Source organism: Dendrobates tinctorius, unplaced genomic scaffold (genome assembly GCF_039654945.1).
Source record: "Dendrobates tinctorius isolate UK_male_01 unplaced genomic scaffold, ASM3965494v1 ptg000008l, whole genome shotgun sequence".
Taxonomy (NCBI): Eukaryota; Metazoa; Chordata; class Amphibia; order Anura; family Dendrobatidae; genus Dendrobates; species Dendrobates tinctorius.
Genome location: NW_027361676.1, coordinates 66,483,713 through 66,555,801, shown reverse-complemented (window position 1 = coordinate 66,555,801; position 72,089 = coordinate 66,483,713). Strand labels below are relative to the sequence as shown.

Below are 72,089 nucleotides of genomic sequence, written 5' to 3'. Positions count from 1 at the left end.
CATAGCCCAAGTATACCATATCACAATACGACCGTCACCTCGTCTATGTTTGTTGAATTTGTGGGAGGAGGGGGTTGACCCGGACTCTGCAGTGGCCCTGGGAATAGCACGCATCCTGTATCAGGCAAGAAAGATACTTGCATATCATTGGTTGGATCCTATGCCACCAACATTGTCAGAGCTTAAAAATAAACTAAATAATGTCATCAGATTGGAAAGGGGGGCTTATTTAAAAAGAAATGCATTAAGAAAGTTTTACAAAATTTGGCAGCCATGGATGGAGTCACCGGGTCTCCCCTCGGGCGCACTGGTACGGGATGCGATGTTGGACCAGTTGCTGTTGTGCTTGCGATGAGGGGATGCTTGGGGGGTGAAAATAAAGTCTAGTGCCCTTTGTGGCGAAGTAGATTTTGAGTGGCGCGGTGGGAGGGAGCTGGGGTGGATTGGACCTGATATCCGTGGGGGGCGGGGGGGGGCGAAATATGATGCGGAGTGGCGCGGCTGGCGGGGATGGTTTTCCCGCTGAAATGAGGCACTGATGTATAATTTTGATTTTTGTTTATTTGTGGAGCCATGTTGTTTATAGGCTCAATTTTATGCAAATATCTGTGTTTTGAGATTTCTTCTTTTTATTTATTCTTACACAGGAAGAGTTTTACCCTTTAAATAATATTTGCTCTCAATGTAAATTTTACTAGCTATATAAGATGTCATATTCTTTCTGTATTGATTCCTGAATGTTTAATAAAAAAGATCTGATTCAAAAGAAAAGACAGAACCCGGTAATAGATTGGCGGTCCAGGAAAGTAGTCAGCTGGGATCAGTTTTGTGAGGTCTTCTGCCCGGGGGCTACTGTCTCTTAGTCTTTCTACAACTGTCTCCTTCTTCTCTGGTGGGGGCAGCAGAGGTGCTGCCAGGGAGTAGGGGCAAGACTCAACCCTCACCACAAGCTAACACAGAGTGACTGACCCAGTGTGACACGACCCACCGGATGGTCGGTCACCAAATGGCACAACACAACGCTGATGGAATAGGGGAGAGGAAGGCCCTGACAATAGGGAATCAGGGATGGTCACCTCCTGAGCTCCAACGTGAGCCTGTCCCTGTTCCAACCTAACACCCTATGCAGGTCCTTCCCCCTGCCGACGTCAGGATACTTTGTCCCTATTTGTCCCCTAGATCTGCCCTGGCTAGTGCACTGGCCGGCAAGGAGCACTAGCCTCACCTCTGCAGATAACACACACAGAGGGAAGTGAGACAACAAAGGGACAATGTAACAAAAGTACAACTTAGCTTTCTCTGCTGCAAAGCACCACACAGCAGAATGAGGCACCAGAAAAACGAACTCAGCAAAGCACCACTGCACCCAGCAAGTGACTTCATCTAGCTTAGTCACTGTAGAAAGCTCTAACACCGACAGTCAGCTGATGTATCAGTTGACCTCTTGAAGGATGGAGAGAGTGGTCATCACCCACATCATCCTGTCGGCTCCTGCAGTGATTTCACTGTACACGGCACATGAATTTCCGGCTTTTCTTCTATGTAAAAAAAATATATACATATATATATATATACACTGCGTGCAGAATTATTAGGCAAGTTGTATTTGAGAGGATTCTTTTTATTATTGAACAACAACTATGTTCTCAATCAACCCAAAAGACTCATAAATATCAAAGCTTAATATTTTTGGAAGTTGGAGTGGGTTTTTTTTTAGATTTGGCTATCTTAGGAGGATATCTGTTTTTTTCAGTTAACTATTACTGTGCAGAATTATTAGGCAACTTAATAAAAACCAAATATATACCCATCTCACTTGCTTATTTTCACCAGGTAAACCAATATAACACAAAATTTAGAAATAAACATTTCTGACATTCAAAATCCCAAAAAAAAATCAGTGACCAATATAGCCACCTTTCTTTACGATGACTCAAAAGCCTTCCATCCATAGATTGTCAGTTGCTTGATCTGTTTACGATCAACATTGCATGCAGCAGCCACCACAGCCTCCCAGACACTGTTCCGAGAGGTGTACTGTTTTCCCTCCCTATAGATCTCACATTTTATGAGGGACCACAGGTTCTCTCTGGGGTTCAGATCAGGTGAACAAGGGGGCCATGTCATTATTATTTTTTCTTCATTTAGACCTTTACTGGCCAGCCACGCTGTGGAGTATTTGGATGCATGTGATGGAGCATTGTCCTGCATGAAAATCATGTTTTTCTTGAACGATACTGACTTCTTCCTGTACCACTGCTTGAAGTTGTCTTCCAGAAACCGTCAGTAGGTCTAGGAGTTGAGCTTCACTCCATCCTCCACCCGAAAAGGTCCCACAAGTTCATCTTTGATGATACCAGCCCATACCAGTACCCCACCTCCACCTTGCTGGCGTCTGAGTCGGAGTGGAGCTCTCTGCCCTTTACTGATCAAGCCTCGAGCCCATCCATCTGGCCCATCAAGAGTCACTCTCATTTCATCACCTTAGAAAAATCAGTCTTAAGATGTTTCTTGGCCCAGTCTTGACGTTTTCTCTTATGTTTCTTGTTCAAAGGTGGTCATTTTTCAGCCTTCCTTACCTTGGCCACGTCCCTGAGTGTGGCACACCTTGTGCTTTTTGATACTCCAGTAACGTTGCAGCTCTGAAATATGGCAAAAATGGTGGCAAATGGCATCTTCACGCTTGATTTTCCTCAATTCATGGGCAGTTATTTTGCGCCTTTTTTTTATCAACACGCTTCTTGCGACCCTGTTGGCTATTTGCCATGAAACGCTTGATTGTTCGGTGATCACGCTTCAAAAGTTTGGCAATTTCAAGACTGCTGCATCCCTCTGCAAGACATCTCACAATTTTTGACTTTTCAGAGTCCGTCAAATCTTTCTTCTGACCCATTTTGCCAAAGGAAAGGAAGTTGCCTAATAATTAAGCACACCTTATATAGGGTGTTGATGTCATTAGACCACACCCCTCATTATAAAGATGCAAATCACCTGATTTACATAATTGGCAGTTGGCTTTCAAGCCTATACAGCTTGCAGTAGGACATGTGTAAAAAGGATGTGATCAAAATACTCATTTGCCTAATAATTCTGCACACAGTGTATATATATATATATATATATATATATAGTACAGACCAAAAGTTTGGACACACCTTCTCATTCAAAGAGTTTTCTTTATTTTCATGACTATCTAAATTGTAGATTCACTGACGGCATCAAAACTATGAATTAACACATGTGGAATTATATAATTAACAAAAAAGTGTGAAACAACTGAAAATATGTCTTATATTCTAGGTTCTTCAAAGTAGCCACCTTTTGCTTTGATTACTGCTTTGCACACTCTTGATGAGCTTCAAGAGGTAGTCACCGGAAATGGTCTTCCAACAGTCTTGAAGGAGTTCCCAGCGATGCTTAGCACTTGTTGGCCCTATTACCTTAACTCTGCGGTCCAGCTCACCCCAAACCATCTCGATTGGATTCAGGTCTGGTGACTGTGGAGGCCAGGTCATCTGGCGTACCATCCCATCACTCTCCTTCTTGGCCAAATAGCCCTTACACAGCCTGGAGGTGTGTTTGGGGTCATTGTCCTGTTGAAAAATAAATGATGGTCCAACTAAATGCAAACCGGATGGACTAGCATGCCGCTGCAAGATGCTGTGGCAGCCATGCTGGTTCAGTATGCCTTCAATTTTGAATAAATCCCCAACAGTGTCACCAGCAAAGCAAAGCACCCCCACACCTCCTCCTCCATGCTTCACGGTGGGAATCAGGCATGTACAGTCCATCCGTTCACCTTTTCTGCATCGCACAAAGACACGGTGGTTGGAAACAAAGATCTCAAATTTGGACTCATCAGACCAAAGCACAGATTTCCACTGGTCTAATGTCCATTCCTTGTGTTCTCTAGCCCAAACAAGTCTCTTCTGCTTGTTGCCTGTCCTTAGCAGTGGTTTCCTAGCAGCTATTTTACCATGAAGGCCTGCTGCACAAAGTCTCCTCTTAACAGTTGTTGTAGAGATGTGTCTGCTGCTAGAACTCTGCGTGGCATTGACCTGGTCTCTAATCTGAGCTGCTGTTAACCTGCGATTTCTGAGGCTGGTGACTCGGATTAACTTATCCTCCGTAGCAGAGGTGAATCTTGGCCTTCCCTTCCTGGTACGGTCCTCATGTGAGCCAGTTTATTTGTAGCGCTTGATGGTTTTTGCCAATGCACTTGGGGACACTTTCAAAGTTTCCCCAATTTTTCGGATTAACCTTCATTTCGTAAAGTAATGATGGCCACTCGTTTTTATTTACTTAGCTGCTTGTTTCTTGCCATAATACAAATTCTAACAGTCTATTCAGTAGGACTATCAGCTGTGTATCCACAAGACTTCTGCACAACACAACTGATGGTCCCAACCCCATTTATAAGGCAAGAAATCCCACTTATTAAACCTGACAGGGCACACCTGTGAAGTGAAAACCATTTCCAGTGACTACCTCTTGAAGCTCATCATGAGAATGCCAAGAGTGTGCAAAGCAGTAATCAAAGCAAAAGGTGGCTACTTTGAAGATCCTAGCATATAAGACATACAGTATTTTCAGTTGTTTCAAACTTTTTTGTTAATTATATAATTCCACATGTGTTAATTCATAGTTTTGATGCCTTCAGAGTGAATCTACAATTTTGATAGTCATGAAAACAAAGAAAACTCTTTGAATGAGGTGTGTCCAAACTTTTGGTCTGTACTATATATATATATATTGTGGCAGGGCTAAGGGTCGTGTAATCGATGGGAGATATGTGTCTCATAAATGGCTTGTCTCTATAATGTAAGGCAGAAGTAAAGCATAACAGATATTGTTATTGTTTGAAGGACCTGTGGTGAGGTCACAGTCAGGTGACCAGTCAGCTGCTGGGAACGTGGGTGTGGCTACAGCCTTATAATGTGACCTGCTCCTGAACCAAGGAGTTGTGTGTGGGGAGGACTAAGCCTCCCATGTGTGCTGAGACTCCTGCTCTGAGTCTACAACTACGGACATTGTGTTATTTTGCCTGAGCTAAAAGGCTATTTGTTTGCTGTTACGTTGCCTTGTGCGTTTATGCCGTGAATAAACTGCAAGCACTGTGGAAGAACCTGTCTCACATTTGTCTCCCGCTGCACCTAAGCGAGTCAGATCCCCACAATTGGTGGTACACGTGCGGGCAGCGGTCCCAGCAGAGACTTGAGACAGTTGCTGCATGTCCTGGGTGAAGTTTGCAGCGGGGCAACAAGCATTGCCTGGAATCATGGAGGACCTCATGAAACACCTGGTCCAGTCCCAGGCACTGCAGCAGGAAACCAACAAGCTGTTGTTACAGCAGATCCAGCAAAGCCAGCAGGAGCAGCGGCAGCAGTTCCAGCAAAGCCAGCAGGAACAACGGCAGCAGATGCAGCTTCTGGCAACCGCCATCCAGGAGGGCAGGACGAGCGCCCCAACCCCAGGTCGGGCTGATGCCACCGACGTCGAGAAGGCGGTAAGACGCGCATTACAAAAAATGACCCCTGAGGATGATGTGGAGGCCTTCCTGACGGTGTTTGAGAGGGTGGCTGAGAGGGAAAAACTTCAGCCAGAGCGGTGGGCGGAGGTACTGGCCCCTTACCTAACGGGGGAGCCCCAGAAGGCGTACTTTGACCTGACGGTACAAGATGCCAGAGAGTATCCCAAATTAAAAGCGGAAATTCTCGCCCGCTTGGGGGTAACAATGACTACCAGGGCACAGAGAGTGCATCGTTGGGCCTATCACCGGGACAAACCCCCGCGCTCCCAAATGTTTGACCTGTTGCACCTGGTCCAGAAATGGCTGCAGCCAGAGTCGGCTTCCCCTGCACAGATGGTAGAGCGAGTTGTGATGGATCGGTTTGTGCATTCTCTGCCGAGACCTCTACAGACTTGGGTTGCCCAGGGTGATCCCCAAAATGCTGATGAACTGGTTGGGCTGGTCGAGAGATACCAGGGGATGGAAGGTTCCTTGGGGAAGCAGCCCATTCCATATTGGGGGTCCCAGCAGGGGGCGGAGTCACAAAAAGGGGTGGTGCGTCCAAGGTCAAAAGGGGCGGGGGAGGCGGTGCCCAAGGTCCCCTCGGGTGTTATTTGCTGGAAGTGTCATGGGCCAGGACATATAGCGGCCCGTTGTCCCCAGACCACCGAGCAGATGGACTGCAGCATGGGACGCCGTAGTTCATACTACGCATATCCAGCTTGCAGTGTGAACTCGCTACCTAACAAGGGGCCACAAGCGTGTCCCGTGAAGGTGAACGGTCGAGCAGTAATGGCGCTTCTGGACTCCGGGAGCTTGGTGACCCTTGTGAGGGCCAGTTTTCCTCTAAACATACTCCCGGGTAAAAAGATTGGTGTTCGGTGCATACATGGCGATGCAAAGGACTACCCTATGGCTAGGGTGAAGATTGAAACGGCGCATGGCACCGAGTCGCATGAAGTTGGCGTTGTTCGAGACTTGTTGCATCCCATAATTATTGGCCGGGATTTCTGTCTGTTTTGGGATCTGTGGGGGATGGGTTCTGAGTGTGCTAGCAAGAGCAGGGAACCAATCCACCCCACTGAGGTATCGCCACCACCAGAGGCAGACGAGTTCCCTTTATGTGTCCTTGTTGGGGATGAAGAGGAAGGGTCCCCTGTACCTGACATCCCGGAGTTAGGGGTGGCCGGGGAGAATTTTGGGACTGCCCAACATAGGGACCCCACACTAAGGGAAGCCTTTAACAATGTCACCGTCATTAATGGGGTTGCACAAGAGCCGGGAGCAGACACAAGGTTTCCCCATTTTATGTTGAGTGGGGAATTGTTGTACCGGGTCACGAAAATAAGGGAGGAGGTGGCAGAGCAGTTAATAGTACCAGGCCCCTATAGACGAAAAGTGTTGGACATGGCCCATTCACACATCTTGGGGGGACACCTGGGGGTGGAAAAAACCCAGGAACGGATTGTACAGAGGTTCTATTGGCCTGGGTGTCACCGGGAAATAGTAAACTATTGCAGGTCCTGCCCGACATGTCAGTTAACTGCCCCCACATCTCATTTTCAGAACCCTCTTGTGCCACTGCCCATTATTGAGGTGCCATTTGAGAGAATTGCCATGGACTTGGTCGGTCCCTTAGTTAAATCAGCTCGGGGCCATCAGTATATATTAGTCATCCTGGACTATGCCACACGCTATCCTGAGGCCATTCCCCTGAGAAACTCCTCTGCGAAGAGTATAGCCCGTGAGCTGGTCCATGTGTTTTCCCGGACGGGTTTGCCGAAGGAGATCCTGACCGACCAGGGGACACCTTTTATGAGCAAGGTGATGAGAGAATTGTGCAGAGTCTTGCAAATTTCCCAGCTGAGGACTTCAGTGTACCATCCACAGTCAGATGGCCTTGTTGAGAGGTTTAACAAGACCCTGAAGAGCATGCTGAGAAAAGTCATAGAGGAAGATGGTAGAGACTGGGATTGTCTCTTACCGTATTTACTGTTTTCTATCCGTGAAGTTCCCCAGGCCTCCACGGGGTTCTCCCCCTTCGAGCTTCTGTACGGCCGGCATCCGCGAGGTCTCCTAGATATAGCCAAGGAAACCTGGGAAGCCGAAGTCACGCCCCACAGAAGCGTCATTGAGCATGTGGCACTGATGCAGCAGAGGGTTGCAAAGGTGATGCCCATTGTTAAAGAACATCTCCGCCAGGCACAAGAGGCTCAGGCCAGGGTCTACAACCGGTCAGCCAGAGTGAGGCAGTTCAATCCGGGAGACCGAGTTCTCGTGCTAATCCCGACGGTGGAAAGTAAGTTCTTGGCCAAGTGGCAAGGGCCATATGAGGTGGTGGAGAAACTGGGAGACGTAAACTACAAGATCCACCAACCCGGAAGACGGAAGCCATACCAGGTTTACCATGTTAACCTTATCAAGCCGTGGCAAGATAGAGAGCCAGCGGTAACTCCGTGCTTGCTGGGCAACCTAGAAGGGGAGGTTGGAGCCGTTACCATAGCGGAGACTCTATCGAAGGCCCAGAAGCAGCAGTGCCGGGAGTTACTCCAGAAAAACCGGGACCTGTTCTCAGAGTTGCCGGGGTGCACGAAGGTGGTGGAGCACGAAATTCTGACCGAGCCACATGTGCGGGTGAACGTGAAACCATATCGTATTCCTGAGGCCCGGCGAGAGGTAATCTCCAAGGAGGTGCAGCGTATGTTGAAGCTCGGGGTCATTGAGGAATCCAAGAGCGGCTGGTCGAGCCCGATTGTCCTGGTCCCAAAACCTGATGGTGAATGGAGGTTCTGCAACGATTACCGGAAGCTGAATGAGGTCTCCAAGTTCGACGCTTATCCCATGCCACGCGTTGATGAGCTCATCGAGAGACTTGGACCTGCCAGGTACATAACCACTTTGGATCTGACCAAGGGATATTGGCAGATCCCCATGGCACAGGAAGCCAAGGAGAAGACGGCATTCTCCACACCAGACGGGTGCTTCCAGTATGTCCGGATGCCGTTTGGCCTACAGGGAGCTCCAGCAACCTTCCAGAGGGCGATGGATAGAATCCTTGCACCTCATAAGCTATACGCTGCTGCATACCTGGATGATATCGTCATCTTTACCCCGGACTGGGAGACTCACCTGGAAAAGGTCCAAGCAGTGTTTGACGCTCTAAGAGAGGCAGGGTTTACAATAAACCCGAAGAAGTGTGCCTTGGGGAGAGAAGAAGCCAAGTACCTCGGATATGTAGTGGGGCGTGGCGAGATCAAACCCCAAATCAATAAAGTGGAGGCAATTCAAACATGGCCGAGACCTCTGTCAAAGAAGCAAGTTAAAGCCTTCCTGGGGATTGTGGGATATTACAGGAGGTTTATCCCAAACTTCGCCACAATGGCTGCACCTCTAACTGATCTGCTTAAAGGGACAAAGTCAGTGATGGTCAGCTGGTCCGAAGAAGCAGAGTCAGCCTTCCAAGAAATGAAGGGAGCGCTTTGTAAGCAACCCGTTTTGGTGGCCCCAGACTTTAAACGTGAATTTGTCCTCCAGACAGATGCCTCAGATGTCGGGGTAGGAGCTGTCCTTTCCCAAGAGATACGTGGGGAGGAGCATCCTGTTCTCTACTTGAGTAGGAAGTTGACTTCTTGTGAGAGAAATTACTCAGTTGTAGAGAAGGAGTGTTTGGCCATAAAATGGGCAGTGGACACATTACGGTACTACCTGGTGGGACGGAAGTTTAGGTTAATATCCGACCATGCCCCACTCAGGTGGATGAGGGAAACCAAGGGCAAGAATGCTAGGGTCACCCGCTGGTTCTTAGCCCTACAAGACTTCAGCTTCCATGTAGAGCATAGGGCCGGGAAGCTACATGGGAATGCCGATGCCCTCTCCAGAATCCCTTGCCTGGTAGGTGAAAGTGCCAAGCCCCACGGCTTTAGGCAGAGGGGGGAGGTATGTGGCAGGGCTAAGGGTCGTGTAATCGATGGGAGATATGTGTCTCATAAATGGCTTGTCTCTATAATGTAAGGCAGAAGTAAAGCATAACAGATATTGTTATTGTTTTTGTTTGAAGGACCTGTGGTGAGGTCACAGTCAGGTGACCAGTCAGCTGCTGGGAACGTGGGTGTGGCTACAGCCTTATAATGTGGCCTGCTCCTGAACCAAGGAGTTGTGTGTGGGGAGGACTAAGCCTCCCATGTGTGCTGAGACTCCTGCTCTGAGTCTACAACTACGGACATTGTGTTATTTTGCCTGAGCTAAAAGGCTATTTGTTTGCTGTTACGTTGCCTTGTGCGTTTATGCCGTGAATAAACTGCAAGCACTGTGGAAGAACCTGTCTCACATTTGTCTCCCGCTGCACCTAAGCGAGTCAGATCCCCACAATATATATATATATATAAATATATATATATATATATATATATATATACACACACACACACTGCTCAAAAAAGTAAAAGGAACACTAAAATACCACATCCTAGATATCTCTGAATTAAACATTCCAGTTGCAAATTCTTATTCATTGCATAGTGGAATGTGTTCAGAACAATGAAACATAACAATTATCAATGTAAATCAAAATGAATATCCCACAGAGGTCTGGATTTGGAATGATACTCAAAATCAAAGTGGAAAATCAAATTACAGTCTGATCCAACTTCAGTGGAAATGCCTCAAGGAAAAGATGCTCAGTATTGTGTGTGGCCTCCACGTGCCTGTATGACCTCCCTACTGTACAACGCCTGGGCATGCTCCTGATGAGGCGGCGGATGGTCTCCTGTAGGATCTCCTCCCAGACCTGCACAAAAGCATCCAACTCCTGGACAGTCTGTGGTGCAACGTGACGTTGGTGGATGGAGCGAGACATGATGTCCCAGATCTGCTCAATCGGATTCAGGTATGGGGAACGGGAGGGCCAGTCCATAGTTTCAATGCTTTCATCTTGCAGGAACTGCTGACACACTCCAGCTACATGAGGTCTGGTATTGTCCTGCATTAGCAGGAACCCAGGGCCAACCGCACCAGCATATGGTCTCACAAGGGGTCTGAGGATCTCATCTCGGTACCTAATGGCAGTCAGGTTACCACTGGCAAGCACATGGAGGGCTGTGAAGCTCCAAAGAAATGCCACCCCACACCATTACTGACCTACTGCCAAACCGGTCATGCTGAAGGATGTTACGGGCAGTAAATCTCTCTCTAGACTCTGTCACATCTGTCACGAGCTCAGTGTGAACCTGCTTTCACCTGTGAAGAGCACAGGGCGCCAGTGGCGAATTTGCCAATCCTGGTGTTCTGTGGCAAATGCCAAGCATCCTGCACGGTGTTGGGCTGTGAGCACAACCCGATCTGTGGACGTCAGGCTCTCAAACCATCCTCATGGAGTCGGTTTCTAAGCGTTTGTGCAGACACATGATTCATTTCCTTGATCCATGACAATCACTGATTGGGTGGATCAAGGAAATGCTGTAGATATAGTATATCTTGACTTCAGCAAAGCATTTGAAAAAGTATCTCATGCCATCCTTATTGAATAAATGACTAAGTATGGAATGCACAAGGCAAACTGTTAGGTGGATTCATAACTGGCTTAATGATCGGACCCAAAGAGTGGTCGTAAATGGTTGTACATCCAGTTGGAAGAATGTCTCAAGTGGGGTACCACAGGGCTCTGTCCTGGGCCCTGTATTGTTCAACATCTTTATCACGATTTAGATGAAGGAATTGATGGTAAACTGATTAAATTTGCTGATGACACAAAGCTAGGAGGGATAGCTAATACTAGAGAAGAGAGAGGATTCAAAAAGATAAAAATAAACTGGAGAAGTGGGCAGCAACTAACAGAATGGTTTTTAACAGGGAAAAATGCAAAGTACTACATCTGGGCAATAAAAATGAAAAAAACATATACAGAATGGGAGGAATAGTGCTAAGCAACAGCACATGTGAAAAAGACTTGGGTATACTAATAGATCACAGACTGAATATGAGTCAACAGTGTGATGCAGCAGCAAAAAAGGCAAATGCAATTCTAGGACGTATTAACAGAAGCATACAGTCTAGATCACGTGAAGTCATTATTTCCCTCTACTCCTCTTTGGTCAGACCTCATCTGGAATATTGGGTCCAGTTTTGGGCACCACATTTTAAAAAAGACATCAACAAACTGGAGCAAGTTCAGAAAAGAGCGACCAGAATGGTGACCGGTCTGCAAACCCTGTCTTATGAGGAAAGGTTGCAGGATTTGGGAATGTTTAGTTTGCAAAAGAGAAGACTGAGAGGAGACTTAATAGCTGTCTACAAATATCTCAAGGGCTGTCACATTGTAGAAGGATCAACTTTATTCTCATTTGCACAAGGAAAGACTGGAAGCAATGGGATGAAACTGAATGGGAGGAGACACAGATTAGATATTAGAAAAAACTTTTTAACAGTTAGAGTGATCAATGAGTGGAACAGGCTGCCACGAGATGTGGTGAGTTCTCCTTCAATGGAAGTCTTCAAACAGAGGCTGGACAGACATCTGACTGGGATGATTTAGCGAATCCTGCTTTGAGCAGGGGGTTGGACCAGATGGCCCAGGAGGTCCCTTCCAACTCTACGATTCTATGATTTGTGGCCTGATGGAGGTAATTTTGCAGGGCTCTGGCAGTGCTCCTCCTGTTTCTCCTTGCACAAAGGCAGATGTAGCAGCCTGCTGCTGGGTTGTTGCCCTCCTACGGCCCCCTCCACGTCTCCTGGTAGCGCCTCCAGCCTCTGGACACTATGCTGACAGACACAGCAAACCTTCTTGCCACAGTTCGCATTGATGTGCCATCCTGGATGAGCTGTACTACCTGAGCCACTTGTGTTGGTTGTAGAGTCCGTTTCATGCTACCACGAGTGTGAAAGCACAACTAACATTCAAAAGTGACCAAAACACCAGCCAGAAAGCATTTTCACATGCTGTTCTGCAAATGGACAACAGATGGAAATTATTGGCAATTATCAAGACAGCCTCAATAAAGGAGTGGTTCTGCAGGTGGGGACCACATTTCAGCATAGTACACAGCAGGGAACAGTAAACAGCACAGAGCACAGTATAGTACACTGCAAGGAATAGTAAACAGCAAAGAGCACAGTATAGTACACAGCAGGGAAAAGTAAACATCAAAGAGCACAGTATAGTACACAGCAGGGAATAGTAAACAGCACAGCACAGTTTAGTACACAGCAGAGTATAGTAAACAGCACAGAGCAGTATAGTACACAGCAGGGAAAGGTAAACAACACAGAGCACAGCATAGTACACAGCAGGGAATAGTAAACAGCACAGAGCACAGTATAGTACAAAGCAGGGAATAGTAAACAGCACAGTATAGTACACAGCAGGGAATAGTAAACAGCACAGAGCACAGTACAGTACACAACAGGGAATAGTAAACAGCACAGAGCACAGTATAGTACACAGCAGAGAATAGTAAACAGCACAGAGCACAGTTTAGTACACAGCAGGGAATGGTAAACAGCACAGAGCACAGTATAGTACACAGCAGGGTATAGTAAACAGCACAGAGCACAGTATAGTACACAGCAGGGAATAGTAAACAGCACAGAGCACAGTATAGTAAACAGCAGGGAAAAGTCTCCAGAGTAAAGAGCACAGTATAGTACACAGCAGGGAATGGTAAACAGCACAGAGCACAGTATAGTACAGAGCAGGGAATAGTAAACAGCACAGAGCACAGTATAGTACAGAGCAGGGAATAGTAAACAGCACAGAGCACAGTATAGTACACAGCAGGGAATAGTAAACAGCACAGAGCACAGTATAGTACAGAGCAGGGAATAGTAAACTGCACAGTATAGTACAGAGCAGGGAATAGTAAACAGCACAGAGCACAGTATAGTACACAGCAGGGAATAGTAAACAGCACAGAGCACAGTATAGTACACAGCATGGAATGGTAAACAGCACAGAGCACAGTATAGTACACAGCATGGAATGGTAAACAGCACAGAGCACAGTATAGAACACAGCAGGGAATGGTAAACAGCACAGAGCACAGTATAGTACACAGCAGAGTATAGTAAACAGCACAGAGCAGTATAGTACACAGCAGGGAATGGTAAACAGCACAGAGCACAGTATATTACACAGCATGGAATGGTAAACAGCACAGAGCACAGTATAGAACACAGCAGGGAATGGTAAACAGCACAGAGCACAGTATAGAACACAGCAGGGAATGGTAAACAGCACAGAGCACAGTATAGTACACAGCAGAGTATAGTAAACAGCACAGAGCAGTATAGTACACAGCAGGGAATGGTAAACAGCACAGAGCACAGTATAGTACACAGCATGGAATGGTAAACAGCACAGAGCACAGTATAGTACACAGCATGGAATGGTAAACAGCACAGAGCACAGTATAGAACACAGCATGGAATGGTAAACAGCACAGAGCACAGTATAGTACACAGCAGGGAATAGTAAACAGCACAGAGCACAGTATAGTACAGAGCAGGGAATAGTAAACAGCACAGAGCACAGTATAGTACACAGCATGGAATGGTAAACAGCACAGAGCACAGTATAGAACACAGCAGGGAATGGTAAACAGCACAGAGCACAGTATAGTACACAGCATGGAATGGTAAACAGCACAGAGCACAGTATAGTACACAGCATGGAATGGTAAACAGCACAGAGCACAGTATAGTACACAGCAGGGAATGGTAAACAGCACAGAGCACAGTATAGTACACAGCATGGAATGGTAAACAGCACAGAGCACAGTATAGTACACAGCATGGAATGGTAAACAGCACAGAGCACAGTATAGAACACAGCAGGGAATGGTAAACAGCACAGAGCACAGTATAGTACAGAGCAGGGAATAGTAAACAGCACAGAGCACAGTATAGTACACAGCAGGGAATGGTAAACAGCACAGAGCACAGTATAGTACACAGCAGGGAATGGTAAACAGCACAGAGCACAGTATAGTACAGAGCAGGGAATAGTAAACAGCACAGAGCACAGTATAGTACACAGCAGGGAATGGTAAACAGCACAGAGCACAGTATAGTACAGAGCAGGGAATAGTAAACAGCACAGAGCACAGTATAGTACACAGCAGGGAATGGTAAACAGCACAGAGCACAGTATAGTACACAGCATGGAATGGTAAACAGCACAGAGCACAGTATAGTACACAGCAGGGAATGGTAAACAGCACAGAGCACAGTATAGTACAGAGCAGGGAATAGTAAAGAGCACAGAGCACAGTATAGTACACAGCATGGAATGGTAAACAGCACAGAGCACAGTATAGTACACAGCAGGGAATGGTAAACAGCACAGAGCACAGTATAGTACACAGCAGGGAATGGTAAACAGCACAGAGCACAGTATAGTACACAGCAGGGAATGGTAAACAGCACAGAGCACAGTATAGTACACAGCAGGGAATGGTAAACAGCACAGAGCACAGTATAGTACAGAGCAGGGAATAGTAAACAGCACAGAGCACAGTATAGTACACAGCAGGGAATGGTAAACAGCACAGAGCACAGTATAGTACACAGCAGGGAATGGTAAACAGCACAGAGCACAGTATAGTACAGAGCAGGGAATAGTAAACAGCACAGAGCACAGTATAGTACACAGCAGGGAATGGTAAACAGCACAGAGCACAGTATAGTACAGAGCAGGGAATAGTAAACAGCACAGAGCACAGTATAGTACACAGCAGGGAATGGTAAACAGCACAGAGCACAGTATAGTACACAGCATGGAATGGTAAACAGCACAGAGCACAGTATAGTACACAGCAGGGAATAGTAAAGAGCACAGAGCACAGTATAGTACACAGCAGGGAATGGTAAACAGCACAGAGCACAGTATAGTACAGAGCAGGGAATAGTAAAGAGCACAGAGCACAGTATAGTACACAGCATGGAATGGTAAACAGCACAGAGCACAGTATAGTACACAGCAGGGAATGGTAAACAGCACAGAGCACAGTATAGTACACAGCATGGAATGGTAAACAGCACAGAGCACAGTATAGTACACAGCATGGAATGGTAAACAGCACAGAGCACAGTATAGTACACAGCAGGGAATGGTAAACAGCACAGAGCACAGTATAGTACACAGCATGGAATGGTAAACAGCACAGAGCACAGTATAGTACACAGCATGGAATGGTAAACAGCACAGAGCACAGTATAGTACAGAGCAGGGAATGGTAAACAGCACAGAGCACAGTATAGTACACAGCAGGGAATGGTAAACAGCACAGAGCACAGTATAGTACACAGCATGGAATGGTAAACAGCACAGAGCACAGTATAGTACACAGCATGGAATGGTAAACAGCACAGAGCACAGTATAGTACACAGCAGGGAATGGTAAACAGCACAGAGCACAGTATAGTACACAGCATGGAATGGTAAACAGCACAGAGCACAGTATAGTACACAGCATGGAATGGTAAACAGCACAGAGCACAGTATAGTACAGAGCAGGGAATGGTAAACAGCACAGAGCACAGTATAGTACACAGCAGGGAATGGTAAACAGCACAGAGCACAGTATAGTACACAGCATGGAATGGTAAACAGCACAGAGCACAGTATAGTACACAGCAGGGAATGGTAAACAGCACAGAGCACAGTATAGTACACAGCAGGGAATGGTAAACAGCACAGAGCACAGTATAGTACACAGCATGGAATGGTAAACAGCACAGAGCACAGTATAGTACACAGCATGGAATGGTAAACAGCACAGAGCACAGTATAGTACAGAGCAGGGAATGGTAAACAGCACAGAGCACAGTATAGTACACAGCAGGGAATGGTAAACAGCACAGAGCACAGTATAGTACAGAGCAGGGAATAGTAAACAGCACAGAGCACAGTATAGTACACAGCATGGAATGGTAAACAGCACAGAGCACAGTATAGTACACAGCATGGAATGGTAAACAGCACAGAGCACAGTATAGTACAGAGCAGGGAATGGTAAACAGCACAGAGCACAGTATAGTACAGAGCAGGGAATAGTAAACAGAACAGAGCACAGTATAGTACACAGCAGGGAATAGTAAACAGCACAGAGCACAGTATAGTACACAGCAGGGAATGGTAAACAGCACAGAGCACAGTATAGTACACAGCAGGGAATGGTAAACAGCACAGAGCACAGTATAGTACACAGCAGGGAATGGTAAACAGCACAGAGCACAGTATAGTACACAGCAGGGAATGGTAAACAGCACAGAGCACAGTATAATACACAGCAGGGAATGGTAAACAGCACAGAGCACAGTATAGTACACAGCATGGAATGGTAAACAGCACAGTATTCTCTCTGCGCTACATAATACAGGTACTAACAGTACAACTACGGCTACACGCAAGGTTGTCGCCCTGGAGACCGCGGACGCCCTGTGCAGTACACACACTGCGCAGCGTCGTCAGTTTCATCCTGACAGTCAGTGAGCGCGGAACATCTCCAGGGCGCATGCGCATACTACTCTCGTGAATATGTCACGTCTGGTTCAGAAATGAGGGGCGGTACTAGGCGTGGCTAACTACGTTCAGCGGCGTGGAGTAGTTCAACCAATTAGACTCACAGGATAGACCGGGATATAGTGAGGACGTTCTGTCCCTGTGACGTCATTACTTACACGCGGGAGATCTGAGCAGCGCCGTAACCATGAGCGGGTATGTGTAGTGTGGCCATCACTGGCTTTGGAGCTGGGCTTTGCTGCGCACGCTCCTCGTCGCCACTGCCCTGTACGTTACATGATGATAGATATACACATGGCGATTTTGGTGCGGTTTCTTGGGTGGTAGAGGGGTGGGGGCAGTGTTACCGATCTCTGTGTAGCCTTCCTCTGAATTTGTGAACACATCAGACACGGAGAAAGCAGTGACATGCTATGTAATTATAAGCAGTGCAGGCGGCAACTGTGCCCCATCACCATCACTGTACAATGTTCCTCAACTCTTACTGCTAGACCTGGCTGTGCCTTGTCACTAGACGCCGTCACTCCCACCTCTGTACCTGTGCCCTAACACTAGACGCCGCCACTCCCACCTCTGTACCTGTGCCTTGTCACTAGACGCCGGCCCTCCCACCTCTGTACCTGTGCCTTGTCACTAGACGCCGCCACTCCCACCTCTGTACCTGTGCCTTGTCACTAGACGCCGGCCCTCCCACCTCTGTACCTGCGCCTTGTCACTAGACGCCGGCCCTCCCACCTCTGTACCTGCGCCTTGTCACTAGACGCCGGCCCTCCCACCTCTGTACCTGCGCCTTGTCACTAGACGCCGCCACTCCCACCTCTGTACCTGTGCCCCGTCACTAGACGCCGCCACTCCCACCTCTGTACCTGTGCCCCGTCACTAGACGCCGCCACTCCCACCTCTGTACCTGTGCCCCGTCACTAGACGCCGCCACTCCCACCTCTGTACCTGTGCCCCGTCACTAGACGCCGCCACTCCCACCTCTGTACCTGTGCCCCGTCACTAGACGCCGCCACTCCCACCTCTGTACCTGTGCCCCGTCACTAGACGCCGCCACTCCCACCTCTGTACCTGTGCCCCGTCACTAGACGCCGCCACTCCCACCTCTGTACCTGTGCCCCGTCACTAGACGCCGCCACTCCCACCTCTGTCCCTGTGCCCCGTCACTAGACGCCGTCACGTGCGCCTCTCTACCTATGGCCCTGTATTAGATGCCGTCACTCCCACCTCTGTACCTGTGTCCCGTCGCTAGACGCCGTCACTCCCACCTCTGCACCTGTGCCCCGTCGCTAGACGCCGTCACTCCCACCTCTGCACCTGTGCCCCGTCGCTAGACGCCGTCACTCCCACCTCTGCACCTGTGCCCCGTCGCTAGACGCCGTCACTCCCACCTCTGCACCTGTGCCCCGTCGCTAGACGCCGTCACTCCCACCTCTGCACCTGTGCCCCGTCGCTAGACGCCGTCACTCCCACCTCTGCACCTGTGCCCCGTCGCTAGACGCCGTCACTCCCACCTCTGCACCTGTGCCCCGTCGCTAGACGCCGTCACTCCCACCTCTGCACCTGTGCCCCGTCGCTAGACGCCGTCACTCCCACCTCTGCACCTGTGCCCCGTCGCTAGACGCCGTCACTCCCACCTCTGCACCTGTGCCCCGTCGCTAGACGCCGTCACTCCCACCTCTGCACCTGTGCCCCGTCGCTAGACGCCGTCACTCCCACCTCTGCACCTGTGCCCCGTCGCTAGACGCCGTCACTCCCACCTCTGCACCTGTGCCCCGTCGCTAGACGCCGTCACTCCCACCTCTGCACCTGTGCCCCGTCGCTAGACGCCGTCACTCCCACCTCTGCACCTGTGCCCCGTCGCTAGACGCCGTCACTCCCACCTCTGCACCTGTGCCCCGTCGCTAGACGCCGTCACTCCCACCTCTGCACCTGTGCCCCGTCGCTAGACGCCGTCACGCCCACCTCTGCACCTGTGCCCCGTCGCTAGACGCCGTCACGCCCACCTTTGTGCCCCGTCGCTAGACGCCGTCACGCCCACCTCTGTGCCCCGTCGCTAGACGCCGTCACGCCCACCTCTGTGCCCCGTCGCTAGACGCCGTCACGCCCACCTCTGTGCCCCGTCGCTAGACGCCGTCACGCCCACCTCTGTGCCCCGTCGCTAGACGCCGTCACGCCCACGGGCACTCTTGGGCCCATGCCTAGGGCGGGACTCTGTGGGTGGGCGGCACCTGAGCAATGTTTTTTCTTTTTGTCTGGGTCGGTCCATCCCTCCTCCCCCTCCCTCGATGACATTATACTCGCCTCCTCTGGCTCCAGCGGTGCCTGAAGCGCCGATGATCTCTGGCACCGGCATGCTTCTTGTGGTATCGCTCATTACAGTAATGAATATGGATGCCACGCCACTCCATATTCATGACCTTAGTGAACCCTCGCACCGGAAGAAGCATGCCGGCAGGAGGTAAACAACTTACACATGCAGGGACCGCGTGACACAGAGAACTCGGATGAGCCTTCGGGGGGGGGGGGGGGACTGCGCCCAGAGAGCCATGCATACGGGGGGGACTGCGCCCAGAGAGCCATGCATACGGGGGGGGACTGCGCCCAGAGAGCCATGCATACGGGGGGGGACTGCGCCCAGAGAGCCATGCATACGGGGGGGAGACTGCGCCCAGAGAGCCATGCATACGGGGGGGAGACTGCGCCCAGAGAGCCATGCATACGGGGGGGAGACTGCGCCCAGAGAGCCATGCATACGGGGGGGAGACTGCGCCCAGAGAGCCATGCATACGGGGGGGAGACTGCGCCCAGAGAGCCATGCATACGGGGGGGAGACTGCGCCCAGAGAGCCATGCATACGGGGGGGAGACTGCGCCCAGAGAGCCATGCATACGGGGGGGAGACTGCGCCCAGAGAGCCATGCATACGGGGGGGAGACTGCGCCCAGAGAGCCATGCATACGGGGGGGAGACTGCGCCCAGAGAGCCATGCATACGGGGGGGAGACTGGGCCCAGAGGATTGTGATCATAATCAGCGCGTATTAGCGCATTGACAGACGTGAGTTTCCTGTAGACATCCATCTGGATACACCAATTGTCGTCTATCTTCAGAGAGATGTTCAGGAAATCAATTTTTCCAGGTCACCACCTGACAGCACGCTGGAGGGCGTCCTTCTTATCCACAGTGGGACAGGAAACCACGAGAGTTCAAAAGGACCCTCCCCTCACCACCCTTCAGTGTTTTTTCCTGTCCCACTGCGGATGGGAACGACGAGAGATCTGACCGTTCTGAGCAGATGGTGAGGATCGGGGGGGCCCAGCCTTTCCCTGCCCGCCTCAAGAATTCTGCAGGCTGACACCCACCTGAGGGTCCCTCAGCAGACCCAGTGTAGCGCTGCTGGTGGGTGGATGGAGCCGCTTCCCCTGAGGGGCTCTCGACTCCAAGGTCAAGGGAGTCGGACTCCTCGTCGGAAGGTGACCCGTCTGAATCAGGGCTAGACGAGGAGGAGAGAGGTGCCTCTTTACATCAGGGGATACGGACGAACTGTTAGGTGCTGTAAGACACTATGCAGGTCGAGGAACCCCCAGAGACTCTATCAGTACAGGACGAGATGTTTGGGGGACTGCGGTCGCAAACCTCGATGGTCTTCCCAGTAAATATGCATATACGAGCAATGATATTGGAGGAATGGGAAGAGGCAGAGAAGAGACTTACTGTCCCTAGAGACTTTAAACTTCGACTGCCATTTGACCCAGAGAAGGTCAAGGTCTGGGAGGAAATCCCAAAAATAGATATCCCGGTTGCAAAAGTGTCTAAAAAGACGGTAATTCCCTTTGAGGACTCCTCCAATTTGAAGGAGCCCATGGACCGGAAGGCAGACTGCCTCTTAAAGAGAGCCTGGGAAAGTCCAGCCGCGGTCATACGGGCATATATCGCAGCAACGTCTGTAGCACGATCAATGCACCTGTGGATAGATGACTTAGAGGAGCACCTTACAGATAGAACCCCAAGGGAGACTATCCTAAAATCCCTTCCCTTGTTAAAGTTAGCCACTGGGTTTCTAGCTGACGCTTCAGCGGAAACAGTCAGATTTACGGCCAGGAATCAGTCCCTGACCAACGCGGCCAGAAGAGCCATCTGGCTAAAGAGCTGGTCGGGGGATGTTCAATCCAAAAATAAGCTCTGCTCAATCCCTTTTTCAGGAGGCAAAGTCTTCGGGCCGGTGCTCGATGATATTTTGGAGAAAGCTCTGATGAGAAAAAAGGGTTCCCGGAAGAGAAACGCAAAAAATATCAGCCCTTTCGTAGACCCCGTTTTAACCAAAGGACGGACTACAGAGGGAAGGGAAAACTGGAAGATGGAGCTACCCCAAAGGGGGAGAGAGCAGGGGTAGAAATAATGACTCCATCTTCTCTGGGTCAAACTCCCGAAGGAAATGACGCCACCAGAGTAGGGGGATGATTGCTAGGGTTCCTAGAGGGATGGCAGAAAATTTCCAGCAGCCCCTGGGTGCTACAGGTGATCTCGCAGGGGTACAGGATAGAGTTCGACTCCCTCCCTCCAGACCGATTTCTGATAACCAACTCTCATCTCCATTCTGCCTCCCCCATGTGGCTGGACATTCAGGACCACCTAACAACGGCCGCAGTTATCCCAGTACCCGCGCGAGAGGAAGGCAGAGGGCACTACTCAAGCCTTTTCTCAATAAGAAAGCCGTCAGGAGAGTCCAGAACTATAATAAATCTCAAACCCCTAAACAGGTGGCTAAGATACAAAAGGTTCAAGATGGAATCAATAAAATCCACGATTCCTCTCCTAGGCAGGGGGGGCGGTAATGTGTACTTTAGATTTAAAGAGTGCATATTACCATGTTCCCATCCACCCAGACCATCAGAGATATCTCAGGTATGCAGTCAGGAAAGAGGGAAGAATCTATCATTTCCAGTTCCGCTGCCTCCCCTTCGGGCTAGCTTCAGCTCTAAGGGTCTTTAAGAAGCTGATGGTAGAGGTAGTTGCCTACCTAAGAATCAGAAATATTACGGTGGTCCCTTACCTAGACGATTTCCTCATCTTAGCAGATTCAGTGGCCAGGCTCAGACTCGACTGTCAGTCTTTGATTTCCACGCTGCAGAGCTTGGGTTGGATTATAAACTGGCAAAAATCAGATCTAATACCCAAGTCAAAAATAAAATTCCTGGGAGTAATGCTGGACTCGGAGGAAAGAATGTCTTACCTTACGGAGGTAAAACAGACCAGCACGAGGGAAATGGTTCGCCAGTTCGCAAAACAGGTCTCTATCAGAGAGGCCATGAAGATTCTGGGCCTAATGACATCCTGTATTCCCTGTGTCAGGTGAAGCCAGTTCCACTCTCGAGATCTACAACGGGCAGTTCTGTCTTCCTGGGACAGAAGGCAGAGCTCGTTAGACAAGAAGATCCGATTGTCTCACCGAGTCAGGAATTCCCTGATGTGGTGGACCATTCCGAAGAATCTACGCACCGGCGTCTCATGGATCCAGTCCCCAGAGGTCATAGTCACCACAGACGCAAGTCAGCAAGGTTGGGGCGGACACGTCCAGGGAAGATACTACCAGGGACGATGGGGTCGAGAGGACAGCAAGGAGTCCTCCAACTTCAGAGAGCTTCATGCGGTATGGAAGGTACTATCGTCCGCCCAGTCACTAGTGAGGAACAGGCACGTCAAGGTACTATCGGACAATACCACGACAGTAGCTTTCCTGCGTCAAAAAGGCGGTCCAAGACACCCAGGACTGCAACGCCTAGCCGAACAGATCTTCAGATGGGCAGAAAAGAACACCCTCTCGATCTCAGCAGTGCACCTAGAGGGCGAAAAAAAAAAAAAAAACAGTGGCAGACTTTCTCAGCAGAAGAAGAGTTGTCGCAGCGGAATGGGAGCTGAACAGCGAGGTATTCAAAAACCTATGCAGCCAGTGGGGAGCATCGGAGATAGACCTGTTCGCAGTCAAGCAGAACACAAAGGTCAAGACCTTCTACTCTCTGAACCCTCTGGGGAACCCAGCAGGAATCGACGCTCTATCACAATCATGGAGCAAGGGCCTGTTATACGCCTTCCCACCTCTCGCTCTCATATCGCGAACTCTCAGGAAAATCAGCGAAAACAGAGCCAGAGTCATACTAATAGTGCCATTCTGGCCGAAAAGAAGTTGGTTCCCCTTGCTGGGGAAGATGGCAGAGGAAGAACCCATTCTTCTACCAGAAAGAAGGGACCTCCTCCACCAGGGTCCGGTTTGGCACCAGAAGCACTCCAATTGTCGGCCTGGATCCTGAGCGGCAGGTCTTAAAATCAAAGGACCTCTCAGACGACGTCATCTCTACCCTGCAGGCGAGTAGGAAACCGGTAACCGCTGCAATATATAACAAGATCTGGAAAAGATTCTGCAGCTTCTGTGGAGAGACGACAGTTGAGACTGACCACCCCAATATCCCAAAAATTCTGGACTTCTTGCAGGCAGGGTTCAAAAAAGGTCTTAGACCCAGTACGCTAAGAGTACAGATCGTGGCCCTTAGTGTGTTCTATGACTGCACCCTGTCAGCACACCCTTGGGTAGCCCGGTTCTCCAGGGCAGTTCAGAGGCTGAGGCCCTTAATAAGGAAGTCAGTTCCCCCCTGGGATCTTAACCTAGTCCTCAATGCACTATGTAAAAACCCATTCCAGCTAGTGGCAGACATAGGGATTGGTAATCTCTCGATCAGAACGGCATTTCTGGTAGCGATCACGTCAGCAGAGAGGCTAGGAGAACTTCAGGCCCTGTCTATCCAGGACCCTTATCTACAGGTGTTTGACGATAGATTAATCTTAAGACTTGACCCGGCTTTCCTTCCAAAGGTTGTCTCAGATTCAAACATGAATCAGGAGGTAGTGCTCCCTTCATTCTGTCAGTTCCCTAAGAATAGGAAAGAGAGCGCCTACCATAACCTAGACGTCAAGGAGTCAGTACTCGGGTACCTAGACGCAACCAGGCCTTGGAGGAAAGATAATAATCTCTTCATTCAATATAGTGGTCCGAATACAGGAAGAAATGCGTCTTAAGTCCACAATTGCAAGATGGATTAAATCCACAATTAGTCTAGCCTATAGGACACAGGGGCAGAATCCCCCCGGGAACCTTAAAGCACACTCAACTAGGGCCATGGCCAGAGAGGGGGGGAGCCTCGGCAGAGCAGATCTGCAGAGCCGCGTCCTGGTCCAGTCTCAGTACCTTCTCTAAACATTATAAATTAGATGTGGTATCCGCACAATCAGCATTCGGCAGAAAGGTACTCCATGCGGTAGTCCTACCCTAGGACCAGTCTCCTTTGGTACTACTCCAGCGTGCTGTCAGGTGGTGACCTGGAAAACGGTAATTAGACCTACCGGTGATTGTGTTTCCAGGAAGCCATCCTGACAGCACTATTAGTTCCCTCCCTAGAATATTCATCCGTACTATTGTGATGTAACGTGTATGTGGAAATTTTGTTAAATAAAAATCTTCTTGTATCCATCCAGATGTGTTACTTTGAGAAAACACTGAAGGGTGGTCAGGGGAGGGTCCTTTTGAACTCTCGTGGCTTCCTGTCCCACTGTGGATAAGAAGGACGTCCTCCAGCGTGCTGTCAGGATGGCTTCCTGGAAACACAATTACCGGTAGGTCTAATTACCGTTTTTTTTATAGTTGTAACTATGTCTGTCTGATATTGCGGAAGTTCATGTTAAGTTGATCCATAAACTCCCCTGGCTGCTGCACCGTCCCGTCCCACAATATTAGTATGTCATCGATATACCTGAGACTGCACAGCACATGGCTGGCGCGCCACTGTTGCCAAAAATGAATATATTGGGATAGGATCTTGGAGATTGGAATACCCATTTAAGTCTATTGATTTCAGCCTCCAGTAAAACCTGATATGTTCTAGAGGAAGACAAAAACCCACAGGGAAGACACAAGAAAGTAGTCAAAACTTGAAAACAAAACAATACACCGGGATAAGAACAGGAGTAGAACTGCGCCAAATTTTGTAACATTTTTTTAAATGGTCACAATTGATGAGTTGGGCTAGAAGATTAGGAATTACGAAATTCCATCCACAAAGCAAAAAAGAAACAGGCGAGCACATAAAAGATTCAAATAGAATAATGAATTGGGTGCAAACCAAGAAGGCACAAAGACAGACCAAATACAGGTGCAAATCCAAGTATAAAATGGGGTGATAGTTCTTGAAAGAACTCGGCCGGCAGGTTGTTCCAAACCTCTTGGAGAACTGACCACAGATCTTCTATGTGCAAATCCTTCTGTCTCCATGTATTCCCTCGCTGATGGGCTTTTTGGGGTGCAATTCATCACTGTTGGCACTCCTTGCTCTTCTCTCCCCTGAGCAATTCATATTGACATTTGCTGTATATTTGTGGTAGTTGTTCTGCTGCAGAATAAATTTGGAGCCAATCGGACACCTCCCCATCATGTATTTGGTATAAATGGTTACGGATACACCTGACTATAATCCTACCAAATCCCTTACTTTGTGTCATTGGACCTAGAATTGCTGCTGTTGTGAAGGTCGATCACACCAACTTTTGATTTAGATTTCTCTTTAGTTCATTCACTTTGCTAGTTTTGGAAACCTTCTTGCCTTGCGAAAGTTGTAGGGAAATGTGGAAAAATGCTGCACGGTGTGTATAGTGTGTAATCTACCATGGCTTGGTGCTGTAGATAATGGATTGGGTCGCTTTCACACATGTGACTTGTGGGATGACTGGACGGCTGTGGGTCTCCTGACTCGGACACACGTTTAGGTCAGGGGATCTGCAGACATCGCGTCTGTGCTGACACCATGAATCTGACGTGTGAAGGAGGCCTGCGGTAAGGGTGAGATCTCCGCTGCGCTGCCATGAGCAGAACACTTGCCTTGCGGATGGCACAGATCCTGTTTCTCATTTCTGCTAGCTGTCAGGGCGATGATTACTTATTGTAATATAAGTGTATAAAACAATGCACAAACTCCTAATAGTTGTCATTTGTGGCTTTGATCGCACAAACCCTGATGTATATGAAGACATGTGAAACTTGACAGCTCTGGCGCCCGCCTGCCCATCTAGTGCCATGGAATCATGGTCCGGTAACCTCTCCCGGCAGGGCTGCCGTCACCGGTGCTGGCCAGGGCTCTATGTGCTGCATCTATCTAAGCTTGTCTCTACCCAGAATCCCTGCCGGCATGCATTATGTAAATCTGATCATTAGTGCTTTGGGATCTAATGAATGGAGTGTCCTGGGAGCCAGACGCTGACCGGGGAAGGATTGACAGCTATCAATATTTCCTCGGTTTACTCTGCTGATTCTTAAGGTTCGTTGCACTCTTCCCAATCTGCATTTCGCTTTCTAGGCAGCCAGGTGATGCGATGTGTAAGAAGCGTGAAGATTACTTGGAGTGGTGTGAATATTTTATGGCTGTTGCCTTTTTATCTGCTCAGAGAAGTAAAGATCCAAGTTCTCAAGTAAGTGCACTGCATTGTGTGTCACCTAACGTTAGTAACGTGGAGGCACCTTTTCTCCTCATCACATAGGTTATACGGGGGAAATTGTGCAATTAGTTTCATCTGCCTTGAAAAATGGGAGCAGATTAAGGGAATCTGTCAGCAGGCTGTTGCCATGTAATCTGTGATCAGCATGATATAGGGACAGGGACCCTGATTCCAGTGATGCATCACTTACTGGGCTGCTTGCTGCAGTTTTGATAAAATGCCTTTTTTGTTGCTCCTGCAGCTCTCTGAATGCTCAGCTTTATATTCTCCCCCCTCCCATACCAATGATTGGCAGCTTTCTGCCTATGCATAGTGTACACCGAGCTGCCACAGTGCTGGGGTGAGGTTATACAGAGCAGGAGGACTGCCTGATACAAGACATCTAGCCCTCTAGCAATAATATCCTACTGATAAAACACTGATTTTATTGAAACACTTACTCCAGTGTGTGACACATTGCTGGAATTAGTGTCTCTTCCCCTACATCGGGCTGCTCTCAGATTAAATGGCAATAACCTGCTGACAGATTTTTTTATAAAGGGATAGTCCATTTTCACAGATGGAAATTGTCGGATAGTGTTTATAAAGCAAGACCTTTCGTGGTTTATTGTATATTTAAAACTTCCAGTCAATTTTTTTTAAAGCTTTAGGCTATGTGCACACGTTGCGGAATTGCCGCAGGAAATACGCTAGAATTCTGCATGCGTAATTGGCGAAACTGATTGACAGGTTGGTCACACTCGTCAAACATAGTGTATGACAAGTGTGACCAACTTTTTACTATTGAGGCTGCCTATGCGGCATCAGTAGTAAAAGAATGTTAACACCATTTTTTTAAAATTATTTTTATTTTCACTTTCCGCCATCCCACATAGCATCCCCAATCCTCGCGATGCTTCCGGCAAGTCCCATTCCCAGTGATGCCTTGGGACAATGACCTTTGACGTAGCGGTCTCGCAAAACCACTACGGTATCGCGAGACCGCTACGTCATCTCGGGTCATTGTCGCAAGGCATCACTGGGACCGGAAGATGCCTGGGGACGCTGCGTGGGACGCCGGAAGGTGAGAATAACACCATTTTTTTTTATTTCAACTTTACAAGGATATGGCACCCAGACCTTGGGTACCACCTGCACATTTTCAGCTTATTTTGCGCATGGTGGCCATAGCCACATTCGGAAAGTAAGCGGAACAATGCATTCCTATGTGTGCGGAATTCCCGCAATTCCGCAAATTAATGAGCATGCTGCGTATTTTTCTGCGATGCGATTCTGCAGTGGAAAAATCCGCAGCATTAGCACAGCATGTGCGGAATGCCATTGAATTCAATGGGTTGCTTATTTTATGCGTTTTTGCGGCGAAAAAACGCATAAAATCCGTGGGAATTCCGGACGTGTGCACACAGCCTTACTCTTGTTTAGTGTGTTGCCTTGGAGACTGACCACTGCTGATGGCTACTTTTTAAGCGTTGGGATTAGGATATAACAGTGCTTTCTAGCGATCCTTGCCGGTATTAGGACAGGGCTTAAAAGCTGAATCGATAAGAGCCTGTAAGCATTTGGCACGATCTGCTGTCTCTATAGCAAAGAGATGTAAGCAAAGAAAAATATTAATATTGCAAACTGTTTCTTTAAGTTAAAGTGCTTATATTATCCGACAATAGCCATTTATGAACATGGGGCGTTGGAGGAAGGGGCGACATTTTTTAAAAGTAGTTTATAAATGTACAGTTTTTATTTATTTTTTTTATATATCCAACTGGTCGCCTAATAGTGTGTACTGGAGGTGCCCAGAGAAGTAATGGTTAATGAGGCGTCTCTGCAGCGATCGTAGCCCCAAAAAACGTGTGAATGCAGCCTAAAGAGACAGGGTCATCGGAAAATGGCCTATTGTTTTAGCTCATTTTCGCCCCCCCCCCCCCCCCCCAGTCCATGAAGCCCAACGTTCAGCCACATTTCCCGTTCTTTTCAGCAGTCGCATGAATGTAAGCTGCTATAGACAGGCGGTGACTGTATACAAGCCGCATGTCTGCCTATCCCCTGCCCTGGGCAAATGCCATTGTTAGGTGATGTCACCTGTCATGTATGGCGGATCCTGCTTGTCTGCTGTATATAGGCGCTACCTGTCTGAATTTGGCCTTAAAGGGAAGGTGCCATCCAAAATTTTTTTTTTTTTTTCCAGTAATTGAAAAAATGTGAAGAATTAATGTTAATTTTTTTAAGAAAATGTAAACATTTGTTTTTAATTTTGTAAAATATGAAAAATAATTTAAAAAAATTTGGCATTTCCACTTGTTAACACTAGGGGGAGCAGCTACTGAAATTTGGCACAAAAACCTAGTGTACAACTAGCTCACATTACTGCCCTGCAGTAATTATGGGTGGAATCTGCTGACATGGGTGTGATGTCACTCCTCCCCTCCCCTTCTGGGTGTTTGCTAAGGGAAAAGAGAAGAGGACATTTAGGCTGGAGTCACACACAACCATTAAAAAATCGGTCCCATTTTAACGGTACGAAATCGCACAAAGAATTCTTGGCCAGATATCCGTCTGTCATCCCATTTTCCGGCAAGGAACCAATTTTAATCGCATCTAAGCATCAAATTGACATCCAATGCCAATGCCTGATGCCCTATCCTGTAGACCTGGAGAAGTTGTGCGATTTAATCGCAAGTCACACGTTTGGTGCCTTTTCCATGCGTTTTTTTATCGCATCCATAGACTTGCATTGGGGAATCCGATCCGAAAATCGGTGACAATCGCAGCATGCTGCGATTGTCTCGGTCCGAGGATCGGATGCGATAAAAAATTGCATGATGTGAGCTGCCCCATAGAATAACATGGGTTCGAATGCAATGCGATATATTTTTTTTTTTTTTTTTTCCCCCCCCCCCCCCCCCCCCCTCCCTTCGACCGTTTTAATCGCTAGTGTGACTCCGGCCTTAGGAGCACAGTGAGCAGCCATTTTGATGGGGCCTGCAAAGTTACTGACTGTCTTTGCATGCAAAGTCTGGATCAGAACAGGTCATCAATCAGCAGAAATGTTTCCTGGATTTCTGTGGAGCAGACAAGCAGACGGTCCATCCATGTGTATAAAACACAGCGCTCTATGTACAATCCCTGGCACTGAACAGAGTGCCCCCCCCATAGACCAGCGCACTGCTCTTCTGAAATACTCTGTGCTGCTGTCACTCTGCTCCTTCCACCATATATCAGGCCCTGTCGCCTCGCTTTCACACATCGCCAGGACAGGATCTGAGGTGAGGAATGGGGTCTTCGGTCACCGAGGATGGCAGGCAGCAAGGATTCTGGGAGCAGGGTGACAGCAGCACAGAGTATTTCAGGAGAGCAGTGTGCTGGTCTATGGGGGGCACAGAGGGAGATATATGGGGGAGGTGCAGGGTGACAGCAGCACAGAGTATTTCAGAGCAGTATCGCATGGGATAGGATTAGATACACAGCTCAGCAGTCAGTATCACACAGGAGAGGATTAGATACACGGCTCAGCAGTCAGTATCACACAGGAGAGGATTAGATACACGGCTCAGCAGACAGTATCACATGGGATAGGATTAGATACACAGCTCAGCAGTCAGTATCACACAGGAGAGGATTAGATACACGGCTCAGCAGTCAGTATCACACAGGAGAGGATTAGACACACTGCTCAGCAGTCAGTATCACACAGGAGAGGATTAGATACATGGCTCAGCAGTCAGTATCACACAGAGGATTAGATGTCCAGCAGATTGCCAAGTGTTTTGAAACAGCAGGGAGCAGCTCCTCCTCTGTTTTGCAAGAGCAGGGGCAGCAGCTGGTCGGGTGTTTTGGAAAGAGCAGCTCGGTCTCCAGGATCTCGTCCTGTATGCTCTCCTGCAGCTGGCATGTGCAGAGTGAACATCCAAGCCCTGTTATGGTGGAACAGTACGGCGTCAGTGATAACAGGGCTTGCAATAGAGTGTAAATTAAGCTAAAAGGAAAGCACTGGGCTCTAATAAGATGGCGCCTGGCCACACCTACAGCTGTGAATTGAGCTGCCCACAGAGGTGTGCCCAGTTCACTTCTGATGCAGCAGCAATGAAAGAGATAGGGTCGGGAGCCGACTATCGTCTCTTATGCCCAGGGACTGCCGTAAATGAGCATGGAAAGTGTCGTTCAGCAGCCAGAAAGGTAAGATGGCAGCCCCCAGTGGCTGCATTAATACAGTAAAAAGAAAAAAACCATACACACCACTGAGTCAAGCTTGGGGGACAATGTCTTTTTATAGTATTTTCTTTTTTACATTAAATTATGAAAAAACATGGCACCTTCCCTTTAAGGCAGGATTCTGATGGCATCAGCGGATCACAGAAGGAGTACGGACTGCCACGGGCTCCGGACCTGACAGCTGGATATATGGCTGACCAGTAGACCCGCAGCCAGTCCATGCATTGCAGGGTCTACTCCTCCTGGGGTACACAAATGTCTGAATTCGGCCTTAGCGTGAAGTTTTAAAAAATTAGGGATTTGAAGGAGAAAAAAAGCCTTAATCTGTTTTAAGTTTGATCACACGTTGCGTTTTTGCAGCATTTTTTATGCACATTTTTAGCTGCATTTCGCATGATCAGCAAAGTCTGAGATCTCATAAATCTCATGCGCCCATGTTGAGTTTTTTTTTTCCTAACTGTTTTGTCAGAGCTACGCTTTTGCAAAATGCGGCATGTCCCTACTTTCAGCCCCCACATTGAAAGCTATCGGTAGTGCAAAAAAAATGCTGAAAAAAAGCAGGCATCAGGATTTGCTGCATATTATTTTTTTTTTTTTTTTGTCACAAAACCCGATGAGGTTCAATCAGAATGTTTGTTGCATTAAAAAAAAAAAAAAAAAAAAAAAAAAAAAAAATCAGCATGCACAAGAGACAAATGCACCCAGAAAAAATCGCAGGAAAAAAAAAAATTGGACCAATAACACGGCAAACACACCGCAAAACCTGCTATTTTGACGTTGCTTCTATACTGCCAAGAGAGCAGGTTTTGCCCTCTGAAAAAACACAACGTGTGAACGTGGCCGTTATAAGTAGATGATTTCTAATGACACCCAATGTCACCACTAGGGGGTGCTCTGTGCAAATATTTTCTGTTTACAGCTAATTTTGAACTCCGTGGAAGCTTTAAAACTATCTGGCTCCCTCTAGTGGCAGCTTCTAGGAAAAGTGCTGTGACTGTCTAGAATTGGCAAGTCTGGCTCCAGTCCACACTCTTTGCAATGCTGTGAAAACTGCTTTATTCCTAAATGCTCTGATGGGATTTATGTTCTGACCTAATTTTCTGTGCTTTAGCAGCATTTACAATGAGAAGGTGATTATTGCTATTTGTAAACCAGCTTTAATTGCCCTAGCAATCATTGCTATCTATAGTCTAATTTGTAGATGTTGATTGTAGCCTTCTTCCATTTTAGGTTGGAGCCTGTATCGTAAGCCCAGAGAATAAGATAGTCGGCATTGGGTATAATGGCATGCCCAATGGCTGTCACGATGATGTCCTTCCTTGGGCTCGGACAGCAAGTGACCGGCTGGACACTAAATATCCGTATGGTAGGTGTATGCCCGCGCCTGCCTTTAGATCTGTCATTCATACAGCTGACCACATTAGAGGTGAAATAAATGAAGCTTCACGTGTCCAGAAGTGTGAGATCTGCACCGGATTTCTGAGGGTTTTTCATCTCTCCCGTGTGTGACTGCTGAATACAGGAATTATATAGAACAATGAGACTTTAAGATCTCTGCTGCAGCTTTGCCATCTGACGTAGCCCATTCATTACAGGGTGATTTTATTTTATTTTTTTCTATTTTCCCTAGAGCTGTAACTTTTTTTTTTTTTTTTTATTTCCAGTTTACATGAGCCATTTTGTCTGCTTATACCATATGCTGCAATAGCTCTGTATCGTAGCTTATAGCTAAAAGTGCAGTCTCCTATGAAACCCAGCTCCACAGGGATGCCCCGCACATGGGGTAAGGGACATGGTGTATCTGAAGAACTATATAACATTTCTAATTGGAGAGATTTGTTAATACTTTACAGATTATTATAATAAGAAATAATAGTCTGCGGGATATGTTAGCGCTATGTAAAAATTATTTATTAATTACTCCTACTAATATTGAAATGGGAATGACCCCTTAAGTGTGTGTGTTTGTAGAGATAGAGATATATATATATATATTATTTTTTTTTTTTTTTTTTCTTCTCCTCTCCACATCCTTGAAATCAGCTTTTCTCAGATGAGAACATCTGTCGTGTGACCCTAGCCTAATAATGAATTTATCCAACTCTAACGGGCGGTCCTTCTGAATGAGCGTTTGGAATATTTCACTCCAGACTACCAGTGTTCTTAAAGCCTTACAATCCTATGGGATTCCGCATTGCTGCTCTAATGCTATGGATTTTTCCGCTGCAGAATCGCATAGCGGAAAAATACGCACCATGCTCATTCTTTCTGCGGAATCATAGGATTGCATTGAAACGTTCACTTTACGCATGTGGCTATGCCCACCATGCGTAAAGTGAGCGCTTCATGTGCGGATGGTACCCAGGGTCTGGAGGAGGAGAGACTCTCCTCCAGGCCCTGGGTACCGTAATGCTGTAAAAAATAGAATAAAAATAAAGTGATATTCTCACCTTCCAACAGCCGCTGGAACCTTCTCGCCTGTCCGCCACGCTGTCAGCATCTTCCGGTCCCAGTGATGCTTTGCGCGAATGACCGCTGATGATGTCGCGCTCTCGCGAGTGTGATGTCACAAAGGTCCTTCGCCCAAAGCATTACTGGGACTGGAAGATGCCGGGAGCGCAGCTTAGGAGATTAACCTTAATAATAATAATATCATCCTAACTTGTAAAAAGTTGGTCACACTTGTCAAACACTGTTTGACGAGTGTGACCAACCTGTCAATCAGTTTTCCAAGTGATGCTGCAGATCGCTTGCAAAAAGCTAGTGTTTAGCGGGAATATGCATGCCAATTCCGCATCCATATTTCCCACAGCAGGGATTTGCGGAATTACCGCGGAAATTTCCGCATCAATTCCGAACGTGCGCACATATTATCTACCATACGGCACTATAAGGTTGGACTCCAGGACACCCGATGGATGAATGTGCATATTCTTCCGACAGGTATGTCCATCCACCCAGCTCTCCTGCTCTCCTGCTGTCTGTCTATGAAGGACACACAGTGCATCACCCAGCTTTGCACATAGACTTGCCTCTGCACCTAGCATTCACATGGTATGCCTTTCAGCTAACCCCAGCTTACCCCAGTGTTATTTATGACCTTGTTTACTCTGGCTTGATCATATACATATGGTCCACTCTTAATTGTCTGGCCAAGATGAGCAGAGACCACTCCTCTCTGCTTCACACCTGACTGCACTTAGTTGTACATATATTGCAGAGCACAAGTCTGCATAGACTTCAGTCTGCATTGTGATTGCTATAAGTGTGTGCTAGAAGTGTGAAGATTAATTTAAGAATTAAAACCAGATTTGAACCAGAAGGGAACTGAAGGTAACTGGACAGTCACTGTAAACAATGTTTGTTATCACTTTCACCCCAATAATCCTTCACTTTCTACTAATTCCCCTAATCCCTACTCCTAGTAAGGAACTGTTCATCTCTTCTTCAATCCTCCCCATCCACCTCACCTCCGCCTCAAAACTGTTCCTTAACATACAATCCTCTGTCTCCAAACACAGACAGCCCCCTCATGCCCTCTCCTGCTCCCACCTGCTAACACTTTCTCTGCTCCTTCTCACTGCTGGTGATATCTCTCCAAATCCTGGTCCTCCTCACCACATTCCCACAGTCATTTCTACCTCCCATCCACGCTCTATCACAACCTTCCGTAACCTCTCCAACCTTATACCCATTCACCCAGCCCCCGCTTCCCCAGTCCCACTAACAGGAGCTCTGTGGAACGCTCGCTCTGTCTGCAACAAGCTTTCCTACATCCATGATCTTTTTGTTACTACCAAACTCTCCTTCCTCGCCATCACCGAAACCTGGCTCACCCCTTCTGACACAGCCTCTCCTGCTGCACTTTCGTATGGTGGCTTCCACCTTTCTCACACCCCCCGCCCCAGCAGCAAACATGGTGGAGGAGTTGGTTTTCTCCTGTCAGATACCTGCTCCTTCACCCCAATCCCACTGCCACCCTCTGTTACCCTCCCTTCCTTTGAGGTGCACTCTGTGCGCATCTACTCCCCCTCCAACTGGCTGTCATCTACCGCCCCCCAGGGCCAGCCACCACCTTCTTTGACCACTTCACCACCTGGTTACTTCATTTCCTTTCCGCTGACATCCCTACCATCATCATGGGCGACTTCAACATCCCCATTGACACTTCCCTCTCAGCTGCCACTAAACTTCTATCTCTCACTTCCTCCTTCGGCCTCACTCAATGGTCTTCTACAGCCACCCACAAAGATGGCCACACACTGGACCTCATCTTCACCCGCCTCTGCTCCCTATCTAACCTCTCTAACTCACCTCTTCCTCTCTCTGACCACAACCTGCTCACATTCTCTTCCCTCTTCACTCCATGTCTACAATCCTCACCCCACAAACTTTCACACCCTCGCAGGAATCTTAAACACCTTGACCTACACTCATTCTCTGAATCCCTCCTCCCTCTTACAGATATAAGTTCCTTACACAATGCAGATGACGCTGCCGCTCTATATAACACCACAATAGCTGTAGCTTTGGAATCCGCTGCCCCACTTACACATACCAAAACTCGCAAAATCAACAGACAGCCCTGGCACACCAGCCTGACCAAAGAGCTGAGGCGAGCTTCCAGGGCTGCTGAGCGCAGATGGAAAAGATCCCACTCCAACGAGCACTTCATCGCATTCAAACAGTCCCTCACTACTTTCAAGACCACACTCGCCACAGCTAAACAAACTTACTTCTCATCTCTCATATCCTCCCTGTCTCGCAACCCTAAACAGTTATTCAACACCTTCAATTCTCTCCTCCGCCCCCCAGCACCTCCTCCCTCCCCACTCATCTCAGCTGAAGACTTTGCCTCATTTTTCAAGCAGAAAATTGATAACATCAGGGACAGTTTTGGTCAACAACCCCCAGAGCCCTTCCTCCCGACTTCCCAGCCCTCCACCTTCAAAACCAACTTCTCCACCATTACAGAAGATCGACTCTCCACTCTACTCTCAAGATCACATCTCACCACCTGTGCACTCGACCCGATCCCATCCCACTTCATCCCAAACCTCACCACAGTCTTCATCCCAACCCTAACCCATCTCTTCAACCTATCACTAACAACTGGTGTTTTCCCCTCAAGCTTTAAACATGCCTCCATCACACCTATCCTCAAAAAGCCCTCTCTTGACCCATCCTCTGTATCTAGCTATCGCCCTATATCACTTCTCCCATACGCCTCCAAGCTACTGGAACAACACGTCTACCTTGAACTGTCCTCCCATCTCTCTTCTTGCTCCCTCTTCGACCGCTTACAATCTGGCTTCCGGTCACACCACTCCACTGAAACAGCCCTTACTAAGGTCACCAATGACCTCTTAACTGCCAAGAGCAAGCGACACTACTCTGTCCTCCTCCTCCTGGACCTGTCGGCTGCCTTTGACACAGTGGACCATTCCCTATTATTACAGACCCTCTCATCCCTCGGCATCACAGACTTGGCCCTCTCCTGGATCTCATCATACCTAACAGACCGGACATTCAGCGTCTCCCACTCACACACCACCTCCTCACCTCGCCCCCTATCTGTCGGAGTCCCACAAGGTTCAGTCCTTGGGCCCCTGCTGTTCTCTATTTACACCTTTTGGCCTGGGACAGCTCATAGAATCTCATGGCTTTCAGTATCATCTTTATGCTGATGACACACAGATCTACATCTCTGGACCAGATATCACCTCCCTACTAACCAGAATCCCTCAATGTCTGTCCACTATCTCATCCTTCTTCTCCACTAGATATCTGAAACTCAACATGGACAAAACAGAATTCATCATCTTTCCCCCATCTCACGCGACCCCCCCTACGAACCTATCAATTACAGTAAATGACTGCCCACTCTCCCCAGTCCCACAAGCTCGCTGCCTCGGAGTAATCCTTGACGCTGATCTCTCCTTCAAACCACATATCCAAACCCTTTCCACTTCATGCCGACTTCAACTCAAAAATATTTCACGCATCCGTTCATTCCTCACCCAAGAATCTGCAAAAACCCTAGTCCATGCCCTCATCATCTCTCGCCTTGACTACTGCAACCTCATGCTCTGTGGCCTCCCCTCAAACACTCTCGCACCCCTCCAATCTATTCTAAACTCTGCTGCCCGACTAATCCACCTGTCCCCCCGCTATTCCCCAGCTTCTCCCCTCTGTCAATCCCTTCACTGGCTCCCAATTGCCCAGAGACTCCATTACAAAACCCTAACCATGACATACAAAGCCATCCACAACTTGTCTCCTCCATACATCTGTGACCTCGTCTCCCGGTACTTTCCTGCACGCAACCTCCGATCCTCACAAGATCTCCTTCTCTACTCCCCTCTTATCTCCTCTTCCCACAATCGCATACAAGATTTCTCTCACGCATCACCCCTACTCTGTAACTCTCTACCACATCATATCAGACTCTCACCTACCATCGAAACCTTCAAAAAGAGCCTGAAGACCCACCTCTTCCGACAAGCCTATAACCTGCAGTAACCACCGATCGACCAAACCGCTGCACGACCATCTCTACCCTCGCCTACTGTATTATCACCCATCCCTTGAAGATTGTGAGCCCTCGCGGGCAGGGTCCTCTCTCCTCCTGTACCAGTTATGACTTGTATTGTTTAAGATTATTGTACTTGTTTTTATGTATACCCCTCCTCACATGTAAAGCGCCATGGAATAAATGGCGCTATAACAATAAATAATAATAATAATAATAATAATATGTAATTTTGTATTATTCCTGTACAGTATGTTCATGGGGAGGGAGAGATCCCACATGGGATGCAGTAGAATACCTTTGCTCAGAATTTGAGCGGCGCTAGTACACGGGAGTTAGTGACGACCCAACATCCTGAACACCGACCTCGCATCCAGCATTTATTATGGGAGGCAAATAACCACATGGGGAAAATCTGAGACTGGGTGCAGACTGCATATTGTTGGGGCTGCAGATGGATGAAGATTGCAGACCCTTTTTGCTCAATGTAACCTCTAAATGTGTAATTTTTGTTTCTGTGTGGGCCCCTTCTGTACCTATGTTAATTCTTATTGGAACCTAGCAGACGCCATTCTAAATTGGTGGAGTCTGTTGAGCGACTGATCTAGGCCAGTCTGGCAGGCGCAAACCACAAAGGCAATGTGAACGTGGCCTCGGTGTCATTTTATATGTAGATAACTTTTAATCAAGGATAGAAGTGTGTTTTTAATTTATCCTCCCTTTTTTAGGTGGCATGTGTCATAAAATCTTAACTAGATCCCTTGAGGTCGCTGGATGAAGAATAGCTTCTTGCTCTTCTTAATAAGCTGTTATCGTTTGTTCTGCCTCCAAATTGCTGCAATGGAACTTGTGCTCTAGTGAAAAGCTTGGCTGTGGCAATCTAATATTTCACTCCGCACATTCATAAGGCGCCACAGCTGGGTTCTGTGTAGATGGAATGGGGATTGCGACTTTCCCGCTCCAGCGTATATATTCTTATTTCTGGAACTCCTATATATGTTAAATTGCGTTTGTCAGTGGGAATTGGTCACAAAGGCTTTGTGAGCATAATGGAAAGTCCTCTGCATAAGCTGATGAGGACCGCGGCGCCTGGGTAACAGAAACAGATGATACCTTTAGGCATTTCCAACTTTAAAGCCAATCTTTCATTAAAATTGTGTGCGAGTGGGGAAAATGCTGTGGTGGCACCATTGTCATGATTACATGATACAATCTGATGTGAAATGTCTCCCGTCTAGAATACAAGGTTTATATACAATGCTCCTTTTTCGTTCCCTGTGTCGCCTGTAATAAGTTTTGGCTTGAGCTGTAACTGGCTTCAATCTTAGACAGCAGCCAGTGATGGAGAGAATCGGGTAGTATGCCATGTCGGACTGCTTATCAAGCGACAACGGGAACCCGATGAAGAGAATTAACGGAAGTGTAATGTAACATGAGATGACGGGGGGGGGGGGACTCTTAGACTAAAATCCATATGACGACCAACGATCCATATTACTACCAACAATCAATATGACGATGTGATAAAGTGGTAATGCTCAAGATAAACCAATGCTCAGAAATAGAAAATTTCACATTGTCATGTCAATTGTTGCTCGTCATATGGCTTTTATTCGGAAATTTTTTTTTTTTTGTGAAGTACATAAAAGTAATGATATTAGCAGAGGCTCTCTCCCTGCTGTATGTTTGGCCATTGTCCGTAAGAGGTTATATAGGTCGGTTAAAAATTATCATACCATTGCTGATTTTTCTGCCCTAGAAAGTAGATAAAATTGAGAGTATTTGGCACATAAATTGGCTAATTCATGTGTACCTGGCAGCTGCGATAAGGCGATTCTTTGCTGGGAACTTATTCTAATGTGAATCCTCTCCTAGGCTGAAACCTACATTTAGATGGGTAGATAGCAGGATCCTATGATTAAAGCCACCTTTTTGTGTTGCGACTATTGAACAGCCACGAGACATGCAGCCACGGGGACTCTAACATATTTGAGTACGTCGACAACATTCAGTTGGCACCCGAGCACGCTTGGATAACACTTTATCTGAGCATGTTCACTCATCACTGTTAGCATTGCATAGTTGGCAAGGCCAAAAAAAGACATTAGTCCATCCAGTTCAGCCTATATTCCTATAATCCCCAGATCTACGTCCTTCTAAAGAACCTAACAATAACTGTAAGATACAATATTGTTACGCTCCAGGAAGACATCCAGGCCTCTCTTGAACCCCTCGACTGAGTTCGCCATCACCACCTCCTCAGGCAAGGAATTCCAGATTCTCACTACCCTAACTGTAAAGAATCCTCTTCTATGTTGTTGGAAAAACCTTCTGTCTTCCAGACGCAGATAATGCCCCCTTGTGACCATCACCTTCTATGGTATAACAAATATCTCTCCGAGGATCTGTTTATATATGGAGATGTCTATTCTTAATATTCACCTGTACACCTGTTTTCTGTTTGGAAGTGACTCTCAGTCTTTTGTTTATTAAATCTGCAGCTGTCAGCCCAGTAAGTGACACATCACTACAATCACGGTCTCTGACCCTACGTCATGCTGCTCAAATGAGGTAGCAGAAACAGATCCCCTTTAACCATATTTAGTTAACTGGTTTAAATTTCACTAGCCAGACCTGATAAATCTGAGCCTCATATAAGGGAATCTAAAAGCAGGATTTTGCTATGTAATATGAGTGCAGCAAGATGCAGGAGCTGAAACTCTGATACCAATGAAGTGTGTCTTGCTGGTCTTCATTCTGCCATATTGATGGAATCCCTATTTCTAGCAAAGCTTGAAATGCTTGGTCCCATATAGCACCAGCCACACCGCTGATTGGCAGCTCTGTGTACACTGTACTTTGTCAGTAAGCTGCTAATCGGTGTTTGGTGTTGCAGAACGGTTGAATAGGGCATGAGACACCTAGTCCTGTAATAACCTCCTGCTGACAATATGCTTTTTTTTTTTTTTTTTTTTTTTAAACAGCCAGCCTAGTGTGTGATCTATTACTGGAATCCAGGGCCTCGGTCTGCATCATACTGCTCTTGGATTACATTGCTAAAACTGCTGACAGATTCCCTTTAGATATAAATTATTTGAATCCTCTTGAAGGTCACAAAGTCGTGCATGATGCCCTGTTCCAAAGTGATTCACATACAGATGCCAGTCATTGCAATCTTTGAAGGTTAGAGAGCCATTGTTAAGGCTTTGAGTCTCCAGCGCATCATAGTGTTGATGGGTAGGTAGCTGGCTTAGTGATAGAAAACAAAGAGTGGTTATTAATGGTGCATACTCAGATTGGGCCAGGGTTACTAGTGGAGTACCACAGGGTTCTGTATTGGGCCCCCTACTATTTTAATATATTTATTAATGATCTAGTGGATGGCTTACACAGTAAAATATCAGTATTTGCAGATAATACAAAACTATGTAAGGTAGTTAACACAAAGGAGGACAGTTTGCAACTACAGACAGATTTGAGTAAATTGGAGAATTGGGCTGAAAATGGCAAATGAGGTTTAACACAGATAAGTGTAAGGTTATGCACATGGGAAGGAGAAACAGATGCTACAAATACTTACTAAATGGGAAACTGCTGGGGAAATCAGACAAGGAAAAGACTTAGGCATCTTAGTCAATAAGAAGCTAAATTGGAGTGCCCAGTGTCAGGCAGCTGTCACCAAAGCAAATAGGGTCATGGGATGCATTAGAAGAGGTCTGGGGACACGAGATGAAAACATAATTCTCCCTCTGTACAAATCACTCGTCAGACCACACTTGGAGTATTGTGTGCAATTTTGGACGCCGGTGCTCAAGAAACACATTACTGAACTTGAAAGGGTTCAAAGGCGAGCTACTAAAATGATAAATGGAGTTGGTTCACTACAATACCCAGAAAGGTTATCAAAATTAGGTCTATTTACTCTAGAAAAGAGAAGACTTAGGGGAGACCTAATATATATGTACAAGTATATCAGAGGGCAATCCAAGAGATCTCTCCAATGAACTGTTTGTACCAAGGACTGTGACAAGAGCAAGGGGGAATTCTCTTTGTTTGGAGGAAAGACAATTTCTGCACCAGCATAGAAGAGGGTTCTTCACGGTAAGAGCAGTGAGGCTCAGGAATTCTCTTCCTGAGGAAGTGGTGATGGCCAACTCACTGAATTTAAGAAAGGAATGGATGCTTTTCTTGTAACAGTATAGAAGGTTACGAATAACATAATATTATAGGTAGATGGTTGACCCAGCTTAGGGGAAGGAATTTTTTTCCCTATGGAGAAAATTGGCTTCTACTCTGTGGGTTTTTTTCAACAATGCAGAACAGCTGCGCTAAAAACAGGCTGAACTAGATGGACATAAGGTCTTCCTTCAGCCTTCAAAACTATGTTACTATGTTATAGTGTGAACTGTTATCCGCAATTGGAGACATGGCAAAAATGGCTTCCGTAGGAGAGCTGCAGGGTGAATTCCACTGCTGACCAAAATGTGGGGTAAAAACAAAGACCAAACATCTAGACCTGAAGACTTCTGGGATAAACCTCTACCAGCTTTAGAGGACAGTCCTTTTTTCACATAAGTAATGGTTTTGAATACATTTTTGTCTTTAACGGCACAAAAAAATTCAGCTGCTCCATTTATTAAAGCCAGCTACGGTAATTTTAATAAGATCATATGAAATCTTTAAACTTGACAAATTTGCAAAAATAGAAGAAATTTGGGTGAGGGGGTAAATGATACTTCAAAAGGCTCTAGGGCTTTCTTCATATTGGCCTTTTAGTGACTCTGACGCCACAGCCGTCGCCTCCGATTTCTTCCACAAAGGGCCTGTTTGCCATCAACTTTTCAATCTCCAATATCAGTGATCAATACTGAATGGTGTCTTCTGCATCCACACTTCTCCGAGTTGCTCCATGTGTTTAGCACTCTGTGTAAGACCTCACGCTTCAGCGGTCATGCTCCGAGTACAGACTTACCGCGGGTCTCCTGACCTTCACAGTCCTCTCTTCTAAACGTGTAGAGTAGGTGCATTAAAATACGCACGCCGCCTTCCCTGGTTTCACGTGCCGCTCCAGTCATCTTATGACTTGGGTAACTTAATTTCCGCCTCATCGGATCGGGTATGTGTGAATCGGAAGTTACTTACAGTGTAGGCCTATGGAGCTGCTTCCTTAGGCTCCAGTTTTTTAAGAGTAATCCCCATACTATTAAAGTGTAGTGACTGGGATGTACCAGAACTATGATGGGGGTCTGTTTTTTGGGAACCTCCAAGCCTGAAAATAACTACATTGTCTTAGTGCTGTATCCTTTTCACTGTTTTACCCCTGCACAAGGACATTCCCAGCCACCCAGAGAGCACTTATAAGGAGGTGAAGTGCTCCACCAATGCTATGGTCCCCTGATTCTCTGGATTGGTAGGTGTCTGTAGAAATCTAATAGCCACCAATCATTCAACTTATGGCATAGGAAGAAATGTTGCCACACTGCTCCTATAAGATAAAGCCGATGAGTAAAATTTAAGCTTTTTTTTTTTTTTTTTTTCCTCTTGTGTTAATCCTGCATTGAAGTGCTTGTGAAGTTTCCGAAGAACAGTCTTCAGTCACTCTGTAACTGCAGACTGAAATTGTGACCCTGTGATATTCACACTGTCACGATTCCCCTCTATTCCCTGTGTGGGTGGGGTGGTTCCATGAGTTTATGCAATTTGCATAACACATGCCGACTTGATTCCTGCGCTTCCCCCTATTTTCTTCTATTGAAAAAGCCAAGAGGCAGATGGGGCATAGCCATAAATGTGCATATCACCTACCAGAGAATACAGGGGAGTCCTGACACTGTGCTCCTTGCACACTGTCATAATTCTGGACTCAAATAGTAAGGCTGAGTTCACACGTAGCGTTTTTTTCGCGTTTCCGCGGCGGTTTTAACCGCGCGATTTTGCCGCGAAAACGCGAAAAATAAGCATCCCATGCATTCCTATGGGATTCCGCAATGCTGTGCTAATGCTGCGGTTTTTACAGCGGCGGAATCGCTTCGCGGTAAAAACCGCAGCATGCTCATTAATTTGCGGAATCGCGGCGATCCCGCACCCATAGGAATGCATTGTTCCGCTTATTTCCCGCATGTGGCTGTGCACACCATGCGGAAAGTAAGCAGAACATTTGCGGATGGTACCCACGGTCCGGAGGAGAGGAGACTGTCTTCCGGGCTTTGGGTACCATATTCCTGTAAAAAAAAAAGAATTTAAAATAAAAAATATTGTTATTCTCACCCTCCGACGTCCCGCGCAGCCTTCCCGCTTCTCTTCATGCTCTCGTTCCCAGTAGTCCTTTGCGAAAATGCTCGCGATGACGTCCGTTCTCGTGGGATCGCGAAGTCTCGCGGTCATTCGCGAGACGTCATCGCGAATTACCGCGAGACGTCGCGATCCCACGAGAACTGACGTCATCGAGCATTTTCGCAAAGGATTACTGGGAACGGATGCGCGGGACGTCGGAGGGTAAGAATAACACCGTTTTTTATTTTTTTTTACATCCTATCTTTTACTACTGATGCTGCATAGGCGGCCTCAGTAGTAAAAAGTTGGTCACACTCGTCAAACACGATGTATGACAAGTGTGACCAACCTGTCAATCAGTTCTCCAAGCGATGCTCCAGATCGCTTGGAAAACGCTAGCATTCTGCAAGCTAATTACGCTTGCAAAATGCTAGTTTTTCCTCGGGAAAATCGCGGGAATTTAAAATGCGATTTTCCCGCGGACTGGATTTCCGGAATTCTCGCGGTAATTTCCGCGAGAGTTCCGTTACGTGTGCACTTAGCCTAACTGCTAACTTTTTAAGCCCAATCGAGACCTTTAACTGTCTGTTCTCTTCTTTTAAGTGTGTCATGCGGAATTGAATGCCATTATGAACAAAAACTCTGCTGATGTTAAAGGCTGTATCATGTATGTGGCTCTCTTTCCATGTAACGAATGTGCTAAGCTGATCATTCAGGCAGGTAAGTCGTGCTGTGTTCATTTTTACATTTTTTTTCTGTACTTTTATGTTATATGTTATGGCTTACTTTAAAACAAAGTTTTTGCCTTACAAGGGCAACACAGTTGCTAAGGGGCATGGAAAAACCTCTGGTTCCATGAAAATTGAGCAAATTAGAAGTGATTTATTGGGATTGAAAGTGAATAAAATGTAGTTCTTGTGTACTGAAATGGTATATTTACTAATATACTCTGGGTTTATAGATTAAGGCTATATGCACATGTTATGAAGTTACCGCGAGAATTTCGGAATTTCATTCCGCGGGAAACCGCATTTTAAGTTCCCTCGATTTTCCTGCGGAAAAACTAGCGATTTGCAAGCGTAATTAGCTTGCAGAACACTAGCGTTTTCCAAGTGGTCTGTAGCATCGCTTGGAAAACTGATTGACAGGTTGGTCACACTCGTAGTGTTAGACGAGTGTGACCAACTTTTTACTATTGAGGCCGCCTATGCAGCATCAGTAGTACAAAGATCTAATGTTAAAAATAATTTTAAAAAAAATAATGGTGTTTTTTCTCATCTTCCGATGTCCCGCGCAGCCTTCCCAATCCTCGCAATGCTCCCGGCAAGTCCCGTTCCCAGAGATGCATTGCGCCAATGACCTTTGACGTCGTGGTCTCGCGAGACTGCTATGGTATCGCGAGACCGCGACGTCATCAAAGGTCATTGGCGCAAGGCATCACTGGGAATGGGACCTGCCGGCAGTATCGCTGAAGCCTGGTGACGCTGCACGGGACATCGCAAGGTGAGAATATGGCGTGGTTTTTTTTTTTGTTTTTTTTTTTCTGTTTTCCCTTACGTCCCTCCGGACAGCACCATGGAGGAAGTCCTTCCTTGACCTATAGCGGGACAGGATCACAGAGAGGTTAAAAGGCTGCTGTGCACGATATGGCCGCTGTGCACGATATTGCATCATATTGCATCATTGTGCTTCATAATACCTCTGTGCATCATATGGCTTCATAGTGCCTTTGTACGTCATATGGCTTCATAGTTCCTTTGTGCATCAGACTGCATCATGGGGCTGCATAGTGTCACTGTACATCATACGGCATCATGGGGCTTCATAGGGCCTCTATGCAGCGTATTCCACTATATGGCTTCATAGTTCCTTTGTGCATCGTATTGCATCATAGCGCTTTATAGTACCTCCGTACATCATAATGCATCATATGGCTTCATGGTGCCTTTGTACATCGTATTGCATCATAGCGCTTTATAGTGTCTCTGTGCATCATACTGCATCATATTGCATCATAAGGCTTCATAGTGGCTCTTTGCACCATATTGCTTCAGAGCGCCCCATAGTGTCTTGGCACATCATATTGTGTCATAGTGCTTCGGTACAGCTTAGGGCCTCTGTGCATCATATTGTGTCATAAGGCTTTGGTACCTCTCGGCATCAAGGTGTCATTTGGGGGTCATAATACCTCTGTGCTTCATAGTACCTCGGGCGTTGTGGCTTTGTGCCTCTGGCTTAGACCTTTTGTCTTGTGTGGGCCGTACCTCGTATGGTGGGCCTACCACTTCACATTTTGTCTCAGGCCCCAACTCTGGTCTTCGTGTTTCGGGACCCAGATCCAGCTTCTGTTGCTTCATTCTTTGCGACCGGGCTTAGCCAGATGAAAAGTTAGGCTTGAATTGGCCTAGTAACTTAGCCTTTCTTCTATTTGGAACAGAACTCTCAAGTGAGTTACTGCCTTGAGTGCTAAAGGCAGGTCTCTCATAGTTTTTAAAGGGAGACATACGTCTTTGGGGTTCACCCTTTAAGTGGACATACTATTCTGGGTGCAGGAAATCCCATAAAGTGGGAGAAACAATTCTTCCCGACTCCACATAGAGCAGTCGGACTAGTTTCCTTGATAGACACCTGCTAAACAGATTCTTGCCCCATAAATCGATTGTATTATGTTTATTAGGGACGACATCACTGCTCTTTGTACCTTGCGGTGAATCAGCAGCTCTGCGTCATGTGTCAGAGGATCCCATACCCATTACTCTTACAGCAGTCAGGGCTCCTAAGGTAAAGAGGCTGTATCCAGGATTCTCACAGTCAAGAACTCAGTCCCTCTGCCTCGCAGTAGACAGTACCATCTGTGATGGGAGGAAGCCTACTTCCCTCTAGTGAGTGTGGTTCCTCCCTCCATGGCAGTCAGGGGGTATAAAATATCTCTAAGAAGATTGCCTTTTAGCAGTGGCGTAGCAACTGTTTGTGGCGCCCAGGACGGTCGAAAAATTTGCCGCCCCTTTGGTCGCTGATAATCCATAAGGGGCTGGAGCCCCCACCTATAGCGTCACACAGAAGGCCTCCCACCAAACAACGCCACACAGAAGGCCCCCACTAAACAGCACCACACAGAGGGCCCCCACCACATAGCAAGTGCCAACCATGATGCTACCACAGAAAGGAAACCAAAATAAATGTCTCATGAAGATAAACCCTGTATACCCGTCATTGCGAGGGGGTCACCTGCCCAGGACCCCCATGTATTAGCAAGAGCTGTGGATTAAAGATGTTTGTGTACTAATACCACAAATATCTGGCGGTCCCCAGTAAAGGTGGATTAACAGCGAAACCCTGTCTGCAATGAAACAATCCAATAAAATATCACAGAAGAAAAAAATAAATCCAAAACCTGATGGTCGCGTTGCTGTACGTCCTGGTGCGCAGTAGCGCGACAGCGCAAACACCGGCACCAGGGCATCCAGGAAGCTCATCCAGCAATTTGACCATTCTGTATTTATAATGCTTTTGCTTAAATTCAGCTTACTTACAGATGTAGCAGAGCCAAGTTTGTCATTTGGCATAACTCTCATTGTCACATAATAAGGCAATTTTTTTTTTTGCATTGGGTCCTACTATATATATATCAAGCAATTGCATTGTGAACAATTCCCTGGCAATCTTTCTTTTTTTTTTTTTCCCCCTCAGTTCTCAGCAGTTGTGTCAACCGCCAGCTGTACGACATGCACAAGGGGTGTAAGAAAATCAGTCGTAAGGGTACGGAAAATTCAGGCTCCTAAACTGGGCTACAAGATGTGGAATGGGAAAGTGCTTACAATGCAATTGCTTCACTGCTTGTACAGCATGCAGTTATATGACAAACCCAACCTATATCTGTGCATAACCACATCACTATTATCAGCTCTGAGCAGCTGCTGCAGAACCTCTTGGCAGGGATCACACACACAGAGGGCATGCAGCCTGGTGAAGCAGTTTTTTCCATTAATAATAAAAAAAGAAAAAAAAACTTCATGAGTTTTCCACTAGTTGCACATACTAATAGGATTAGCAGGGCTGCCCTGCTCTCCCCCCATGCCTGGGGCACAGATCCCTGCAGCATATCTTCCTGGCACTCTATAGCCCCTCACCCACACAGTGCCCCCAGCACAGCGGGGGGGGGGGGGGGGTAGCTTAGGCCTGTTTCACACTTCAGTTTTTTGTGTCATTTAAAATCCGCCAAAAAGGCGGAAAGCGGATCCGTTCCTAACTGATGTGAACGGATGCCAGCGCATCCGTGTTTTTTTTTTTTTTGTTTGTTTTTTTTTTTTGTTTTTTGACGGATCCGCCGAATGAAGAATTTTAAAGAGAGTGATTTTGTATGTTCGCCAGAAATGATTTCAGGGTTAAATTGCCAGCTGACTTCATTCCTCCTGGCATGCGCAGTATAAAAATGCTGATCCTGCAGCACAAAAAACGTTGCATGGTCCGTCCAGGCGTCTTGGCGGACGCAAAAAAAATGACGGATCCGCAAAAAAACGGATCCAACGGATGGCCATCCGCCGGTAATGCAAATCAATGGGGGAAAAAAACGGATCCGCCAAAAAAAATGGCGGATCCGTTTTTTTGCAAAAACGGTGGATTTTGACTGATGGTCAAAAACGGAAGTGTGAAACAGGCCTTACCTGCAGGGCAGGAGTGGGCATCAGCCTGGCAGAGGACTTGGTTCCCGGGCTGTACAGCTCCTGTCCCGGGCACATCCAGCATGAGTGAGAGTATGGAGCAAACCCCACCCTGGATCCAGTGTATACACATCAGACCGGGCTGGTCTACAGCAATCCCAGCCACCCCCATAACTGGAGGAAGGAGGAGACCTCCAGCACTGCTGCACCATCCACAGCCAGGGAACCTGGGCGGAAATGAGTTCTCCCACAGAGGAGAGGAATTGCTGCTGCTGCCGCGCCGCCCCCACACACGTGCCGCCTGGGGCGGACCGCCCCCCCCCCCCCACGCTACGCCACTGCCTTTTAGGATATAATAGATAGATAAGTTGACACATTTACAACGTCTGGGCTAATGACTTGTATAGAGGCAGTTTCAAATAATATCTTGCATCAAAGGATTCTTACCAACATCCCTTCCCCCACACACACACACAACACTTACTCTCCTCAATTCCAGAGTCCAGACTCCCTGTGTCTAACATCAGTAAAACAAGAGTGAGGATCCACATTTCCCTTTCAATGCTTCTGAGAAGCCCAATGTTGGTAGGAGCAGGAGATGTTTCCTGCCAGATGGAGTATTTCCTCAGTTTCAAATAATATCCAACCCTTTCTTGGGATTTAGACATGTAAAGGATTCAGAATACACATGATCTCCTGGATGAGTAGCGTACATACGTCTCAATGCGCTGCTATTTTCCATGTATGGTTATTGCTTTGATCTTCCAGCGGTGCAGGGTCTCTGGCCTGCAAGTCTCCTTGTAGTATGGTAAGCTGGTCTCTAGCCAAGGTTTACGCCGAGCCCAGGAGTACCGACGAAGGAACTATCCTGTGTTAGAAGCACATACAGCGAATTACTGGTCTGTACTGTCCTCATTGTATTGTGGCAGTGGTTATCACCATACCTTTTGCTGGGCAATAAGGTTTTAAACCTATTCTGTGACTGCAGTGTTCATAAGTATCTATCACAATAACTAATTCACTGCGGGTTCATTAGTGGTATTGGGGTACAACAGGTTTGTTACACTGCAGATCTTGTTTGCCACATTCATACTGAAATTGGCCATTATAGACATATATCAGACACTCACTACGGTGATTACCTTTGTAGATCCCTTTTGATATCTATATTTCTTCTCATGTTTCAGATAATTTTTATATCTAGCCTGGTTCTTAACTAGGACTTTGATCCTTGGGCTTCTGTACCCACTCTGTGACCTTTGCTTTGGTATTCTCCATGGTGCTGTCTGGAGGGACATACGGGGAAAAAGGGAATTAGACCTACCGGTAATTCTGTTTCCCGTAGTCCTTCAGGACAGCACCCTTAGTTCCCTCCCTTATGTTTGTCTTTAGGCTTGCATGGGATCGATCGTCCGGCAGATTGTTCATCCATCTGGTCATCGTGGCTCGAGATTGGGATGGAGCCACTAAAGGGTCTTACGTACGCATTTGCGATTCCGCCGTGGGAAAATCTGCAGCGTTAGCACAGCATTGCGGAATCCCATAGGATTGCATGGGATGCTGTTTTTTTCGTTTTCGCTGCAAAATTGCGCTTTTAAAATCGCCGCGAAATGCAAAAAAAGCTACGTGTGAACAAAGCCTAAAACAAACTAAAGTCTTGTTGCTCATTGTAGCCACTGGCCATGCAGCTATCAGTTTTCTGGAGCAGCTTAATCAAGAAAGCACTGAACTGGTAACAACCCTGTATTAACTTGGGATTCCCTAATCTAATGTTTAAAAATGTATTTTCTAACTAAACAATCCATGTTTAAAATACTTCTGAAATTTTGGGTGGGGGGGGGGAGAAAATAATTTAGTGTGGATACTCTTTACCTTCAAAACAGCGTGAAAGCATCAACTTTTCTAAACACACTTGCACACATTTTCTCTAATAACCTCCCACGACAACACACCGGAGGATATGTTCCTAGTAGGGACATGAAATGCAAAAGAGATGAAATGGCTCCTCCCAGCTCCTTTTCCCAGTGTTGTTCCTGTTCCTATGGGGATGAAGAGGTCATCCTCATTCTCTGTGTCGGCGGCAGACACCTGACATCTAATATAGCCGGACAGCAGGAGATCAGTAGGTCTTACCCTCCCTCTCCGGATATTGTTCTTGGCTCCTTTGGACTCAGGACGTTGCTGTTTTTTCCCCCAGTCTGTGCCTCAAGGTAAAGTCTGGGGGAATTCTCGGTTGGGAGGCCTCTGTGAGTTTTCCGGGACCCATTCCCCCCCCTGCTCATGTTGGATCACAGACCGCTGTGCTGTGAAGGAAGCATTGCTTCTGGCTTTCCTCAGTGTAAACTCATGTGGTCCCGGCAGCCGGAAGTGAAGATTGTCACTTCCGGTTTCACATTCTACGGTGGAAAACGCAGGGAAATTCAAATGCAGGACTCAGAATGGTGGAAACCACCAACCGGGGAAAGCAGAGGAGGAACCTCTCTGGATGGAGGCGCTGGTCCTGTCATCCTACCTAAGGAGATCTATCCCGCTCTGCGTCTGTTGACCCCAGCCGTGTTCCGATCCCTGTATGTATATAGGCATTGGATTCCCCTCCATGGTGCAGGTAGAGATACAAAGATACTTAAACCCCTTTTACCTTATCTTTCAGGGGGACAAGGAACCTGCACCAAGGAGTAAATCTAAGACCACTAGCCGTAAATGTGCGATATGTGCAAAAAAGCTCTCCTCCTCACGTGGAAAGCCCCTATGTCAGGAGTGTATAGAGAAGGTTCTAAACGAAGAACAGCTCTTTAAGAGAAGAAATTAAAGGGATAGTCTTCTCTAGCATTCTTCTCCCAGGCACTACCTGTTCCTAGTGTCCCTCCAGCAGAAAAAAAGAGGAAAATTTATCAGGAAGAGGATTGACTCCCAGGAGTCCATGCCAGAGGAATGGAGGCGAGCTGAGTCCCGGCCCAGAGATACAGGAGAAGAGATACTACTTTTCCTCAGAAAACATGGAAGAACTCCTCAAAGCTGTGAGAAGAACCGTGGAAGAGGAGAAGCCAGCACATATTGTGCAAGAAGAAATATTCGAAGCGTCTTTTCCCGGGAGCTGGTTCTGGAAGAATGGGAAGCTCCAGAGAAAAGATTGAGCACCCCCTCAGAGTTAAGGGATAGACTCCTAGATGATGACAAGACTGCAGAATTCTAGTCTGAGGTGCCCAAGGTAGACGTTCAGATTGCCTGGGTGGCTAAGAGAACTACCTTGCCATTTGAGGATTCCTCTCAGTTAAAGGATTCTCTAGAGCACAGAATGGAGGGACTCTGGGAAAAGTCATGCATTACTCAATGCAAATTCGATCTCTACATCGGTAGCCAGATCAATGTCTCGCTGGTTGGGGCAGCTGGAAGAATACCTGGCAGCATGGACGCCCAGAGAAGAGATTGTTGCCTCACTACCCCTTCTCCAAAATGCTACAGCTTTCCTGGCAGATGCCTCGGCGGTATCCCTGAGAGTAGCAGCTAGATCAGCGGCCCTTTCCAACTCGGCGAAACAAGCCTTGTGGCTAAAATCATGGAGTGGGGATGTAACCTCTAAGATCACGCTATGTTCCATTCCCTTTAAGAGGAAATATATGTTCAAGCCAGCTCTGGATGACTTACTGGAGAAGGTTTCGGACAAGAAAGTCACTGCGAGAGCCAAAAAGAGTGCGCAACCTCTTTTTGGCAATCTTTCCAATACAGAGGTAAAGGAAAGACAGGAAGGTGGAGCTACCCCAAAGGAAGCCAGGGCAGAAGTTTTTATTTCTGTTCCAAGGCCAGCGTCTGAAGTAAACCATGACTCTCAAAGGAGCGTTGGAGGTCACATTTCTCATTTCCTTCCACAATGGTGGGAGATGTCCACCAACCCATGGATCCTAAGATTCATCCAGGAAGGGGTTAAGATGGCATTTACCTCCTACCTTCAACAGAGAGTAAGAATTACGCATCTCTTTGCACAAATACTCCAAGGTGCCCTGGAGTCAGGCCTCAGAAACTTATTGGCTTCAGGAGCAATTTTGGTAGTCCCAGAGATGAAGAATAGGGGTCACTACTCCAGGCTCTTCATTAAAAAAAAAAAAAAAAGCCCACAGGATTATAATAAACTTGTAGCCTCTGAACCAATATATATGTTGCAGGAGGTTCAAGATGGAGTCTGTCAAGTTGGCAGTTCCTCTGATATGGAAAAACTCTGCCATGGCAACAATCTATCTGCAGGACAGATATTACTGTATCATGTCCCGATCCATCCCAACCATCAGAAGTTCCTGAGATTCGCAGTTGCCCAAGGGGAGCAGATAACTCATTACCAATTTAACGTTCCGTATATACTCAAGTATAAGCCGACCCGAGTATAAGCCGACCCCCCCCCTTAATTTTGCCACAAAAAACTGGGAGAACTTATTGACTCGAGTATAAGCCTAGGGTGGGAAATGCTCCATAGACTATTCCCCCATATGGTGTCCCCAGAAGAAGCTCCATAGATTATTCCCCCATATGCTGCCCCCATAAGAAGCTCCATAGATTGCTGCCCCAAAAGAAGCTCCAGATTATTCCCCCATATGCTGCCCCAAAAGAAGCTCCAGATTATTCCCCCATATGCTGCCCCCAAAAGAAGCTCCAGATTATTCCCCCATATGCTGCCCCCAAAAGAAGCTCCAGATTATTCCCCCATATGCTGCCCCCAAAAGAAGCTCCAGATTATTCCCCCATATGCTGCCCCAAAAGAAGCTCCAGATTATTCCCCCATATGCTGCCCCCAAAAGAAGCTCCAGATTATTCCCCCATATGCTGCCCCCAAAAGAAGCTCCAGATTATTCCCCCATATGCTGCCCCCAAAAGAAGCTCCAGATTATTCCCCCATATGCTGCCCCCAAAAGAAGCTCCAGATTATTCCCCCATATGCTGCCCCCAAAAGAAGCTCCAGATTGTTCCCCCATATGCTGCCCCCATGCTGCTGCATGTAAAATTAAAAAAAATGACATACCCCTCCGCCGCTGGGTGTCAGGTGCCGGTGTCACTGCTGGCACCTGAGATACTCACGTGTCCTGCGTCCATGGCTGCTCACTGCTATCTGCCACGTCATCGGTCAGTGACGTTCAGACTGCAGGGGGCGCAGCGCGCACTAACCACGTCACTGCGCCCTCTGCTGTCTGAAGTCACTGACAGATGACAGACAGCAGCAAGCAGCCATGGACGCAGGACAGGTGAGTATCGCTATACTTACCCGTCCTGACGCTGTGTCTTGAGCCCCCAGCTTCTCCGCGCTCTCTCTTCCTGCCTTCAGCGGTCACGTGGTACCGCTCATTAAAACTCATGAATATGCGCATATTCATGAGTTTTAATGAGCGGCACCACGTGACCGCTGAAGGCAGGAAGAGAGAGCACGGGGAGAAGCTGGGGACTCAAGACACAGCGTCAGGACGGGTAAGTATGACCTGACACCCCCGCCCCCCCCCTCCCCCTCTGACCCCCTTTTGTATATGACTCGAATATAAGATGAGAGGGGGACTTTCAGCCCAATTTTTTGGGCTGAAAATCTCGGCATATATTCGAGTATATACGGTACTTCCATTCGGAATATTGTCGGCACCCCGAATATTCACGAAAATTATGGTAGACGTCATGGCTCATATCAGAGTCTGCAGACTTGTATCATCTAAATAGCTGGATTGTATATCCACCAATTTAAATCCAAATAAGCAAATGGATAAAATATAACTTTTAATCAAAAGGTTTAAAATTAAACATGACAAACATCACCCTTGTGACAAAATCAAACCAAAAAAACCACAAACGCACACACAGATATAAAAATACCCACAGGATCTTCCTGCCTATATATTGGGTATATGGCCTCTTTTCAATAGTATGACGTATTTTCAAATGGTTACCGTATGGACCACTTGGGTGCCTTAGTACAATAAAACTCTCACTAAAGCAAGATATTATTGCTGTCACACTCACAAATTTGGACCACCAAAACTAAAACAACATTGGGTCTCAAAAGTGCTTTGTGCATACGTTTGAGCGCTTACCCCTGCATGGAGAACTTGGGCTCTATATTGCATTCAGTGGATCATCATTCACTAACTCCACATATGTGCTTGGTGCATACACAAAACACCAGCCGTTGCTGGGGGCATGAGGCCTTTATATAATCATTCAGATCATGCAGCATAAAAGGGTAGGCAAAGAAAAGGAGAGATCATTACATACTAGTCACAAAGTGAGAACCATGCTACCTCACTAACTCAGTGAGCGTTCAAAGTGACCATTTAAAATATCAATATTAACAATGCCGTGTTATGACATCACGGCTCTATAATGTCAGATCTCACTCAATATATAGGCAGGAAGATCCTGTGGGTATTTTTAGATCTATGTCTGTGTGTTTTTTGTTTTTTGTCACAAGGGTGATGTTTGTCATGTTTCATTTTAAACCTTTTGATTAAAAGTTATATTTTATCCATTTGCTTATTTGGATTTAGACTTGTATCATCCCATATCTCGATGACTTTCTGCTGGTACATAGCGCCGTCAGTACGGGCGTTACAGGAGCACATACAGACAACTTCTCTTAGATTCTGACATCACTGGGATGGCTGATAAATCAACAGAAGTCAGATATGTTTCCCTCTACAAAAACTACTTTCTTGGGTCTCCTGGATTCTCAGGGGCAAACATCCTTCTTGCCCAAAGAAAAACATTCTATCGAGGGCCAAGATAAACATCCTGTGAAGCAGGAAATTGGTGTCCATGAGATTTGCTATGTCAGTCCTCGGCTCTGACATCTTGTATACATCATGCTCCAAATTATTATGCAAATTCTTTCTAAGTGCCAGCTTTTTTTTATAATGAAACTCACCGATAGTATTGTCACAGGGTTCTTTGGATCACTGAAATCAATCTCCGATACCTGTGATAATTAGTTTGCCATGTGAGCCATATAAAAGGAAAACTGGATGTTCCACACTATTGAGCAGGACACAGTTTTCAAGTAACATGGGAAAGAAAAAGGATCTCTCTGCTACCGAAAGCATCAAATAGTGCAATGACTTGGGCAAGGGATGAAGGCATTAGATATTTCCCGAAAACTTAAGCGTGATCATCGTACTGTTAAGAGATTTGTGGCTGATTCTGAGCACAGACGTGTTTGTGCTGATAAATTCAGAATGAGGAAGGTTTCTGCCAGGCAAGTTCATCGGATTAAGAAAGCAGCTGCTAAAAAGCCATTACAAACCAGCAAACAGATATTTGAAGCTACTGGTGCCTCTGGAGTCCTTCAAACCTCAAGGTGTAGGATCCTTCAAAGGCTTGCTGTGGTGCATAAACCTATTTGGCCATCCTTAAACAGTGCTCACAAGCAGAAATGGTTGCTGTGGGCCCAGACATACATGAAGACTAATTTTCAAACAGTCTTGTTTACTGATGAGTGTCGAGCAACCCTGGATGGTCCAGGTGAATGGAGTAGTGGATGGTTGGTGGATGGCCACCATGTCCCAACAAGGCTGCGACGTCAGCGAGGAGGTGGAGTCGTCATGTTTTGGTCGGAATCATGGGGAAACAGCTGGTAGGGCCCTTTAAGGTTCCTGAAGGTGTGAAGATGACCTCTGCAAAGTATATAGAGTTTCTGACTGACCACTTTCTTCCATGGTATAAAAAGCAGAAACGTGCCTTCAGGAGCAAAATCCTCTTCATGCATGACAATGCACCATCTCATGCTGCAAAGAATACCTCTGGTCATTGGATGCTATGGGCATAAAAGAAGATAAATTCATGGTGTGGCCACCATCTTCCCCTGACCTCAACCCTATTGAGAACCTTTTTGGAGTATCATCAAGCAAAAGATCTATGAGGGTGGGAGGCAGTTCACATCAAACTAGCAGCTCTGGGAGGCTATTCTGACTTAATGCAAAGAAATACAAGCAGAAACTCTCCAAAAACTCACAAGTTCGATGGATGCAAGAATTGTGAAATTGATATCAAAGAAGGGTTCCTATATTAACATGTAACTTGGCCTGTTAGGATGTTTTTGAGTTAAATAGCTTCTTTGTTCAGTGAATGTGACCTCCTAATGCTGCGAATTCCACAAATGAGCTTTTTCAGTTCTTTAAACATATCAAATGTTTAGAAATTCTACTTTGCCTAATAATTTGGAACAGTGCATTTTGAGTTTTTATTCATTTTGGAGATTATACTGCTATCATTGGGAGGTTTGTTCAATAAAATTCGATGTATACTCTAACGGAAGATGACTCTTATTAGACTGACTGTCATTTGCACTGACCATTTAGGAAAATCAGAAAAAAAATATTTGCATAATTTGGAACACGGTGTACAATCGGTAGCCTGGGCCCAGGAGCACACCAGACACCTACAAAGTGGAACGGTTGCCCCAGATCACTGGACAAAGGTGTCGATACAGGGCCGAATACGGACATTATTGTCCTGGTGGAACAACCCAATGAAACTCAACAATGGAGTGCCTTGGATCCAGACCCTGCTAGTCGCCATAGAAGTGGATGCCAGCAAAAGGGGATGATGTGCCTTAGTCTCCCAGACATCCTTCCAGAGTCTCTAGTCAACCCAAGTCAGCAGACAATGTTCAAATTTCAGAGAGCTGAAGGCAGTTGAAGAGACCCTCAAGGCAGCCGCATCAGTGGTCCAAGGTACCCACGTGAGGGTCTATTCGGACAATGTAACCACAATCGCACACCTCCGTCACCAGGCAAGTTCGAAGTACGAAGACCTAAAGGGCATCTCAGCAAGAATATTTTCTTGGGCCAAAAAATCTTCTCTGTCAGCCCTTCATATAAAGGGAACAGAAAACAAGCGGGCCGACTTCCTGAGTTGAAGAGATATCCACCTGGGAAAGTGGAGTCTAAATCCGAATGTATTCCAGATGTTGACCAGGAGATGGGGCTATCCAGAGGTTGATCTATTTGCGGGACGCCAGAACGCAAGTGACCCACGATTTCTTACTAAACACGGACGACACGTCTTAGCATAGACGCCTTCACTCATCAGTGGCAATTCAATCTAGCTTATGCCTTTCCTCCAATCCTGGCTTTACCAAAGACTCTACAATAAATGAGATACGAACATATCAGTAATTCTAGTGGCACCCCCCCTGGCCGAAGAGAAGCTGGTACGGTACTATAACCAGCCTGTGTGTAGACGGGCCTCTAATACTTCCACCAATCGAGATCTCCTACACCAGGGGCCGGTCTATCACACAGACGTAGAGAACTTGCATCTAGCGGCTTGGCTCCTGAGCTCTTGATTCTGAGGGCCAAGGGTCTCTCTGAGAGAGTCATCAACACGCTACAGAAAAGTAGAAAGCCGGTGACAAACGTCATATACCAAAAAATCTGGAAGACGTTTGTGTTATGGTGTGCACTGGACCGGTCGGATTCCCGTCAGGCCAATATCACCCAGATCCTAGATTTTCTGCAGGAAGGCTTAGGAAAAAAAAAGACTCAGACCTAGTACTCTTAAAGTACAGGTGGTGGCGTGGAGCGCATACTATGTCCAGACCCTTGCTGAACATTGATGGTTGAGACTGTTCATCACAGCAGCCATACAACTTTGTCCTAGACCGGTCAGTCTGGGACCTCAATATTGTCCTTAAAGGATTAATGCTTCCACTATTTGAGTCCCTACAGTCGATAATGTTGGACATGCTGTCCTGGAAACCAGTGTCCCTGGTGGGAATCACAACAGCCCTCCTTTTTACTCAATTATTGGATCTATTAGTAATGTTAAAGCATTCATACTATTGTAGTCTTTTTATAATACTGGGGAAAGGAGGTGGGAGGGGCTATTTGACCTCTTTCACATTTCCACATGTGTGCTGTTGTGGTAGGTTATTAGTAACCGAATTACCGGTAAGTCTAATTCTATTTTATGAGGAACTCTGCAGGGAGATTGGTCTAAATATCTTGGAGAACTAACCACAGATCTTCCTTGGAAGTAGCTTGCACAAATTTGTGTCTCCTCATGCTATCCCAGACAGACTTTGTTGAAATCATGTCTCTGTGGGGGCCATGTCATAATTTCCAAAACTCCATAGTTTTTAATGACGACATTGTTTTACATAAAAACTTTTGCAAAGTATTTTATTATAAGGAAATCATTAGGACTTGATCACCCTAGCCTAGTTGGTGGCATGGTTGCTAGGTAGTAGAACATGAGGAAAGGGAGATAAGCCATGCTTATAGGAAATAAATAGAAAATTAGCCAGCTCACCAGCAACCACCGCAGAACCTCGGAACTCCATGCAGACAGACGTCGGAACAACAATGGGAAAAAATCTTGGATAGCTCCAGCTGCGTAAAATTTCTTCTTTTATTGAATCATGTTAAAATCAGATAAATAGACGAACTCTCCACATGATAGCCACACGCTTGACAGAGGCCTCTGTCAAGCGTGTGGCTATCATGTGGAGAGTTCGTCTATTTATCTGATTTTAACATGATTCAATAAAGAAGAAATTTTACGCAGCTGGAGCTATCCAAGATTTAAGCCGTGCTTATGTCTTATGTCTGTGGAACCATAAGGTTTGTGAAGTATGACACTGAATCCCACCTCGCCACCCAGCCTGACGACATGATTACGTCAGACAAATCGCATAGTACAATATCCTCACTTTCACCAATGTGACATTCTGAACCCCCTGGGGACACTTAAGGTCAACTTGGTACAGTTTTACGCAAGTGCCCCCTGTCCACTCGGACCCAGGTAGGAACAGGGAGTGAGGATGTGGCCCATGCAGTCACTGCCGTTGCCCCACACTCTCAACCCTGACAGGGTTAGAGGCGCCTTCCACTAGCACCAGTGAAAGTGTTGCTGGCCCGGTAGGACAGCCACATTATCTCGTTACCGGGATTATATCTGGCCAGAAACCATCCTGGATAGCATAAAAAGTTAAGCCGAGAAGCGGCCATGTGGATCGAGAAAAGAGCAGCCCAAGATTAATTTTATATATTCGCCTTAAGGGCACACTAGACCATACACTATATACACTGTTTACACATATACAATGGTCAGATATGTAAATTCAGATAGTGGTAGGACAAAAGATTATAAACCGGAATGTCAACTACTGGGTTGATTGACTGTGTGCTGGCCGCAATGGGCATGGACTGCCAGCTGTCTCCTTGGTACTTAACACGTTGTGTGATGCGGCCCTCACTTTCGAAGTGACCAGCAAGCATACCAGAAAGAGCCCTCATGACCTTACACTAGCCTTTATCAACTTTGTGTAACTCCCCTCCTGCCCTCTGGGCTGAATCTAAATCCTCTTCCCCTTCCCCTTGCCTCTGCAGGTAAAAACTCCAAAACCTAAGATGGGTCATAATTCCTTAATTAGACGGTCCTAGGGAGGCGGTTTTGGCACCATTGGAACCGTCCGGCCCCTGATACGCATTAAGACCAAACACAGCTTTGCCATCTGGTTTCTAATAGCTGTTCTATGTATCTCCATATCCCATCCCTGGGTGATAGAATGGGTTGAGACCCAGGCGGGCGTCTGCCATGTTCTGGGGATTTCGGAAATAACCTATGTACAGTTAGGACTTATAATATCTCCATAACTCCTTATGAATTTATTCTTCTAGAATATTCTAGGTGTCTGCAGCTTCAGCAGTACTCTATTGCAAGCAGACCTTTGTCCTGCTCTGACCTGGTCAAGGTGTGAGATCTGTCACTCGCAGCCTTTGATGCTTGACCCCCACGCCCCCCCCACCCGACTCCATCACCATTGCTGAACTAAGTGTTATCATACAGCTTCACATTTTTTTTTTTTTCTATAAACCCATGCCAGATAGGATACAAATGATTGACATCAAATTATATTTCCATGTTTTTCGCAAGCCTTATTTCCCTTTCCTACTATTGCACTGTCAACTGCTGACTGCAGAATGCATTAACTGAAAATGCATCAGCAAACTTTCTAATAACTGTAAATCTGTCTTTTTCTAAGTTCTTCACACCGAATATGTTCAGCTCACCAAGTGGTTTTTGGTGTCATGAAGAAAAGAGAAGCTCAGAAAGACACAAGTTAAAAACTTCCCTTGTGAACAAACTGACTGACAGATGCTCAATTAACTAATTCAGAAACCAGCAGTGTGCAGGAAAATAACCTGTAAAAGCCAAGTGGTGTAAAATTTTTAATGAAGCCAGATTGAAGAAATTTTTGGCTCAGAATCCTGCATTTTAAATTAACTACTTAAAGGTGTTATCCTTTTTAAAGGGGTTGTCCAGTCTTAATCTCCAGTGCTGGGAGTGATATGCATTCTACCAGCCACATTACAACTAGATGGGCTTGCCCCTGCTCAAGAAGTGTATTGAGCAAAGCTTGAAACTGTCTAGTCGGAATTTGGCTGGCGGTATGCGTCTCATATATTTGTGGTCACATGACTGCCACTGCCAGCACTGGAGAAACCACAGTGTGCAGAGCTACCTGGACAACCCCTTTTTAATTAAGTAGTCCCCTTTTGTAAAAAAAAGTGTGTGTGTATATATATATATATGTATATGTATATATATGTGTGTGTGTGTATATATATATATATATATATATATATATATATATATTATACATACAGACTCTCTACTCAATCCAAGAGTACAGGCCCCAACCACGGAGCTCCGAGCTGACGATCTGGCCAATTACTTCAAAGAAAAAATTGACCAGATCCGACAGGAAATTGTCTCCAAATCCCCTCATACCATGCACTGTCCTCCCTCCCCCACTGCATCTAACTCACTCTCTGATTTTGAACCAGTCACAGAAGAAGAAGTAAGCAGGCTCCTTGCATCTTCTCGCCCAACTACTTGCACCAGTGACCCATTTCCGTCACATCTCCTCCAGTCCCTTTCCCCTGCTGTCACCCCTCACCTAACTAAAATATTTAACCTCTCTCTCTCTTCTGGTATTTTTCCCTCCTCATTTAAGCATGCCATCATACATCCACTACTTAAAAAACCATCCCTCGACCAAAACTGTGCCGCTAACTATAGACCTGTCTCTAATCTTCCCTTCATCTCTAAACTCCTGGAACGCCTGGTCCACTCCCGTCTTATCCGCTATCTCTCAGAAAACTCTGTTCTCGACCCTCTCCAATCCGGTTTCCGCTCTTTACACTCCACTGAAACTGCCCTCACTAAAGTCTCTAATGATCTGCTAACAGCTAAATCAAATGGTCATTACTCCATGCTAATTCTCTTGGATCTCTCTGCAGCATTCGACACTGTGGATCACTATGCTCCATTCCATTGGCCTCAAGGACACCGTTTTCTCCTGGTTCTCCTCCTATCTCTCCAACCGCTCCTTTACTGTTTCTTTTGCCGGTTCCTCCTCCTCTCACCTTCCCCTTACTGTTGGGGTTCCTCAAGGATCGGTTCTAGGCCCCCTCCTCTTCTCCTTGTACACTGCCCCTATTGGTCAAACAATCAGTAGATTTGGTTTCCAGTACCATCTCTATGCTGATGACACCCAATTATACGCTTCTTCTCCTGACATCACGCCAGCCTTTCTAGAAAACACTGGTGATTTTCTAAACGCTGTGTCTAATATCATGTCCTCACTATATCTGAAACTGAACCTGTCAAAGACTGAACTCCTTGTGTTTCCTCCCGCTACTAATGTACCTATACCCGACATTGCTATTTCCGTCTGTGGTTCCACTATTACTCCCCAGCAACATGCCCGCTGTCTTGGGGTCATACTTGATTCCGAGCTTTCCTTTGCCCCCCACATTCGATCACTGGCTCGCTCTTGTCATCTGCACCTCAAAAACATTTCTAGAATTCGACCTTTTCTTACTTTTGACTCTGCAAAAACTCTTACTGTTTCTCTTATTCATTCTCGTCTCGACTATTGTAACTCTCTTCTAATCGGTCTCCCTCTTACCAAACTCTCCCCTCTCCAATCTGTCTTGAATGCTGCAGCCAGGATCAGATTCCTCACCAATCGTTACACCGATGCCTCTACCTTGTGCCAGTCATTACACTGGCTACCCATCCACTCCAGAATTCAGTATAAACTTATTACCCTCACCCACAAAGCCCTCCATGGCTCAGCACCACCCTACATCTCCTCCCTTGTTTCAGTATACCACCCTACCCGCGCCCTCCGTTCTGCTGATGACCTGAGGTTAGTATCCTCAATAGTCAGAACCTCCCACTCCCGTCTCCAAGACTTTACACGTGCCGCGCCAATTCTTTGGAATGCACTTCCCAGGTCAATACGATTAGTCCCCAATCCCCACAATTTTAAGCGTGTCCTGAAAACGCATTTATTCAGACTGGCCTATCGCCTCAACACATTAACCTAACCTATCCCTGTGTGGCAGAGCCAAAAGTTTTACCATAACCAGGTTCCCAGCATCATGTTCCCACATGCTTTATGCATCCATTAGCCCTCTGTGTCTGTACTGTTACACACTTAACATTATGGCTGGTCCATACAATCAGGGCAACTGTTACCACCCACCTTTCGTGTCTACCTCTTTCCTCATAGACTGTAAGCTTACGAGCAGGGCCCTCACTCCTCTTGGTATTTGTTATAATCTACTGTATGTGATTATTGTTATGCTGTAATGTCTATTGTCTGTACAAATCCCCTCTGAAATGTAAAGTGCTGCGGAATATGTCGGCGCTATAAAAATAAAATTTATTATTACTATTAACCATAGTATAAAGAGAAGTGGGAGGCCCCACTACACAACTGAGCAACAAGACAAGTACATTAGAGTCTGTAGTTTGAGAAATCGACGCGTCACTGTTCCTCAACTGGCAGCTCCATTAAATTGTACATGCAAAATGCCTGTGTCAACGTCTACAGTGAAGAGGCGACTCCAGGATGCTGGCCTTCAGGGCAGAGTGGCAAAGAAAAGGTCAATCTGAGACTGGCTAATAAAAGGAAAAGATTAATATGGGCAAATGAACACAGACATTGGACAGGGGAAGATTGGAAAAAAGTGTTATGGACAAACGATTCCAGGTTTAAGGTGTTTGGATCACACAGAACATTTGTGAGACTTCAGAACAACTGGAAAGATGCTGGAAGAGTGCCTGATGCCATCTGTCAAGCATGGTGGAAGTAATGTGATGGTCTGGGGTTGCTTTGGTGCTGGTAAAGTGGGAGATTTGTACATGGTAAAGGGAATTTTGAATAAGGAAGGCTATCTCTCAGTTTTGCAACACCATAACATACCCTGTGGACAGAGTTTGATTGGAGCCAATTTCATCCTACAACAGGACAATGACTCCAAGCACACCTACAAATTATGCAATAACTATTTAGGGAAGAAACAGGCCGTCGGAAGGTGAGTATGTCACACTTTTTTTTTTTTTTTTTTTATAATTCTATTTTTTGCACGTTTATGGTACACAGGGTCCGGAGGAGTCTCCTCTCCTCTGGACCCTGGGTACTGCTAGCCGGTAATCTCCCGGCTGCATCGCCGCTGACGCCCGTGCGCCCGGAGATGACCCGCGGCGCACGGGCGCCGCTGATCTCCTGACGGTAGCGGTGGCGTGTGTCCTTCTAATTGAGGACTGCGCCTGTCGCTGATTGGTCGAGGCCTGGCTGCCGCGACCAGTCAGCAACGCAGGGTTTCGGTGACAGACAACATGAGACAAATATAAATATAATTGAGAGAGTTTGAACAAAGGTACTTGTGTTTTACACATGGATAGCAAAGTGGAAGGGGGTTTGTCCATAGGCCGTGCATCTCTGAATTCGAGTGACACTGTTTCTTGCAAGGAAAATGCTATACATTGACACCAGACGTATGTCTCCCAAAGAACGTTAGAAATATTGGAATCCGTATAGATCCTATAGTGATGGGACATACATTTTCAGATTCGGGACTAAAGAGTGTTGGGGTTTTTTTTTTTTTTTTTTTTTTTTTTTTTTTTTTTTATCTTTTTGTTAAATGGGCCCAATTAACTGACAAGCGGAATGATTGGTTTTGACTTCATAAATTTATGTATATTTTTCTAGGTATTAAAGAAGTCATATTCATGTCGGACAAGTACCATGATACACCAGAAATGAAAGCTGCAAGACACATGTTTGATCTAACTGGGATCAAATACACGTAAGGCCACCATGTTTTGTTATGCTTTTAATATGGTAAAGGAAGTTTGGTATACTGTATATTATATACTCTGATGGGAAATGGCTTAAACACCTAAACACATGGAAATTTAGTATATAACATGACACATCCATTGTAAGACAATGCTGAGCAGTTATAGCAGCTTTTATGCTTTTCTGTTACTTTCCTTACACTTACGGAAGGTCCGGGTGGTCATGCACAGTGGCGGCCTCCTATATGATGCCCACAAGGGTCTCATTCGAGCATGCTAATGTATGGTGGGACAGATGGCAGTCGGCCAACAGATACCTGAAGTGTATGACCAGCTTTACTGCCAGCTTCACTGAATTGTAAAGAGGGGTCTCTAAATACAAACCCTAAATCCAGACCATCTCATTGTATTGTACCATTATGGGCGTCTCCCCAATAAAGAAGGCGAGCGTCATGTTTAACATAAGTAAACCACAAGTTTTTAAATTAACTTCAACAAAGAGAATAAGAACGGGCCAGTACATTTTGCACAAAGGGAAAAAACTTTAGCAATGAAACCAACTCCTGGAGCTCAGTTGTTAGAAATGTTTTCTTTTCCTGATAATTTATGATCTCTGTTAGCTGAAAAACACACAGCCTCAGCAGCCCCATGTGTCTTTTTGTTTCAGTCTATCCCTTCTAAGGATTCTCTCTGCATGGGGCTCTATAATTGGCTTCTCCGGAGAGAGCATGAGGGCTAAGCAATGTTTTCCTCCCTCCTCCTCCTTCCTCTTCTACTGATAGAAAGTGAGTTTCAGCACATAACTAACCTATATATTTTTCTTTTTTAAGGAAATTTGTACCCAAGCGGAAAACTATAGTCATTGACTTTGATTCGATCAATAACACCAGGAGAGGTCCTCCCGTATTGTGAAGACTTGATGGCTACCTCATGATTCATGAGCCATCTTTGCTTTATAGACGTCACCTGCTGCCATAAGGGAATGGATAGACAAGCCTGTTATATACTTTTCTCTTAAGAAATCTTTTGTCTCATCATCTCAATGGCAATCAATAGAAAGTGTTTTGTTTTTATATGCGCTGAAGAAAGGGCTCCCGAGAGCAGTAAACACTATTGCATAACTGTTCTGTTTCACATACTGTACCTGCAAGGCCTGCACACGTGGCACGGTTTACTTGGCTGCTGTAACTTGTGTACCTTTTTTATTGCTTGCCAACTTCGGGAGTCTCATCTGTAGGCTGCACTTCTTCTTTCATAGAATATCCTGTTTTAAAATGTTTTCTTTCATTGCTCTGGTAGGTTTTACTACTTTGTACTTTTTTTTTTTATTTTTATGCTGCTATTAAACCTTTATGATGTGCCTTATGGATTTTTCTCTTGTAATTTTTCATTTGTCAGTAAGCACTAGAACTTGCATTTTGTTAGGGCTCACCTGCTGAGGTGGATCCACTGACCAGCAAGGACCATTGATGGCACAGTGGCAAGGACCAGGATAGTGGACTGTGCTGCAGTGCAAGCATGCAGCATAGGACATGCCGGAAGCAACAAAGCCAGGAGTGTAGCCTATCACAGGAGAGCAGATAAAGGTTTAAAAGACAGGCCTGAACTAGGCTGTAGGTAAAGGTTGTGGAATCCACAGGAGTCTTGGAGCTTAACCATCCACCTTACTGTCGAGACCTTGCTCCCAGTAATTATTTTTTAATTTGGAACCTGAAGAAATATCTGCATGGGCAACGATTTCCAGATGATGATGCAAGTCAGTGAGGCAGTAACGGGGTTCTTGCAGCAGCAAGAAGCCTCCAATTCAGAGGACATCCGATCACTGCAGTCTGAATGGAATAAGGGTGGGAAATTCGAGGAATTACATTGAAAAGTAATAAGTAAAATTTAGTCAACTTTGTTTTCATATTTGGGTGAATAAATTATTGAACATTCCTCCTACCCTGTATGGTAAAAGACAGCCCTATGCTAAAAGTGGATGCAAATCCCTAGACCTTACTTGTTTGTCATTTTGCTCTTACTGTGACCTGCCTCTTGTGTTATTGAGGTGGGCATCACATGCACAGATTAAGTTCTCGTCTCAATGATGACTTTTAGAGACGCATGTGCCACATATAATAACTTTAATTTTTTTGAAGACTAGCCAGGAACGCAGTCTGTGCACCCGCTGCAATGACTTTGCCGTCACAAAGAAAATGATCATTGAAAAAGCAGTGACCTGCCATTCAAAGACCGGAGACAAGTGGTGTTGCCAAGGAATCACAGATGGGGAGGAGACAGTGTAGAGTCCAACCCCTTTGCACCAAAATATAATTAGCAGAAAACTTCAGTGAGTTTAAATAATGTGGATTTTCTTTTCACAAAATCTATCATCAATTTAATTTGTATTATAGCCTTGACTTTGTATTACAAAATCATGCTGACATGTTTTCTTTGAGAGGTGCTTAAGCGAATACCCGCAAATCTCAAATGAACTTAGAGGTTGTCCACTGCTTTTTCATGGATGACTTTCTTAGAATAGGTCATCAATGTCAAACTGGTCTGGGTCCGACACACCCTCCAATCAGCTGTTATTGGTGTCAGCGGCTGGAAATACTAACTTGCGGAGTTGCTCTGTCTTATGATGGTGGTCGCTGCAGGTTACTACATTTCTGCCTTCTACTCCAATAGGAGGTGGGGGTGTAGTACCCTGTCGCGGCCAGTACCAAAAGACTGCCAGCTCCGCAAGTACTTCCGGCTGGTGTGAGTTGCTGCCGATTTAACAGCTAACTGGCTGGGATGCCGGTGTCGGACCCCAACTGATCAGAGATTGACCTATTCTAAGAATAGATCGTCAATTGAAAAGTAGTGGACAATGGACAACCTCTTTAAGTAACAATGTAAGGAAGAACGAGTTAAAATTCCAGTAGAACAATGTGAGCGATGACGGTTATACATTTCAAGTTATTGCTGCTAAAGGTGGGTCTACAAGATGGGGTGTAAATTTTTTTTTTACAGAGATATATATTTTATAATCTCTGACAAAAAGTTAAGAGACCACTTTCAGATGTTTAGTTTGTCTGACTTTTCTCTTTATAGGTCTATTTGAGTAAAATGTAAATTGTTCATTTAGTCTATAAACCACTGACATGTCATCGAATTTCCAAGCAATAAATTTTGTATTTTTTTTTTTTTTTTTCTGACAAAGGAAAATGGTCAAAACTTAAAAAAACAAAACAGTGCTTTTCCCTTCACCCATGACAGCACCACCTGAGAGAAGGATCTGCCCCGCCAGGACAGGAACCTACTGAGACATAAGGGGCGGCACCTCTCCCCCACTTCAGTTGGGTTCCTGTCCTGGAAGGAACCCCACTGTCGGCGGTACCTGTCATGGGCGAAGAAAAGAAGATGGACCCAGCCCCGGCGCGGGAAGAACAGGTGTCTCGCCTGCAGCGTCGGGTGCTGGATGCGCAGTCACCGGGCCCTCCGGGGTTCCGGGTTCGTGCGGGCGTCGGTGGGATCCCCGGGGTCTGCGGGAAGCCCCCACCGCGCCGCCCTCCCCTCGCGCACGCCGCATCTCGATCCCCATAGCAGGGGAGAGACGCTGGCTTCCGGCCGCTGACGTCAGCGGCGCGTTGCATGCTGGGTGCGCCGGCTGACGTCAGAGAAGGGCGACGGTATAATGGCGCCAGGTGCGACGCCGGCTTTCTGAAGTGGTCGGCCGGCGGTCGCAGGGGGGAGGGGAGAGACATGCTCACCTGAGCGGAGGCGCGTTATTTAAAAAAGGCGGCAGCAAACGGCGGTGCAACATGGAGTCAGAGCAGGAACGTTCAGCGTCCCTGCCTCCCTTTCAGCCCTCTGGCAGAAAGCATGGAAGCCATTCCAGCAGCAGTCGCCCCAGCCGTAGGTCGGGGGACTCCTCAAGATCCAAAGAGCGCAGGTCACGTGCCCCGACGCAGCCTCCGAGTCCGGTACCCTTGATTTCGGGTGGTGAGTGATCTTCGTGAATGTTAGCATTATGTTAATAGGGGCTTCTGTTGTATGCTTCACCCTGTAGGAAAGGCCCAGAAAAGCGGGACGGGAAGCAAGAAGAACAATAGGGATTGTACTATATGTAAATCTCCCCTAGCAAGAGATTGGCAAAAAGATCTCTGTGCTGTGTGCATTCAGCGGACTATGGCGGAGGAAGCGCCTAGTTTCCCAGCCAATCTGATATCTGCCCTAAGGTCAGAAATGGAAGGCTTAATTAAGTCCCTATTGAAAAAAGGGAAAAAAACCAGGAATGATCCCCCTAGTTCCCCCTCGGATTCCGCGTCAGTCATCTCAGGCGGAAAAATCATCCTCCTCAGACTCCTCAGACAGTGACATGGGGGGTAAACCATGTTTCTCTGTAGAAGACACAGACGCCCTCCTAAAGGCCATTAGAGCTACAATGGGCCTACAGGAAGAAAAGGCGGCTAAAACCCTAGAGGACGTCATGTTTGGGGGGGGCTTCAGGAGAGGAAAAAACGAACCTTTCCAGTAAACGAGAAAATCCAGGCACTTATTGAGAGAGTGGAAAAAGCCCGAAAAATCGGGGGCCCTTCCATCCACTTCTAAGAGACGATATCCCTTTGATCATAAGGATGCGGAGATATGGGACAAAATCCCCAAAATAGATGCAGCAGTGTCTAGGTCCTCCAAAAGGTCGGCCCTGCCCCTGGAAGGCGCAGGGGTTCTTAGAGACCCGCTAGACAAGAAGGCGGACTCATATTTAAGGCACGCATGGGAAGCGACAGCAGGAGGACTAAAACCGGCGATAGCGGGCACTTGCACGGCACGCTCCCTCATGATCTGGCTGCAGCAGTTAGAAGAAAAGCTGGCTTCAAGGGTCCCAAGAGAGAAAATCTTATCGGAGATGTATCTCTTGCACGGGGCAGCAGCTTTTTTGGCCGATACCTCGGCAGGCTCTATGCGGATGACAGCCAGGGCAGCGTCACTATCAAATGCTGCTAGACGCGAGTTATGGCTTAAGGGCTGTCTGGGTGACCTTCAGTCCAAGGCCAAATTATGCTCTCTCTCCCCCTGCGATGGTCGATTCTTGTTCGGCAAGAACTTGGACGATATACTGGAGAAAGCAGGCGATAAGAAAAAAGGCTTCCCCAGATTCCCTATGGATCAGAGGAGACAGCCCTTTCGGAGGGGGAGATTCAATAGGGGGCGTCCTCCCGCTGACAGGAGAAGATGGGAGGATAAAAGAAAAAAATTGGGGCTTATGTTTGGTGGAGGCACCTCCACCTCAAAGAAGTCGCCACAGTGACGACAGTATTCCAGTGGGGGGGAGATTGGCACTCTTTTTCCAAGCTTGGGAGAAGATCTCCAACGCCTGGATCCTAACCATCCTAACAGAAGGCCTGAAAATTCCCTTTATTCGTCAGCCAAAACCCGTGGTCGTCATCACACCCATCAGGAAGGTGACCGAAGAGCAGGTGGCCTTAGAAACAGAGATCCTGAGCCTGATAGACAAGCGGGTACTCTCCGAGGTACCACGCATACAGTAAGGGAAGGGGTTCTATTCACCCCTTTTTCTGATAAAAAAAAAAACCCGATCAAACATTCAGGACAATCATAAATCTTAAACGGCTCAATCTATGGATAAGGAACTCGACCTTCAAGCAGGGCTGTGGAGTCGGAGTCGGTAGAAATGTACCGACTCCGACTCCAGCTTTAAAAAAAATGTATTAATATTTCATAATTGAACTTTCATATGAATTTTATAAATGTTACTCAAATATATATGTTCTATCAAACTATGAACAACAGTGATAAGCAGTTCTGCTGGCGATAGAGACATTTCTTACTTCTTGTGTGTCACTGTTCTCCACTGCCCTTATCTAATCTTATACTTGGTTAACCTCATGCTGCCCCAACCCCCCTACTTACAATGTATGAAACTGAAAGTGAAAATGTGTTGCAAATTCTTAGTAGTAAAGCTCCTCCTCTAGACTAGATCATACTAGGTGTGCGTCTTCCAAGCATCTCACAGCTGCCTGCTACTCAGAAGAGGAAGACTGTAAGAAGTATTATCCTTTCAACAAACTTTGCATCAGTTAACTGTGAGTACATGAGGAATAATAACAGTATTACTGACCACTATATCAGCTGTACGACCTGGCAATTTTGTACAATTGTTTTTAGGAAAAACAATTGTCATTTGGATTGTGAATGCAGAATTAAAAACCTGAGAGTGTCAAAAAAGCATCACATTAAATCAGCTGTATTTGAACATTTCACCATCACTCAAGATAGAAAACATTGTCTGTCAGTGTATGACAAATGATCCAGACGAAAACAAATGCTGTGAAGCCAAGATGAGTGCATATTCAGGCAAAGATAAAAATGCTCCTACCAGAGCTTCTAATCTAAAGAGACATTTACAGCGCTTTCATCCAGAAGTACTGAAAGCAGTGGATGAGAAAGACTGCATCCAAACCAATGAACCAGTGCCCAGCTCTTCCAGCCAAACAAAGGAGCAGCGAACTTTGCAGCCATCAGTTGCAAGATATTTTGTCAGTGACAAAGTTACTGTGACAATGACAGTAGATACATTTAAAAAACGGATCATAGAGCTTGTTGTAAAGGATAGTGTGCCTATTTCATTTTCACGACCAGCTTTTATGTGTCTGAATGGGGAAATGGCCCGCAAGCTTGGTGTTTCTCTGGAGAGAGAGTATTAGAAAATTAGTAATCGAAGAAGCTTTTAAACAAAAGGAAGAACTTAAAAAACTCTCAAGGGACGCTTTCTGTTTCTTAAAATGGATGCCTGCACACGTCACAGAGTGAACTATTTTGCCATCAATGTCCGATTTGTTTGTGACAAAAATGAAATAGTTACCAAGACATTGGCAGTAAAAGACACCAAAGCTCATCACACCAGTGAGTTTCTCCCGGTCTTGGTGAAAAAGGTTCTGCAAGACTATGAACTTAAAAAACAGCAAGTTCTTTCTGTCGTAACTGACAATGCTTCAAATATGATAAGTACTATTAAGCTAATGAAAAAGAGTAATGATGGTGACCAGCAGCTAGAAGAACATTCTGGGTCCACAGACACAGAAATGTTTGAAATAGAGGAACACAGTATTGTAACTGAGGAGCAAACTGAAGTTGCTTCAGATGAATAGCAACATGATAGTTTAGATGATCTTGTTGAAACTGTGTCAATATGTTCTTTCATTCATCACATGCGCTGTGTTGTGCATACGCTACAGCTGGCTATAAGAGACAGTCTGCAAGAAGGACATGCTGCTGCACTGATTGGCAAGGTGAGAAAATTGGCTACTGTTGCCAGAACCTCTAAAGTTGACTCAATTTTGAAGAGACGTGCTGGAAAAGGGGCAATTATTGATCAAGCCACACGATGGGGCAGTACTTACTTAATGATTCAGCGCTTGGTTGAACTGAAAACCTTTCTTGTAGACATGGCTAACCCTCAACTGACGCTAAATGAAAGTCAGTGGAATCAGGTGACTGAGCTGGAAAAATTGCTAGAGCACCCATTTACAGTGACTAAAAAATTACAAGCAGAGGACTTAACTCCAGGTATTTTCTTAAAGGAGTGGAAGAACCTGATGTTTCGCCTGTCCCAAAGAAAAGGGTTAATTGCAAGTGGCATTGCTACATCAATGAAACGGAGAGAGGAGCTACTATTACAAAATAACATTCTTTTGGCAGCTGTTTATGTAGACCCAATGCATTGGATTCTTCTAGATGATCAA

General features: G+C 46.4%; 1 protein-coding gene across 2 annotated transcripts; it reads left to right on the top strand.

The window, feature by feature from the left end:
* Positions 1-17,073: 17,073 nt before the first annotated feature.
* On the top strand, positions 17,074-65,721 carry DCTD (dCMP deaminase). 2 transcript variants are annotated; one of them, XM_073577963.1, is made up of 7 exons: positions 17,100-17,219; positions 24,553-24,690; positions 26,424-26,535; positions 31,999-32,134; positions 44,177-44,293; positions 64,268-64,364; positions 65,187-65,721. In XM_073577963.1, the coding sequence occupies exons 2-7, from the start codon at positions 24,665-24,667 to the stop codon at positions 65,266-65,268; spliced, it is 570 nt and encodes a 189-aa protein (XP_073434064.1). In that variant the 5' UTR covers positions 17,100-17,219; positions 24,553-24,664; the 3' UTR covers positions 65,269-65,721. The 2 variants fall into 2 exon arrangements, with proteins under 2 accessions (XP_073434072.1, XP_073434064.1); XM_073577971.1 differs by lacking the exon at positions 24,553-24,690 and having other exon boundaries at positions 17,074-17,219.
* The last annotated feature ends 6,368 nt before the right edge of the window (positions 65,722-72,089 follow it).

What these genes read in the sequence shown, in the direction of transcription:
- DCTD (XM_073577963.1), top strand. Translation starts at nt 24,665, where the DNA reads ATGGCTTCCTGGAAACACAATTACCG. An exon ending in GTAAAGATCCAAGTTCTCAA is followed by an intron (nt 26,536 to 31,998) that starts GTAAGTGCACTG and finishes CTTCCATTTTAG; the next exon opens with GTTGGAGCCTGTATCGTAAG. An exon ending in CTAACTGGGATCAAATACAC is followed by an intron (nt 64,365 to 65,186) that starts GTAAGGCCACCA and finishes TTCTTTTTTAAG; the next exon opens with GAAATTTGTACCCAAGCGGA.